Genomic DNA, 72,089 nt, shown 5'->3' with positions numbered 1-72,089 from the left:
GAATCTATGTAAAATCTTGAATTGCATAAGGTTGTAGGGCTTTACTGGTTGTTTAGATCAGTGTTACTATCAGAAATAATTAATAATTATTTCTGTAGTTATTAATCAATATTTAAATTAATTCATTGTATCTAACTCATTAAAACCTCATATGGGACTCCAGTAAATGTAGTGTGCTACGTTTAGGAGCAAGTTTGGTTATTAGCAATAATTAATAATCATCAAAGATAATTATTAATTATTAAAATCAATAGAACATTGATGAGAATCAATGTTAGCTTTTTTTAATCCTTTAAAATCAACACTTATCAAAGATAATCATTAATTGTTAACATCGATGAAACATTAATTACAATTAACACTAGCTTATTGATCATTCAAATTCAATCAAAGATAATTATCAATTATCAAAAATCAACAGAATATTAATAAGGATTAACATTGACGGGGCACCACCCTGGAAACAGGGACTAATAACCGAATATTAAAACAGTCTCAATGTTAGATTGTTTCCGTAGGAAAATCGACATCCGAAGAATATCGATTTTCGGGAAAAAAAACAATGAATGAAGGTTTGAATCCGAGCACTGACATCCCGTCAGCATGACACAGGCGTATGCAAAACAAACCAAAACACTTCTCTTTGTAATATAAACAAAGTTTATTTATGCAGTAATATCAATTAATAATTAATACAATGCAGTCAATAAACTTCTGACTTACAACTACAAACTAAACAGTGATATGATTAGATATGGAAATAAAAATAATTCTATAAATCATAAGGTGTGTGTGTGTGTGACAGTGTGTGTGTGTGTGTGTGTCAGTGTGGTTAGTGAGAGAGAGAGAGAGAGAGAGAGAGATGATTAAGTGACAGCCCGAAAGCTGATTTCGCGATAGCTGGAGATAAAGCAGCCGTGTTCATCACTCAGAGACGCGGTTTTACGAGCGGGGCTCGTAAAAGTCCCTTGTTATTTGACTCTTTAATGGATGAACTCAGTTGCTGTCTCACCCGCGATGGCGAAAATGCACAACAGTCCAATTCGGTTGGACCACAATACAGCAAAACAAATTCGTGATAATTAATACCCTGAGTATTAATAATGAGCGGACATGGCGATCCGTAAACTGTACAAGCAAAAACCTTGAAACACAAGAATAACACACTATAATATTCTATCTCTGCCCAGACGTAAACCTCTTACTTGAATCGCATGAGGACACAGGTAGAATGTGTTTTCCTCCGTCCTTTAACTTTGACCCGGTTCCTTGAGGCTCGGGTGATGACGGGAGGCCGTTTCCTCGCTCTGTCGGCGGGTGGTACGGCTGTTGATTCTCGGCGGGCTGGCGGAGAACTCAGAAATGTCGACTTGATTGAAGATGGAAGAGAAATCTTTAATCTCTTCACTTCTGTATGCCAACGGATGAAGATGCGAATTGCTCGGCGGTCTCCTTCGGATGTGTTAGAGTGTTCGGTTGAACACAGAGTAATCTCAACTCATCCAGCGAGATGGAGATTGTATGGCTACAGTTTCAAGTCGGACATTATTTCCTTATGCCACGAGGCTGCACCGGAGAGCAGCAAAAAGCTAACATTGATTCTCATCAATGTTCTATTGATTTTAATAATTAATAATTATCTTTGATAATTATTAATTATTGCTAATAACCAAACTTGCTCCTAAACGTAGCACACTACATTTACTGGAGCCCCATATGAGGTTTTAATGAGTTAGATCCAATTAATTAATTTAAATATTGATTAATAACTACAGAAATAATTATTAATTATTTCTGATAGTAACACTGATCTAAACAACCAGTAAAGCCCTACATAATAATTGGTGCCCCGTGTGAGGCATCCTACGTGCCAGTTCTGTCACAGTGTGTATGCATAAGAATCCAAAGTAATAACTTGAAATCCTTACTTCAAAGTTTGGTTCTGTTTGACAATTTACTTCTCACAACTTGCCAAACATAAGCCAGTGTGGTGTGAAAGTGCTCTTAAGAGTGAATTAGGGGTTGGTAAATTTACTATAGTCTGCTTAAAACCTGCTGTTGTTGTTATTTAACTCCTAACGCTTTCATCTAAATGTTACAGAGAGGTGCCAAGTCACTTCATTGACATCCACCAAAGAGAGAACACAGTGAAATTTGCACATTACATAACAGTAGACCGTAAGCCACAGGTCGAAGCCTCTCAACTGTGCTTTCGTGTTAGCATTATATCAACTGTAAAACAACAAGCTGTCAGAGCCACTATCACAAGAATTTTTACAGCCCCAATAAAATGAGTCACCAATCGCCCTGCGTGACTGGAGCTAAAGCTCCACAGAGGTTAGTCGACCCAGCACTGCAAGATGTAGTTGCTGCTGTCCTTCATCTCTCCATAGAGGAGAGAGATTACCTTAACGGCTACAATGTTAGTCATTGTGATGAAGCATTGCAGGAACTAGTTGATTATGTCAACAACCCGGTCAGGAAGCCAATGCGCACAATCCTGGACCTTGTGGGCCAAATGTTCCTTCTTCATCACCGCAAAACCCAACTGCAAACCGCCAAGCACCAGGCCCAGCTCGCACAGCTGCAGAGCAGCTATCATGCGGTGCAGAGGGAAAATCTCAGCCTGCACCAAGAAATTAGGTGCACTCAAGCTGAGAAAGTCCAGGCACAGAAAGATAATGCCCGGATGCAGGAGGAAAACGAAGCCCTGCGCAGGCAGCTTCAAGCTGCCCAGCTAAAAGTAGAGTCAGATCAGGTAAGTGCAGCTGAAATGCACCGCACGACATCTGACATAGAAGAGGGCTCCCTTTTTAGCGATACGCGTAGAAATGTGCCCCTGAGAAACCCAGGAACACACGCTAGGAGCCGAGCTGCCCCTAGTGGTACAGTCTCTGACTTCGTCCTCCAAGACACCTTTCAAAATCCTCCAGCGGCCCGCTGGTTGGATGCAGGTGCCCCTCCTTATAGTTGCCCTCCTCAGTCATTTTTCAGTCACGACACCGTGCGTTTCAAACCGACTGATTCCACACCACGAAGGGGGGACAATTATTTTCAAGCCCAGAGTGGTGTAAGCAGCTCAAAGATCCCATTAGCCAGGGAGCTGTACGCAACCCGGGGTCCACCCCCACGCGTCGACTGGACTCCTTCCCCACCACGAAGGGGAGGAAGTCGTCCTCTTCGCTATAGCGATCAGAGTGACTATGATGTTTCGGATGACTCGGACGACCCGTGGTCATACCGACACCAACGCTTGCGCATCCGACAACTCGAGTCCCTCGCAGGGGACATAGAACATTTTGACCCAAATAATCGAGATTCAAACATCGACAATTATCTTAGGGAAATTGAGCACTGCCTGATTGATTTGACTTACGCTTCGTCGCGCGAAAAACTCAAGCTCATATGGAAGACCACGGTAAGGAGTGTCCATGCGTTCATGGAAACGCTACCGACTAGTACACGAAACCGCTACTCAGCTCTGTGTAAAGCCCTACGCGAGGAGTATTCGCTGTATATCGATGAAGCCTCCGCTACCATAGCTGCTTTCGCCATCACCCAGAAGAGGCACGAGCCTCCGCGTGAGTATTATAGACGCCTGAGAACCACGTACTTCCAAGGAAGTAATGCACCAGGTCTGGAGGAGGAACGAGCTTTCAAGTCTCTTTTCCTTCACAACCTCCACGAGTGCGTGCGATATGACGTCACAATGCACTGCAGAATGGGCAACCCCACCATGCAGGAAATCAGAAAGTACGCGCAACTGGCATGGGAGACACGCGTGCGCCCTGCCCGAGGGCATGAAGGCGACGCCAGAGCCCTGGGGATCCAAGCCTCATATGCAGACCTAGCGCTTGAAGGCAACGAAATGCCTCGCGTTAAGGTGAATGCTAGAACCGGACCCCAGAGGCGCCGATCACCCCGCCAGCAGGGTAAGCAACAGAACCAGGGGGGTGGTAACCAGACACACCCCCAGGGTCACGGCAGGCCTAAACAACAAAACGTTCGCCGGCCGAAAGGAAATGCGTGTTTCAAACGAAAACCCAAACAAGAAGGTGAGTGGGTAGGAAAGGTTTCAAATACCCTCAGAGAACAAGATTTGAGAGAGGAAATGGAGGATATTAGGAGACGCTTGACTGAGTTAGTAACTAAGCTTGACGTGCTCCGTTGTTCACCAGGTCCGTCAACCTCCTCAAAGGAACACGGCACTGAAACCCCGTTAGTATGACTAGACGATGTACCCCCTCCCGTTAACGCCAAAGTTTACTTTGTAGGTCGGGAAAAGGGGAACAGTGTCCAAGTTGCTCCCCAAAACAGTCACTCCTAACATGCCACACCCTCCTTTTCTGACCTTCTTGGGCGATCTGTACCGTAAGGGCAACGTCTGACACATGGGTCATTCCGCTCCCACGCACTACTCGACACCGGTTCCGAAATAGTCTAATGGGTTCCAACACCTTCGCAGAGGTGGCTAGAGCAAAGCTCTCCCTTGGCAAACCGTTATAGACAGAGACCTGCAACGTAAGCATCTCAAGCTACACACAAGATAGGTCGTCTATCACAAAACGGGCCTGGATTGACACCTTTCAAGGGATGATGCTAACAGACCCTGTTTACATATGTCCCATTAATACGGAACCACTGTTAGTTGGCCAGGACCTACTGAACCGATTGGCTCCGCTCATTGACTGCCGTCGTGGACACGTGGGCTCAGGTTGACATACCGAGACCACTTGGTCCAGAAAACAGTTCGCCAGCTTCAGATACACACGTCGCCATCGTCCAAAAGTCTAGCAGAGACGACGACTCCAATAAGAACAATTATAGGGCCTGAATAAAACCCTTCAGGGTACTATAGTCACTGTAAAATTTGCAATCCGTTCTTATCAATAACACTTTGCACTCTTTAGGGATTTTGTCAGAGAAAACAACTTATGCGTGTATCGTTAGAGATCTAATGCAGGACCTCCTCAGGGAAATTAGTTCCTCAGTCAACAGTCTGAGTGGTGGAAGGATTCCAGCTTACCTGGTCTCCTTAAACCTTGTCAAACAAATCCTTAGATCTGCAACTATCTCCATTGTGCAACCTTCACAGATACACATGGCATGTAGTTTTGGCATTGAAATTCCAATCCATGTAAATCCTCAGAACCTCAAAATAGGATTTATCCTCAATCTACCGTCATAGGCAGAATATGTATAAACTAAAATCTGTATTTAATGTTGGTTTTCAGAGAGGTAATGCACACATTCACCTCAAAACACCACCAACACTCGCCTACCATGATGAGGACCCCTCGCTCTACCTTATCTCTAACCTAAACATGTGTACTAAGACAAAGTACATTCATTGGGTTTGTCAAAACGCAACCCCTTTGTTAGAGAGGTGACTAACTACCTCTGCGGCCAAAGAGCCGAATTCCATGAACAAGTGTCATGATAGTATGTCCATCAAAGATGAAGGAACAGAGACAAAGGTAGAGCGAGCAGGCAGTCGCTGGCTCATTAACACCAGCCACCGAAGTCATACAACTGCCATGATACAGCCACTAAGCTAAGGCCACTAAACTAAGGCTACCAAACCAAACGGTGTTCTTAACGGTTCCCCAAAGAGCCATCGTGCACACTGACGATATTGTCCTCCATCATCTCAACGTCAACAATCATGACGCAGAAATTGAGATCATGGACGCATTTAGAGATCACAGCCTCACCGTTGATGACACCCTTCAACAGCAGCTTCAGGCTGAAGGGATGGAATTAGTGAAGTTCAGTCTCAAACCGACTGGCTTGACCACTATGTTTCATAGTCACATAAGCAGATTGTCATTTTACCAACAACACCCTATCAGTTTGGTTGCCCTCTGGCTCCTCCTTAGTGGTTGGATCATCGCAATTATTGCACACGCCATGTACAGGTACATTCAACACCTACAGGCCAGACTGGACTCACTTCTCATACAGCCGCATTTTACACACCAGTCTGAGCCCATCACACAGGTTAACCCCATCATTTCCAAGGATAAGCCATTTTAACCTTTAACCCTCCTTTCCTCTAACATTTTGTTCCTAGTAACCAATGTCAGGTTCTACTTTGATTTTGTGTTATGACCAAAGAACAACAAAGGATTGTGTTATGGTTAATGCTGTGCCTTCCAGTAACTTGAAATGTTTATGTGTGATGAATGTAGTTTTAGAATTAGCTAGAAGTTCTATGCCCAGATGTGCCTCAATCTCTGTCCAGACGATAAAACCTCTGTGAACTCTAATGAACTGTATGGACTGTGCAACCATTTCTCTTTCCTATCAGGAATACATGGATGGCGTAACCCACAGGTTACTGTGAACCGACAAGAACTGTTCAGCCCTTCAGTTGCTCTAAAGATGCTGGACAACAACCAACTCTTCAGAACAAAGGGGGGAATGTTGGGCCTCATGTATTCAGATAGAAGACAAAGGCAGGCCTAACAGTCATAAAAAACATTCCTCAAGCCCCCTCCTTCTAAGTCGTAAATCTTACTGATAAAAATCACGCCAAAATCAAACAAAGGGAGTCCAAAACAGACTACAAATCCATGAAGCCTTGCTCACTAAAGGATCGAGCTCTCAACTCCTATTGGATGAGGCACACAACAGAACGTCCCTCAAACATGACATCATCAGGAGTTCAAATAATTCTGAAATGTTTAAAGATTTCGCTTCCGGCGACTTCGTTCACCGAATACGGACGTAGCTTTTTGCTGCTCTCCGGTGCAACCTCGTGGCATAAGGAAGTAATGTCCGACTTGAAACTGTAGCCATACAATCTCCATCTCGCTGGACGAGTTGAGATTACTCTGTGTTCAACCGAACACTCTAACGGATCCGAAGGAGACCGCCGAGCAATTCACATCTTCATCCGTTGGCCTACAGAAGTGAAGAGATTAAAGATTTCTCTTCCATCTTCAATCAAGTCGACATTTCTGAGTTCTCCGCCAGCCCGCCGAGAATCAACAGCCGTACCGGCCGCCGACAATCAACAGCCGTACCGCCCGTCGACAGCGCGAGGAAACGACCTTTCGTCATCACACGAGCCTCAAGGAACCGGGTCAAAGTTAAAGGACGGAGGAAAACATATTCTACCTGTGTCCTCATGCGATTCAAGTAAGAGATTTACGTCTGGGCAGAGATAGAATATTATAGCGTGTTATTCTTGTGTTTCAAGGTTTTTGCTTGTACAGTTTACGGATCGCCATGTCCGCTCATTATTAATACTCAGGGTATTAATTATCACGAATTTGTTTTGCTGTATTGTGGTCCAACCAGATTGGACTGCTGTGCATTTTTGCCATCGCGGGTGAGACAGCAACTGAGTTCATCCATTAAAGAGTCAAATAACAAGGGACTTTTACGAGCCCCGCTCGTAAAACCGCGTCTCTGAGTGATGAACGCGGCTGCTTTATCTCCAGCTATCGCGAAATCAGCTTTCGGGCTGTCACTTAATCATCTCTCTCTCTCTCTCTCTCTCTCTCTCACTAACCACACTGACACACACACACCTTATGTGTTATAGGATTATTTTTATTTCCATATCTAATCATTTCACTGTTTAGTTTGTAGTTGTAAGTCAGAAGTTTATTGACTGCATTGTATTAATTATTAATTGATATTACTGCATAAATAAACTTTGTTTATATTACAAAGAGAAGTGTTTTGGTTTGTTTTGCATACACCTGTGTCATGCTGACGGGATGTCAGTGCTCGGATTCAAACCTTCATTCATTGTTTTTTTTCCCGAAAATCGATATTCTTCGGATGTCGATTTTCCTACGGAAACAATCTAACATTGAGACTGTTTTAATATTCGGTTATTAGTCCCTGATTTCAAGGTGGTGCCCCGTCAATGTTAATCCTTTTTAGTATTCTATTGATTTTTGATAATTGATAATTATCTTTGATTGAATTTGAATGATCAATAAGCTAGTGTTAATTTTAATTAATGTTTCATCGACGTTAACAATTAACGATTATCTTTGATAACTGTTGATTTAAAGGATTAAAAAAAGCTAACATTGATTCTCATCAATGTTCTATTGATTTTAATAATTAATAATTATCTTTGATAATTATTAATTATTGCTAATAACCAAACTTGCTCCTAAACGTAGCACACTACATTTACTGGAGTCCCATATGAGGTTTTAATGAGTTAGATCCAATTAATTAATTTAAATATTGATTAATAACTACAGAAATAATTATTAATTATTTCTGATAGTAACACTGATCTAAACAACCAGTAAAGCCATACAAGGTGTACCCTTGCATCTATAGATGCAGACTTGACATTTTTTAGAATCCTAGCCCACACTCCCTCCTCAAATACCAAGTTTAAATCTTTCTCCCATAATCTCTTGATAGAAGATAAAGCTCTGACCCCCAGACTCAGAATTAGCAGGGAGTAATACACTGATGCCTCATGACCTTTTCCAAAAGCAGTAATTACCTCTCCCAGAGTATCTGCCGCTTTAGGGGGTTGTGTGCTACTCCCAAAAACTGTACAGAGCAGGTGACGCAGTTGTAAATACCTATAGAACTGAGATCTGGGAATCCCCAAATTTTTAACCAAATTTTCAAAAGATCTCAACACTCCACTTTCATGTAGGTCACCGAGTGTAGTAACCCCCCTCACAATCCACTCTGACCAGCAGAAAGGGGACTTATTAATACATAATTTAGGGTTCAGCCATATTCTTGAGGCAACATTTAAATAAATGTCCGAATTAAAAACTCTGGACACCTTTGTCCATACCGAGTGCAAATGCGAGATAACGGGGTGTAACTTAACATCTCCAATAGTTTGATAGAAAAGCTTTGCAATGGCGAAATAGGGGCAAGAACTTTTTCAATACAAAACCAGGGAGGGGCTGTGGAAGCGACCAATGAGCCAAATGTCTGAGACTGAATGCATAATAATAAAACAAAATCTTGGGTAGGCCTAGCCCACCTTTGTCAATCAGCCTATGTAACTTATTAAAATGTAATCTAGGATGCTTACCATTCCAAATGAAGGAATTCTCTATGCTATCAAATTGCTTGAAATAAGAGAGGGGGACATCTACAGGGAGAGATTGTAGCAGGTAGTTGAATTTTGGAAGACAATTCATTTTAATAACATTAACCCTCCCAATCATAGATAAATGTAATGAAGCCCACCTGTCCACATCACTCGAAAACATTTTTATTAAAGTGTCAAAATTAACTCTAACTAAATCACACAAATTTGCTGGGAATAAAATACCCAAATACTTAATGCCCTGTTTGGGCCACTGGAAGGCACCCAGCTGAAAAGCCATTACCGGGCAGTACGCTGTCAGAGCCAAAGCTTCGGACATAGACCAATTAACTCTGTATCCTGAGAACTTAGAAAAGGAATTAATAATTCTGTGGAGGCAAGGCATAGATCTAGTAGGCTTGGAGATTAATAATAAAATATCATCTGCGTAAAGCAAAAGCTTATGCGCAACACCTCCCGCCACCACCCCTGGAAAATCATCCTCCTTTCTTATCGCGGCTGCTAATGGTTCCAGGGCAAGACAGAACAATAATGGGGAAGAGGGCAACCCTGCCAGGTGCCCCTATTCAGAGTAAAATAATCTGAAATTAACCCATTTGTTTGTACCGCCGCTAACGGGTGTCTATAAAGTAACTTAATCCATCCAACAAAAGTATTCCCGAACACGTACATTTCCAAAATCTTAAAAAGATAATCCCATTCTATCATATCAAATGCCTTTTTGGCATCAAGTGAGATGGCAGTGACTGGAGTCTGATCATTCACCACTGACCACAGGATATTGATGAAACGCCTAATGTTATCAGAAGAGCTACGGCCCCGTATAAACCCCACCTGATCTATATGTATAAGAGATGTCAACTTTATTCATCAGTTAGCAAAAATGTTTGACAATATTTTAACATCTAGCTGGATCAGGGAAATTGGACGGTAACTCTTACACTCACTTGGCTTTCCATTCTTTAATGATTGTGTATAAACTTCTAGCAAAAGTTGAGCCAGATCTGTAGTATAAGGCCCCTGAGCCTTGCCTGTAGGCAAGGCCTTAATTACCTCCTCAAGCTCCTCCAAAGTTATCTCAGAATCAAGACCATTTTTTTGCTCAGTCATAAGTTTAGGAAGTTCAAATGGTTCCACAAAATTTCTAATATTATCATCAGTATATGAAGACATGGAACTAAAGAGATCATGATGGAATTCTTTAAAAGCATTATTAATATCAATGGCCAAGGTAAATATTTCACCACCAGCAGATTTCAGTGAGGGAATGGTAGAAAAACTCTCTCTCTGTTTTATATGTCTAGCCAGAAGCTTCCCTGCTTTGTCCCCAGACTCAAAGTATGACTGTCTTGCCCTGAATAGCCAAAACTCCACCTTCCATGACAAAATAGTATTAGATCTGCATTTCAATCAGGTCAATTCTCTGGGGCCATTAGACGACATTCGGCACTTCAGCTCTGCCTCGGCACTTTTAATATTCCCTTCCAATTCCACTAGTTCTTGTGCTTTCCATTTTTTGGTGAATGAGGCATACTGTATGATCTGGTCCCTAAAAACCGCCTTAAGTGCCTCCCAAGCCACACCCACAGAAGATAATGAGGACCAGTTGGTCTCTATATAGACATTGATTTCAGCCTTTAGCATTTGTTGGAATTCAAGATTTTGCAAAAGAGATACATTAAAGCACCAACTATATGATTTATTTTTCTCCGTATGTGGCAACACCTCTAAACACACCAGGGTGTGATCTGAGACTAAAATGTTTCCAATTGAGTAATCAACAACAGATGAAATGAGGGACTTAGATATATATATATAAAAAAATATATTCTGGGGGGAACGCGTGACGCCATGAGAGAAGCAGACGTGTAAGCGACTAGCTCTGCGCACTTTGCTAGTTTTTTAATTATTTTCATGTTATAATCAGGTGAGATTTGATACACCCAGTTACATATTTGCTCTTTGAGGTAAACATGGCAAAGAAGTCAAAATCCTCAGACTCTGGAGACATTAAAAGACACTTACGTGTTCAAGCTGAGGCCTCTGAGGGGCCTGCGAGACGGGGACTCGATTTGGATGGCGTGTCGAGAGAAGATATTCAGCGTCAACTGCCCAACATCTCGGTGATGCTGATGAAGGTTGTTGCTGACTTGGAGGATCTTGCTGTAATATGTGATCGATTACGGCGATGGAAACAAAATTCTCTTGAGTTGGTCACAAGAGTTGCAGATGTTGAGAAACGAATTGATTATCTGGAGTCGTCAGAAGGGGAATTATCCACTAGTCCACCCACATCCAAAACAGACTTGGAAAACATTTTGGAAAAACCTGAATATTTCGAAAATATGAGCCGAAGGAAAAACATACGAATTGTTGGAATTCCTGAGCATGAAGAGGGCAGAGATATGGTGAAATTCCTGGATGAGCTCTTCCCGAGTCTGCTCGACATAACAGGCCATAAACTGGAATTTGAGCAAGCTCACAGAGTCCTGGCTCGGAGATCTGCTAAGGGAGACAGGCCCCGATAAATTCTGGCCAAATTTCTGGATCATCCGATAAAGACCTTGTGTTGCGCCAGGCGAGGAGCAAAGGAAAGCTTTCTTGGAAGAGTCACAATATTTTCTTGTTCCTGGACTTTGCGAGTTCGACAAGAGAGAAACGCAATCGGTTCAAGGAATGTAAGAATCTCTTACATCAACGGAAGATTGCTTTTGCATTGATGTTTCTAGCCAAACTGAGAATAGACACCAGGGATGGCAGCAAAGTATTTACATGTCCCAAACAGGCACTCTCCTTTATAAATACATTGGAGTGAGTAAGCCATTTGATGTTTCTTATATTAGTGGACTGACTTGCTGTTCAGGAAGCTGGGCGCCATTTTTGTTTCTTTTTGCATTGGCTCCGTCTAGCGGCTGGAGTCTGTTTTGCAGCATGACTCTTTCAAGAAACTTTTGCATTGACAGAAGATCGCTTTTACACTGAAGTTCCCGGCCAGATTGAGAATGAACACTATGGATAACCACAAAATATCTACATGCTCACATAATGGACGTCTTTTATAAAGCTGACTGGCTGAGTAAGTCATGTACTTTTTTTATGTGACCTCCGAGTGAATTTGGCTCTTGATCATCAGAGGAACTGGGATGCCTGTTTTGTTTCTTTTCGTGCTGGTTCCACCTAGCGGCTGGAGTTTATTTTTGTGGAGTATTTTTATGGGACATTAGAATGATTACGTCCTCTGCTGCACTCATAACAGCCGGCTCACTGAACAATTGTTTGTCTGTCCGAGGACACTGAATGGCTTTATATCAGCTGGAAGTTGTTTTGTGGAGGAACACAACTTCAAGACAGTTTTGTGAATGAATCTACATGTTCTTTGTGTTTATTCTGCCTGTTGGCTGGGGTCTGTTTTACAAAGTATTTTCTGTTATGTAATTTTGCATCACAAAATTTGTGCAGAAACACAGGACTTGAATAATCCGATTCTTTTTTCTGTTTGTTTTGTTCAGGGGGACGTTTGGGGTTTGATTTTTGCATTAATGTGGAATGTAGTCTGTGTAATCTTGTTTTTGACACACACATTTGTTTTTTATTATATCAATATGTCAAATGTTATTATGAATAAGTTTTCTCTCTCCACATGGAATGTGAATGGATTGGGGCACCCTATAAAACAAGGAAGGATATTTCTTTTCTTAAACGTAAGAAATATGATATTGTGTTTCTTCAAGAAACACATCTTTCCCTGCAGGAAGCTGAAAAATTTGGTAAGATATGGGGTGGACATGTTTTCTTTAGTGCTGGTTCAAGTAAAAGCAGGGGAGTCATTACACTTTTAAGTAAGCATCTACAATTCAAATGTCTCAAACAGACTAAAGATAAATTAGGAAGAATCATTATTGTTTTAGGAGAAAAAGGGGCAAAGGTTGATTCTGGCTAATATTTACGCACCTAACGCTGATGATCAAGGCTTTTTTATAGATCTTGAACGGATGTTACAAGCCGTTGGCACCCCTCATGATATAATATTGGGAGGAGACTTTAAACTGTTGATGGATTCAGTCCTTGATCATAGTGAAGCAAAAGTGTGTAAGCCCCCTAGAGCAACACTGACGCTTCACATGATGTGTAAAAATCTTGGTCTTGCAGATATTTGGAGACTTTTGAACCCATCTGGTAGGGACTATAATTTTGTTCATCAGTCCATAAGATTTATTATATTTTTTATATATCTAAGTCCCTCATTTCATCTGTTGTTGACTGCTCAATTGGAAATATCTTGGTCTCAGATCACGCCCTGGTGAGTTTAGAGGTGTTGCCACATACGGAGAAAAAGAAATCATAAAGTTGGTGCCTTAATGTATCCCTTTTGCAAAATCCTGATTTCAAACAAATGTTAAAGACTGAAATCAGTGTTTATATGGAGACCAACTGTTCCTCAGTATCCTCTATGGACGTGGCTTGGGAGGCACTTAAGGCGGTTCTTAGGGGTTGGATCATACAGTATGCCTTATTCACCAAAAAATCCAAAACACGAGAACTTGTGGAGTTGGAAGGGAATATTAAAAGTGCAGAGGCAGAGCTGAAGCGCCAAATGTTGTCTGATGGCCTTAGAGAATTGACCCGTTTGAAATACAGATATAATACTATTTTGTTGCGGAAAGTGGAGTTTTGGTTATTCAGGGTAAGACAGTCATACTTTGAGTCGGTGACAAAGCAGGGAAGCTTCTGGCTTTTCTACCATTCCCTCAGTGAAATCTGCTGGTGGTGAAATATTTACCTTGGCCATTGATATTAATAATGCTTTTAAAGAATTCTATCTTGATCTTTATAATTCCACATCTTTGTCTACTGCTGAAGATATTAGGAATTTCATGGAACCATTAGAACTCCCTAAACTGACGACTGAGTAAAAAATAAATTCTTGATTTTGGATAAACTTGGAGGAGCTTGGCAAGGTAATTAAGGCCCTGCCTACAGGCAAGGCTCCAGGGCCAGATGGCTTTGCCACTGAATTGTTTAGGTCTTATGCTACAGAACTGGCTCCACTTTTGTTATAAGTTTATATGGAATCATTAAAGAATGGAAATCTTCCGCCAGCCATGACACAATCCCGGATCAGTCTGATTCTTAAAAAGGACAAAGATCCAAGCTAGTGTAAAAGTTACCATCCAATTTCCCTGATCCAGCTAGGTGTAAAAATTTTGGCAAAAATTCTGGCGAACCGATTAAGTAAAGTTATGACATCTCTTATGCATATAGATCAGGTGGGGTTTACAGCCACAGCTCTTCTGACAACATTAGGCATTTCATAAATATCATGTGGTCAGTGGCGAATGATCAGACTCCGGTCGCTGCCATCTCACTTGACGCCGAAAAGGCGTTTGATACAGTAGAATGGGATTATCTTTTTAAGATTTTGGAAATATATGGGTTTGGAAATACTTTAATTGGATGGATTAATTTACTTTATAAACACCCTGTAGCAGCGGTACAAACAAATGGATTAATTTCAGATTATTTTACTCTGAATAGGGGCACTCGGCAGGGTTGCCCTCTTTCCCCAGTATTGTTCTGTCTTGCCCTGGAACCATTAGCAGCCGCGATAAGAAAGGAGGATGATTTTCCAGGGGTGGTGGCGGGAGGTGTGGCGCATAAGCTTCTGCTTTACACAGATGATATTTTGTTATTTGTTTCCGGCCCCACTAGATCTATGCCTAGCCTCCACAGAATTATAAATTCCTTTTCAAAATTATTGAGTTAATTGGTCTAAATCCGAAGCTTTAGCTCTGACTGCATACCCAGAAACGGCTTTTCAACTGGGTGCCTTTCAATGGCCCAAACAGAGCATTAAGCATTTGGGTATTTTATTCCCAGCAAATTTATGTGATTTAGTAAGAGTTCATTTTGATCTTTTAATAAAAAGTTTTTCGAGCGATGTGGGTAGGTGGGCTTCATTACATTTATCAATGATTGGGAAGGTTAATGTTATTAAAATGAATTGTATTCCAAATTTCAACTACCTACTACAATCTCTCCCTGTAGATGTCCCCCTCTCTGATTTCAAGCAATTTGATAGCAAAGTGAAGTCCTTCATTTGGAATGGAAAGCATCCCAGGTTACATTTCAACAAGTTACATAGGCTGATTGACAAAGGTGGACTAGGCCTACCTAAGATTTTGTTTTATTATTATGCATTCAGTCTCAGACATTTGGCTCATTGGTCGCTTCCACCTGAGAGAGCCTCTCCCTGGTTTTGTATTGAAAAGGAAGTTCTTGACCCTATCTCGCCACTGCAAAGCCCTTATGTCAAACTAATTGGAAAACCCCATTATCTCGCATTTACACTCGATATGGACAAAGGTGTCCAGAGTTTTTAACTCAGATATTTATTTAAACGTAGCCTCAAGCATATGGCTGAACCCTAAACTATGTATTAATATGTCCCCTTTCTGTTGGTCAGATTGGATTGTGAGGGGGGTTAATACACTTGGTGACCTATATGAGAGTGGAGTATTGAGATCTTTTGAAAATTTGATTCAACATTTTGGGATTCCCAGATCTCAATTTTATAAGTATTTACAGCTGCGCCACCTGCTCTGCACTGTTTTTGGGAGTAGCACACACCCTCCTAGAATGGCAGATACTCTGGGAGTGGTGATTGCTGCTTTTGGGAAGGGTCATGAGGCATCAGTGTATTACTCCCTGCTAATTCAGAGTCTGGGGGTGGAGCATCATAATTCTCTCAAAAGATTATGGGAGGAAGATTTAAATTTGTTATTAGAGATGCAAGGGTTCGCCTTATGCAATTTAAGATTTTACATAAATTTTATTGGACCCCCTTTAGATTGTATATGCTTGGTCTTAAGGACACACCCATCTGCTGGCAATGCCATTCTGAAGATGGAGACACCACCCATGTTTTTTGGGGGTGTCGTAAGATCCAAGAATTTTGGCTGAAGGTGCAACGTTTTGTGTGTGATGTGTTGGGCACTCAGGTCTTGTTCTGCCCCAGACTCTGTATTTTGGGAGATGGGGAGGTCATGAATTTGGAGGATAAGTACATGAAGGACTGGGTTTTGGCCAGTGTGATGATTGGTAGGCAGGTTATTTTGAGGAGTTGGAAGTTGGATGGAGCACCCTTGTTCCCGGAGTGGTGCGCGGAGATGGGGAGGGTGGCTGCCTTCGAGGAGGGGTCAAGCAGAAGGATGGGAGTTAGGGATTTTTACAATAAGAAATGGGGCAATTACTTAGCATTTTTGGGGGAACTCTAGGAGGGGCGGTGGAGGGAGTAATTTAGAGTTTAGGTTTTTTTAAAGTATTTTTTTTATACTTTATTATTGTATTGTATTGTATTTTATTTTTGTTGTTTTAGTTCCCTATCTGTCACTCACTCGACGTTGGTGTCGATGTAGTGACACTAGGGGTCACTCTTGGGAGCCCGAGACACCTCTGGTCTTTGATAAAAGGCCAATGAAAATTGGCGAGTGGTATTTGCATGCCACTCCCCCAAACATACGGGTATAAAAGGAGCTGGTATGCAACCACTCATTCAGATTTTCTCTTCGGAGCCGAACGGTCATGCTCACTGAGCTGAATACTACTGTTCATTCACCTCTGCTGGATCTGACGGCGCATTTCAGCGGCTTCTCCCTCCTCTGCACTGGTGCACTGCAGAGAATGCCCCTGGGCGCTTCGACAGAAAAACTAGAGAGTATATTTTCTGAAAGAGCATTTTTCCCCTCTAAAAGAGTATATATTTCTCTAAAAGAGCGCACACACGGGACGTCTTTTTAAAGACGCGTCTTTTTAAAGATGCTTTTCCGATTGTGTGTTATTCCTGGTTGTGCTCGTTATCTCTCGCCTTCTAACGGTCACGATCACTGTCTTTCGTGTCTGGGCACTGCTCACGCGGAGACAGCATTCGTGGATGGTCATGTTCTCATTGCGAGAATATGTCCATGGCAACGTTGCGGTCGCGGCTCGCCTTCGTAAGAAAGCGAGCCACCCCAGAGGCTCCCGCCTCGGTCCTGCATGCCATGGCTCTCCTGCAAGTCCGCCAAGGCGCTAAAGGAACTGCGCGAGGGTAGTTCTGCCCCAGGATTGATGCAGGAACTGCGCTCGGCGACCGACCTCGCTCTCCGAGCGACAGAGGTCACGGCGCAGTCTCTCGGGCAGACGATGGCCACACTAGTGGTCCAGGAGCGCCACCTTTGGCTCAACCTGGTCGAGATGGGTGAGGCCGACAAGACACAATTCCTTGCTGCCCCCATTTCCCAGGCGGGCCTATTCGGCGACACCGTCGAGGACTTTGCCCAGCAATTCTCGATGGTAGAGCAGTAGATGGATGCTAGCCGGCATATCCTGCCCTGGCGCGGCTCAAGATCCCGCACCCCATCTACTCATCGCCAAGGGTGTCCCCCTGCGGTGACTGCACCGGCTCCGCCGCAGCCCGCCCCTTTGGCCTGGCCCCGGCGTGGAGCCCACCGCAGAAAGCAGACGCCACCCGTCTCACAGCCGCCCAGAACCCGTGAAAGGCTTCAAAGCGCTCTTGAGACGGGTGACCCAGGGACAACAAAACCCACTGCTCTGGAGCTGGTAAGCAGATCTTCATCTTTTTGTTACCTTTTGCATTTAATTGCGCTGCATGCCCAAGTGGCTGCAGTACTCAAGAGCTCAGCAAGAGTGGTTTCCTTGTTCCCCGGGTCACGTATCCGGTGAGTACGGCTGGCATCACGACCCCCGTCCACCACTCCATTTGGCAGGTTGGTGCTCCAGCGGCGGTCTCCCGCCCTGAGCACCCAGCTGTGGCACAAATCTGCCCCCGATGTGACAGTCTCCACGGGTCACGAGGACAGGCCTCTTCCTCCCCCATCCCAGGCTGTTCCGGGGGTGGTCACAAGGAGCCAGGTAAGTGCTTCGATGTCCTCAGACTCAGCACGGCCACGACGTGGTGTGGCACCTCGAGCTCCGCCCCGCCGCGAGGCCCCACCTGCCGGTACATCCGATGACGTTGTCCCTTTGGTCCCCCTTGCGTGGAACTTGGACGCATGGCTTGCACCTTCCAGTCCGTCACGAGGGCTGGTCCGGACCGTCCGACTCGGCTGCGCGATTCACTTCGCCAGGCATCCGCCCAGGTTCAGCGGTGTCCACTTCACCTTGGTGAAAGACGAAAACGTTGCTACCTTGCGCGGAGATCGCTACCCTTCTACGGAAGGACACGATAGAACCTGTCCCTCCAGCCGAGATGAAGAAAGGGTTTTACAGCCCCTACTTTATTGTACCGAAAAAAGGCGGTGGGTTGCGGCCAATCTTGGACCTGCGAGTACTGAACCGGGCTTTACACAGACTCCCCTTCAAGATGCTGACACAAAGACGCATTCTAGCGAGCGTCCGGCATCAAGATTGGTTCGTGGCGGTAGACCCGAAGGATGCGTACTTTCACGTCTCGATCCTTCCTCGACACAGACCCTTCCTGCGGTTCGCGTTCAAGGGTCAGGCGTATCAGTACAAAGTCCTCCCTTTCGGCCTGTCCCTGTCTCCTCACGTCTTTACGAAGATTGCAGAGGCTGCCCTTGCCCTGTTAAGGGAGGTGGGCATTCACATTCTCAACTATCTCGATGACTGGCTAATCTTAGCTCACTCTCGAGACGTGTTATGCGCACACAGGGACCTGGTGCTCTCACACCTCAGCCGACTAGGGCTTTGGGTCAACTGGGAAAAGAGCAAGCTCCTCCCGGTTCAGAGCATCTCTTTTCTCGGTTTGGAGTTGGACTCAGTCTCCTTGACGGCGCACCTTACGAATGAGTGCGCCCAGTCAGTGCTGGCCTGTTTGAAGGCGTTCAAACAGAAAACAGCGGTTCCACTGAAACTTTTTCAGAGGCTCCTGGGGCATATGGCATCCTCGGCGTTGGCCACCCCGCTCGGGTTGATGCATATGAGGCCGCTTCAGCACTGGCTCCAGACTCGAGTCCCGAGACGGGCATGGCGCCACGGGACACACCGCATGGCCATTACGTCGGTCTGTCACCGTCTTTTCAGCCCTTGGACCGACCTCTCATTTCTACGAGCAGGTGTTCCCCTAGAACTGGTCTCCAGGCACGTCGTGGTCACGACAGACGCCTCCAAAACAGGCTGGGGCATTGTTGGCAACGGGCACGCAGCCGCCGGCCTCTGGACAGGTCCGCGGCTGCGTTGGCACATCAACTGCCTCGAGTTACTGGCAATTCTTCTCGCCCTGCGGAGGTTCTGGCCGTTGATCCAGGGCAAGCACCTGCTAGTTCGGACAGACAGCACGGCAGTGGTAGCATATGTCAACCGCCAAGGCGGTCTGCGCTCCCGCTGTATGTCACAACTCGCCCGCCATCTCCTCCAAAGGAGTCAGCAACACCTCAAGTCGCTGCAAGCCACTCACATCCCGGGCAGCCTCAACACTTCGGCGGACACGCCGTCACAACAGGTTACCCTCAAGGGAGAGTGGAGACTCCACCTTCAGGTGGTCCAGCTGATTTGGAGTCGATTCGACAGGCACAGGTGCACCTGTTTGCCTCCCAAGAATCCTCCCCACTGCCTGCTCTGGTACGCCCTGACCGAGGCCTTCCTCGGCATAGACGCGCTGGCACACAGCTGGTCCCCTGGCATTCGCAAATATGCGTTTTCCCCCAGTGAGCCTGCTCGGACAGACCCTGTGCAAGGTCAGGGAGGACGAGGAGAAGGTCGTCCTGGTAAGCACCCTACTGGCCCACCCAGACATGGTTCTCGGACCTCACGCTCCTCGCGACAGCTCCCCCGGGCAAATTCCCCTGAGGAAGGACCTTCTTTCTCAGGGAAGGGGCACCATCCTGCACCCGCGCCCAGACCTCTGGAATCTCCATGTCTGGCCCCTGGACGGGACACAGAAGACCTAAGTTGTCTCCCACCTGCGATGATAGACTCGTTCACTCAGGCTAGGTCTCCCTCTACGAGGCGCTGTATGCCTTTAAGTGGCGTCTGTTCACTAAGTGGTGTTCTTCCCGTCGGGAAGACCCCCAGAGATGCACAGTCAGATCAGTGCTTTCCTTCCTGCAAGAGAGGTTGGAAGGGAGGCTGTCCCCTTCCACCTTGAAGGTGTACATTGCTGCCATAGCAGCACACCACAACGCAGTCGACGGTAAGTCCTTAAGGAAGCATGATCTGATCATCAGGTTCCTAAGAGGTGCCAGGAGGCAGAATCCCTCCAGGCCGCGCCTCGTTCTCTCATCGGACCTCTGTAGTTTTTCAGGGTCTACAGAGAGCCCCCTTTGAGCTTTGCAGTCAGCCAAGCTTAAGGCACTCTCCTTGAAGACTGCCCTCCTGACTGCGCTCACTTCCATCAAAAGGGTAGGTGACCTGCAAATGTTCTCTGTCAGCAAAACGTGCCTGGAGTTCGGTCCAGGCTATTCTCACGTGATCCTGAGACCCCGACCGGGCTATGTGCCCAAGGTTCCCACCACTCCTTTTAGGGACCAGGTGGTGAACCTGCAAGCGCTGCCCCAGGAGGAGGCAGACCCAGCCCTGTCGTTGCTGTATCCGGTGCGCACTTTACGCATATATTTGTATCGCACACAGAACTTTAGAGTCTCTGAGCAGCTCTTTGTCTGCTTTGGTGCACAGCGGAAAGGAAGTGCTGTCTCCAAGCAGAGGATCGCCCACTGGCTCATTGATGCCATAACTATGGCATATCTTGCCCAAAACATGCCGCCCCCAGTAGGGCTACGAGCCCATTCTACCCATGGTGTAGCGGCTTCTTGGGCCCTGGCCAGAGGTGCCTCTCTAACAGACATTTGCAGAGCAGCGGGCTGGGCAACACCCAACACCTTTGCAAGGTTCTACAACCTCCGGGTGGAACCGGTTTCGTCCCAGGTAGTGGCACGCAACAAGCGGATAAGCCCGGGATAGCCGGCCGGGTGTATTGCTTGCACATAGCACCTTCCACCTCCTTTTGAGCTGAAGATGTGCGCTGTTAATTCCCAGTAGTGTTCACAAGAGTTGTTCCCTGGTTGACTTCCTCCAAGCCCTGTGGCAGTCGAGTTTTCGGAGAGACTCGCTGCCGGCCCAGTACATGCGCTAACTAAGAGCCCGGTTCTGGGGTAGGTGCTCCGCATGTGGCGGTTCCCTGTAAGGCTAACCCCATGCGATCTATATCTTCCGCTAATTCATTTCCCTGCTGGCAAACTGTGTCTTCCTTGGGCAGAGCCCCTTTGCCCCAGTCTCCATGTTGTAGTAACTCCTCCCCCATTGGGCAGGATCTACCTTGAAGGCTCTCCACATGGTTGGAAAGACCATGTGATGTATTCTTCCACTTAAATATCCCCCCCTCTCTTGGGGCGAGGTGTGGTCTCCGCGGTGTCCTCCTCTTGGGAGGGACACCCCCCGACTAGACCTGGCGGCCCAGTCATATAATCCCCCTTCTTTTTTAGGGAGTGGAAAAAGAGAAGGGGAAAGAGGCCACGACTGGGTTAAGCCTGTCTCTATCTCCGGGTAGTCGACTTGTCCCCAAAAAGGGCCGTTCGACACTCATAACTGTGTTGGGGGAGGTTATGTGTCGACCTGGTGTGCTGGCTATGAGGCACACAGCAAGTCTGCCCACCACACACCGCCAGTTCACGTAACACAGTTCAGCCTTGTGGCGTTTTGTATAGGGACCCCTAGTGTCACTACACCGACACCAACGTCGAGTGAGTGACAGATAGGGAACGTCATGGTTACTGGTGTAACCTCCGTTCCCTGATGGAGGGAACGAGACGTTGGTCCCTCCTGCCACAACGCTGAACTACCCGCTGAAATGGCCGGACCTTATATCAGCTCCTCAGTGTAAAACCTGAATGAGTGGTTGCATACCAGCTCCTTTTATACCCGTATGTTCGGGGGAGTGGCATGCAAATACCATTCGCCAATTTTCATTGGCCTTTTATCAAAGACCAGAGGTGTCTCGGGCTCCCAAGAGTGACCCCTAGTGTCACTACATCGACACCAATGTCTCGTTCCCTCCATCAGGGAACGGAGGTTACACCAGTAACCATGATGTTTTGTTTTTTTGTTTTTTTTTTTGTTTTTTTTTTGTGTGTGTGTGTGTCTATATTCTATTGACCACAGGGGTGTTCGTGGGCGGGTCAGGGTGGGGTGGGAGTTTGGTAGGGGGAGGGGATATAGTGGGGGTTTAATGTTTAAAGTGATTGATTCAATATATATATATATATGTTGTTGTTGTTTTTTTGTTTTTTATTATTAATTTATGAATCAATAAAAATGTTAATAACAACAAAAAAAATCTATTCTAGAGTAAATCTTACGGACTGAAGAAAAAAATGTATAGTCCCTACCAGATGGGTTCAAAAGTCTCCAAATATCTGTAAGACCAAGATTTTTACACATCCTGTGAAGCATCAATGTTGCTCGAGGGGGCTTGCACACTTTTGCTTCACTATGATCAAGGACTGAGTTCATCAAAAGATTAAAGTCCCCTCCCAATATTATATAATGAGGGGTGCCAGCGGCTTGCAACAACCCTTCAAGATCTATAAAAAAGCCCTGATCATCAAAGTTAGGTGCATAAATATTTGCCAAAATAAGACTTTGTCCCTGAATTTCAGCTAAAACAATAATGACTCTTCCTAATTTATCTTTCCTCTGTTTGAGACATTTGAATTGTAGATGTTTACTTATCAGTGTATTGACTCCCCAGCTCTTACTCGAGACAGCACTATAAAAAAAAATGCCCACCCCATATCTTTCCAAATTTTTCAGCTTCTTGAAGGGAAAGGTGTGTTTCTTGAAAAAACACTATATCATATTTCTTATGCTTAAGAAGATAAATAATCTTCATTCTTTTTATCGGGTACCCCAACCCATTCACATTCCACGTGGAGAGAGACAATCCACTCATATTGTGTGTCAAAAACAGGATTATAAAGACCACATTCCAACATTAGTGCAACAGCCTGAACATTCACCAGAACCAAATAAACAGAAAAAAGAAAAAATGTGCGCATTAACCCCGCACGTCCATCCCTCCTAACTCATACAGTCCATGTACGCCTATGAGAGCCCCGTGACAACTTTGCTGTCTGATTGCTCAAGTCTGGTGTATCTATAAATATTTTGTGAGACAGAATTACACAGCAAAAGATAATCTATAAAACAAACTCCAGACATTAGGCAGAATAAACACAAAAAGCATATAGCTTCATCCATAAAACTGTCCTAAAGGTGTATTATTCTACAAAATAAACTCCAGCCGCTAGGCGGAACCAGCACAAAAAGAGCACGCAGATTCTTCAGGCAGTCAAACGAATGTTCAATGAGCCGGCCCATTCGGCTGCAACATGAGTGCAAACAAATGACTTACTACAATGACTTAGCCAGAAATACTCCACAAAATTAACTCCAGCCGATAGGCGGACTAAGCACAAAGAGCGTGTAGATTCATCCACAAAACCGTCCCAAAGGTGTGTTGCTCCACAAAATAAACTCCAGCTGCTAGGCGGAACAGCACAAAAAGAGTGCTCAGGATCTTCAAACAGTCAAGCAAATGTTCAGTGAGCTGGTCCATTCGGCTGCAACGTAAGTACCACAAAGTTACTTACTCCATTGATTTTATAAAGGACATCGCTTGCTGTGGGCATGGTGAATGTTTTACAGCCATCCTTAGCATCTATTCTCAATTTAGCTAAGAATATCTGTGCAAAAGCGATCTTCCACTGATGTAAAAGTTTCTTGCATTCCTTGAATCGATCACGTTTCTCTCTTGTTGAGTTCGCAAAGTCTGGGAACAAGAAAATGCTGTGGTTCTTCCAAGAAAGCCTTCCTTTACTCCTCGCCTCACGTAACACAAGATCTTTATCAAATGATCTCAGAAATGTGTCCAGAATTGATCGGGCCTGTCTCCCTCAGTAGATCGCCAAGCCGGAACCCTGTGAGCTCACTCGATTTCCATCTTATGGCCTGCTATGTCGAGCAGACTCGGAAAGACCACATCCAGGAATTCCACCATATCCTGTCCCTCCACTCCCTCCGGGACCCCCACGATACAGACGTTATTCCGCCGGCTACGGTTTTCCATGTCATCCAACTTCTCCCAGACATGCTCAAAATCCACCTTGGTCGCTAGCAGATTAGCAGATAATTCCCTCTCTGATGACTCCAGATAATCGATCCATTTCTCGACGTCCCCCACTCTTGTGACCACAACAGTAAATTTTGCCTCCATGGCAGTGATCGATTGACGTATTACAGCAAGATCCTCCAAGTCACTCCCTGGCTCTGTGCCTGCTTGGGAGCATCAGCTTAAGCACGTAAGTGTCTTTTAATGTCTCCAGAGCCCGAGGATTTTGAATTCTTTGACATATTGTCCTCCTAGAACAGTTATGGAACAGAGTGTATCGAATCTCACTGGTTTATGTCATAAAAGGTTTTAAAACTAGCAAAGCGCACAGAGCTCGCTGTTCTGATCCTCGCATGGCGTCATGTCAGACCAGCTAATCAATTAATTCTTAAAACATTTAACAAGTGAAAATGGAACTTTTTCACATATCATTGCATTTTTTTTCCAAACTTTTATTCAACAGCAGTCTTGCTTGTGATATATTGCTTTATTATTATTATTCTTACAGTGAATATTATATTTTACTATACAGGTATATATTTCTAAACAGTACACGACACGGCCCAGTATAATCACTGAAGACTTTTAATTCATGTCTGAAATCTCTTTACACTGTCCTTTGAGTCTGACAAATGAAATGTAGGACACAGTTTGGTGTTTTTGTGTTTTAGATTACTGGTGTTTGTGTATGTGGTAATTTTGAAATGTTATGTTTTAAATTGTATTACTGTGAATCATTTTGGTCAACTCTGTTGTTTTAAATGCTATATAAATAAAGCTGAGATTAAAGAGCAAAAGCTGTGATTTAATTATATAAATATATAGTTTACATGTGCTACATGGTTTACAGTAGATAAGTGCTGCTCTGTCATCTCATACAACATGAATGATTCTCAATATCTGTGGCGTTTTCAGTGTTTGAACGGTCAGTCATTTAAAGTACGCAGCTCATCCACAGTAAGATTGCAGCCTTCAGTGGTTTAATAAATCACACTAAGACATGTCACAATTTTAATTTGATTAATTGTCCATTTCAGTGTACAAGGAATACCAGAGCAAGCATTCAAATTAAGCCTGTGAACATTTTAAAGCTGTCGTGTGTCAGTCATACTGTGGGCTGGCACCAGAGAGTCGGTGCTCGGTACTACCGGTACTGCAGAAACACTGGTATCGTTACATATTTTTTATTTTAGTGTTGACTTGGTACCGAAGTACCGGTACTTTTGACAACACTATCACATGGCCACAAGGCTGACATACCAATCTGAGAGTCAGCACAGCGTCATTCCAATCAACTTTGTATTGGCGTAACTTTTCAGCAAAGATGAAAATGAAAATTCTGTTCAGTCATTTATGTGCAGCTTGATCAGAAGATAATCCGAAAATTTCTGCAGTCCAGAAATGTACACACTGTACCACTAAATTGGCATGTTTTACAATTGGCACTGAGACATGTCAAGGATAGAGTCAGCACACAAGTGTAGATTATCTATTGAACTATAGGTGGCGCTGTCAACAACTGCTCAGGTACCATCAAGACATGATGTTGGTGATGCATAACAATTTTTTTTTTAATCTGACAAAGCATTCAAAAGATTCACAACTTTATAAAATATAAAATAGCGGAGATACATTATGGCTGATATTTAAATAAAATTCTCATGACCCAAGGAAACCATAAACGTCATGATTTCAGGACAAACAGTTTACATTTTTCACATTTGTTTACCCTTAAGTGGTGCTGTCACCAAACTTTGCACGTACCCTCAGCCTCACATTCTTTTTGTTGTTAACGTTGTTTTAGAGTAACTTTAGCAGAAGTTACAAATTAAAAAGCAATATTTATGTGCGGCTTGGGCTGGAGATTCTTTTTTTAAATTTCCTGTGGAAATCAGGCAAAGTTTGTAGGAGCTGTTGTGAAAAAAAACGCTAAACAGCACAATCCAAGATGGTGGCCCCTGTAATGGGTGGATTTTTTTATGTAAATGGTCCGTTACAGTCTTCATAAGGAGAGTAATAAGACAATAAATAATTTTAAAATAAAGTAAAAAAATAATTTTGTTTCTAGACCTAAAGGTTAAAAAAACAGTGCACACACACACACACACACACACACAAACAAAGTACATTTTTGAACTGTGGTGGTGCTACAGATTTTGTCCAAATAGTATAATTTATAGACATTTTTCCATTTTCTTTTCATGGCTGTTCCTCTCAAGCCTGTCACAACCTAAAAAAAAGAGCAAAAAAGAAAAAAGAAGAATGAGAGGTGTATTCATAAAAAAAGAACCTGGAAGAGATCATTTTGGATTGTTCCTACAATATAATGACATTTAAACTCCCCAGTACAAATTGTGGTATTTAATTTCATGAAGGCTAGGTAAAAAAGAATAAAGACTATTTGTAATATTAGACAATGTTGTGGGCTAAAAAGTCAAATTGTAAATAATTGAAATAATTTTAATGTATTGCACTAGTGTAATTTTCTCATGTACCCACCTAGAGCTGCATATCAAACATCTTTGACAAAAATAAGTGCTAAATCATGGGGTTTCTAAAAAATCAATACTTTATTCGTTATTAATCTGTACGACTTTCTTTTGTAATGAATGTTGCTATATATTATTTCCATGCCAGTTAATAGTACTTCACTTTAAAGCTTAAAATAACCCAACAATATAATAAAAGTTGTCCATAAGAATCATGCATCATATTCTAACTCTTCTGAAGGTAATCAATATGTTTTAGTGAGAAACAACCCAAATTTAAGTGATCAAGGACATCCTTTAAAATTCCTCCTTTTGTGTTCCACTTAAGAGAAAACGTTAAATAGGTTTGCAACAACGTTTTGGATTAATTATTCCTAACAATAGCTATAAGCTCACATATCACATGCTGAGTGTGTGAAATATGATCATGTTAGAAACAGCAGTCAACAGCTCAACTTGCTCTGAGACTCACCAGAGAATGCGATGATAATCTGCGCCACTAGACAGAGATGTTGACCTCAAGAATGACATCAGTTCACACTGACTGGATCTGACTGGATTAATGTTTTGCATTTTATACCTGTAAATTGAAGGCGTATTGGCGGGGTTGTGTTTACAGATAATTTTCTTCTCAGTTATATAGATTTGCAGTTTTAATAAATGTAAGATTAGAGGGTGGAAGAGAGATTCTTCTTCTTCTTTTTTTCTTGTGGGTGGAGTTCTAAAAAATGAGTCACCTTTCCAGGTAACCAAAACGAAGGTAAAAAGAAACGCAATTCCGAAGGCTTTCAACCTTAATGATGGGACTCTACATGTCAATATATTTTCAGGTAGGTTCTGAAATTTGTCTTATGATGTGGTCATATAAAAATGAGCCGCCATAGTGTTTCAACTTCTACAGGGGATTAAGAAAAAAAAAGTTATGTTTCTGAAATTTTAATGTGAAAACTATCATGGTTAACCTAATGATCGAAACTTTGATGATTAAAGTGATCTATTTGATATTCACCCATCTGAATGGTGAAATTTAGATTTTTGTTTCCATGTATAAAAATCAATGGACATACAGGCATAGTAAATAATCATTTTATATCATGATGTTTGTAGATGTTGTGATTTCCTGTAAACAGAATGACTAAAAGTAAACTGACTGGTTGTGTGAGTCTTTCTGAAGTGATGCAGGATCTGCAACTCAATGATCTTTTTGTGGGCTGCAAAAGCACCAGCTGGAATTGACTTTAAAGGCTATAAATTAAGACCAGGTGTACAGTTCTTCTTGCTACTTTATTTTATTATTATTATTTTTTAGGGTCAAGCAAAGTTCTCCATGATTATTGGAGATGATATCTGACCCCAGTGTTTACTGCAAATCTGTTGTTATTGTTCATTTATACAGTAGATGATTTTCCTCTGCTGTTTCAATGTGTCAGTTTAGAGAGAAATCCCTTACATTTGAATCAGGCAATCTGTCTGTACAGTATATCTATCATTTGGTGTTTCCACAAATTTAGGTCTGAAATCAGGCTCTAAGTCTGAGAAAAGAAAGTAAGAAACACTGCCTCTAAAATGAGTCTCAATGAAGAGAGAAAGGAGGAGAGCTCTACCCCTAAAATGAATTTCTGCAAGCAGAAAGAAAAGTCTGGAGCTTATGAGCACCATATGCAAAGAGCATCATATCCAGAACCAAGTTGTGTGTCTATGAAGAGTGATGAATCTATGAAACGTCCACTTGCATTTAGTGATGGAGTAGTGACATCTGACCCCAGGTAAGTTATTAGCCATTTATGCATTTTACAAATTCTTTTAATGTAAGCAACTTTCAGTGCATTAAATAAACTAGCCAGTGCTTGGAACAAGAGATTAGATGACAGCAAGCAGGTCTAAAACGTTGTTTTGGTGGTCTTTTGTCAGTTTCACTTGGAAGAAGAGCCAGAAAGCATCATCTCCAGGATCAAGTTGTGTGTCTATGAAGAGTGACGACTCTATGAAGCATCCCCTTGCATTTAGTGATGGAGCAGTGACGTTTGACCCCAGGTAAGATATTAGCCATTTATGCATTTCAAAGCTTTTAATGAAAACCACTTTCAGTGCACTAAAGCTAAACAGACACTAGCCATATTGATATTTATGAAGAACAAAAAAATCTGTGATATCGATAATAAACTTTTGAGTAACTTTCTATAGTTATCCTATGATTATTTAGCTAGCCAGTGTAGCATCCGCCAAAATGCAGGTATTCACTGTGGCGGGCGATCTGTGAATACATCTCGAAGTGACATGAAATGCCTTTAGACACACAGATGTGTACATGAAAAATCAGACCTGATTATATTTGGCGATCTGTGACTACATCTCAAAGTGACATGAAATGCCTTTAGACACACAAATGTGCACAAAAAAACAAACAAACAAACAAACAAGCAGATGGCGTGCATGTCTGATTCGCTTTATATTCAGAAATTCGTCATGGTGCTATGCTGTTCATGTACACAAGGCATGCGCTTTTCGTGTAACATATACTGTATGCATGAAGAGTTTTCACTCACTCTTACACCTCTGACAGTCAACTGAAAACAGTTTGCAAGAATAGTGTCATCTATGGAAACGCTGCAAATGATCTCCAACAACCACAGAAGCAGCTCTGTGTTTAGTTTGCTTTATTTCCACGAGTAATTTTTGTTTTACATTCATTGTGTATGCAACTGCACGTTGCCTGTATTTTGACATAATAAGGGCCCGATTTCAAATATGTGTGGCTGTAGATGTTGCAGTACAAAGAAAATTACTTATGGGCTATTGTGAATTGTAATGTGTCATCACTAATCAGTACATAAAAGGTGCATGAACCATTGTTTTCTCATCTGTGCCTGTCTACTCTTTAGACTCCATTTGTATGCTGCAAAATTATAATGATATTTATTATATTAATTATAGAAGCACTGTATCATGGTAAATATTGATGTCAAACAGCCCTACTAACCAGTACTTGGAACAAGAGATTAATGACAGCAAGTAGGTCTAAATGTTGTTTTGGTTGTCTTTATCACCAGGAGGAAGAGTCAGAAAGCATCATCTCCACGATCAAGTTCGTCTATGAAGAGTGATGACTCTATGAAGCATCCCCTTGCATTTAGTGATGGAGCAGTGACCTCTGACCCTTTATTAGTATAAAGATATAGTTGTTGATTTAGTGCATCTCAGATGAACAGTGAATGAAGAAAGTTAGTGGACATAACACTAAACCTAATGTTAGTGAATGTATTAGTGATGAATATTATCTAGCAATACTGTCACGTAAATCTTTCTGATTGTTTCTAAGGGTCATTCTAATTACTTTTACCAATGAGTTGTCATTTTGTGGTTTTATCTTATTTTCTTTGTAGAAGAGAGGTAAGAAAGGCAATCAAATCTGTGAAGTTCTGTCAGACTGATATCAGGCACCATGACACAGATTCAGACCTGCTGGAGGAGACTGAAAACCAACCAGTCGAAGATGTTCTTCAGAGAGTCAAAGACCAACACAAAACCAGCATGAAGAAAAAGTACCAGAGCTTATTTGAAGGAACAAGAGAATCAAACCCACCTGAACAGGATTTACGCACAGCTATACATCATAGAGGGAGAGAGTGAAGGGGTGAATGAAGAACATGAGATTTTGCACATGGAGAAAACAGCCAGAACTCAGCACTTACAAGACACTTTAATTTACTCCAATGACATCTTTAAACCTGAACCAGGATGTGAGAAAAAGAGTAAAGATAAAATAAAGACTGTTCTTACTAAAGGCATCGCTGGAACTGGAAAAACAGTCTCTGTGCAGAAGTTCATTGTGGACTGGGCAGAGGGAAAAGCTAATCAGGATGTAGATTTCATGTTTGTGCTTCCATTTCGAGAGCTGAACTTGATTAAAAATGAGCAGTACAGTCTTCACAAACTTCTTCTGGACTTTCATCCTGAACTTCATGATCTGGAGTCAAAGATTTATGATGAGTGTAAAGTTGTTCCCTATCTGTCACTCACTCGACGTTGTGTCGATGTAGAGACACTAGGGGTCACTCTTGGGAGCCCGAGACACCTCTGGTCTTTGATAAAAGGCCAGTGAAAATTGGCGAGTGGTATTTGCATGCCACTCCCCTGGACATACGGGTATAAAAGGAGCTGGTATGCAACCACTCATTCAGATTTTCTCTTCGGAGCCGAACGGTCACGCTCACTGAGCTGAATATTACTGTTCATTCACCTCTGCTGGATCTGACAGCGCATTTCAGCGGCTTCTCCCCCCTCTGCACTGGTGCACTGCAGAGAATGCTCCTGGACGCTTCGGCAGAAATAAAATAGTATATTTCTCTAAAAGAGTATATTTCTCTAAAAGAGCGGCACACACGGAACGTCTTTTTAAAGACGCGTCTTTCTAAAGATGATTTTCCGATTGTGTGTTATTCCTGGTTGCGCTCTTTGTCTCTCGCCTTCTGACGGTCACAATCACTGTCTTTCGTGTCTGAGCACTGCTCACGCGGAGACAGTGTTCGTGGATGGTCATGTTCTCATTGCGAGGATATGTCCATGGTAACGTTGCGGTCGCGGCTTGCCTTCGTAAGAAAGCAAGCCACCCCAGAGGCTCCTCGCCTCGGTCCTTTTACCCACGGGTATGAGGTCAGTGTGGGTAGCACTGGGGGCGATTTGGGGACCCCAATGGGACCGCCTCTGCCGGGTATCCCCCTGCGGACCTCCCATTCCCCAGCACGCTCGTCTGCCCCGATCGGGCTTCCGGATGAGTCCGCCAGCTCATCTCTAGGCGAGTTCGACCTCTTATTCAGAGCCCGCGAAAGTGATGAGCTCTCGAGCGCAAGATCGGAGAGCGGGCTCGTCCAGTCGGAAGCCTCAGCTGGGCTCCTCCCTTTGGGGATGACTGCCCACTCACAGACTGACGTGGAGATGATGACATGCTTTCCCAGGCAGCTGCGAGCGTCGGCTAGAGTGGAACCCTCTGCTCTTCCCTGAACCCTCACGGCTCGGTGATTGGTTCCTGGGCTCGCGGCGCCGCTCAGAGTCACGCCCCGCCCCGCCCCGTTCCTTTCTTCCTGGAAGTGCATGAATAGCTGACAAGGTCACGGGAGGCATTTTTACTGCCCAGTCCCGATCTTTTCAGCTTCCCTGCCCTCACTACCCTCGATGGTGGGGCAGCCAAGGGCTATTCGGTGTGGCACCTCAAGCTCCACCCCGCCGCGAGGCCCCACCTGCCGGAACATCCAATGACGTTGTCCCTTTGGTCCCTCTTTCGCGGAACTTGGACGCATGGCTTGTGCTTTCCAATCCATCACGAGGGCTGGTCCGGACCGTCCGACTCGGCTATGCGATTCACTTCGCCGGGCGTCCGCCCAGGTTCAGCAGTGTCCACTTCACCTTGGTGAAGGACGAAAACGCTGCTACCATGCGCGGTGATTGCTACCCTCCTATGGAAGGGCGCGATAGAACCTGTCCCTCCAGCCAAGATGAAGGGGTTTTTCAGCCGTGGGTTGCGGCCAATCTTGGACCTGTGAGTACTGAACTAGGCTTTACACAGACTCCCGTTCAAGATGCTGACGCAAAAACGCATTCTGGCGAGCGTCCGGCATCAAGATTGGTTCGGATTGGTTTGGATTCTTTTCTCGGTTTGGAGTTGGACTCAGTCTCCTTGACGGTGCCTTACGAACGAGCGCGCCCAGTCAGTGCTGGCCTGTTTGAAGGCGTTCAAACAGAGAACAGCGGTTCCACTGAAACATTTTCAGAGGCTCCTGGGGCATATGGCATCCTCGGCGGTGGCCACCCTGCTCGGGTTGATGCATATGAGGCTGACCAGGGAAGCACGACCTGATCATCAGGTTCCTAAGAGGCACCAGGAGGCTGAATCCCTCCAGACCGCACCTCGTTCCCTCATCGGACCTCTCTGTAGTTCTTCAGGGTCTACAGAGAGCCCCCTTTGAGCCTTTGCAGTCAGCCGAGCTTAAGGCACTCTCCTTGAAGACTGCCCTCCTAAATGCGCTCACTTCCATCAAGAGGGTAGGTGACCTGAAAGCGTTCTTTGTCAGCGAAACGTGCCTGGAGTTCGGTGTGTTGAACTTGCTCACATGATCCTGAGACCCTGACTGGTCTAAGTGCCCAAGGTTCCCACCACCCCTTTAGGGACCAGGTGGTGAACCTGCAAGCGCTGACCCAGGAGGAGGCAGACCCAGCCCTGTCGTCGCTGTGTCCGGTGCATGCTTTACGCATCTATTTGGATCGCATGCAGAGCTTTAGAATCTCTGAGCAGCTCTTTGTCTGCTTTGGTGCACAGTGGAAAGGAAGCGCTGTCTCCAAGCAGAGGATCGCCCACTGGCTCATTGATGCCATAACTATGGCATATGTCGCCTAGGACATGCCACCCCTGGTAGGGCTACAAGCCCATTCTACCAGGGGTGTAGTGGCTCCCTGGGCCCTGGCCAGGGGTGCCTCTCTAACAGACATTTGCAGAGCAGCGGGCTGGGCAACACCCAACACCTGTGCAAGGTTCTATAACCTCTGGCTGGAACCGGTTTCGTCCCAGGTAGTGGCATGCAACACAAGCGGATAAGCCCAGGATAACTTAACACGCGCTCCGCATGTGGCGGTTCCTTGTAAGGCTAACCCCATGTGAATTATATATCTTCTGCTAATTCGTTTCCCTGTTGGCAAACTGCATCTTCCTTGGGCAGAGCCCCTCTGCCCCAGTCTCCTTGTTTGTAGTAACTCCTCCCCCATTGGGCAGGATCTACCTTGAAGACTCCCCACATGGTTGGAAAGACCATGTGATGTATTTTTCCACTTAAATACCCCCCCCCCCTTGGGCGAGGTGTGGTCTCCGCGGTGTTTTCCCCTTGGCAGGGACACCTCCTGACTAGACCTGGCGGCCCAGTCGGATAATCCCCCTTCTTTTTTAGAGAGTGGAAAAAAAGAAGGGGAAAAGAGGCCACAACTGGGTTAAGCCTGTCTCTATCTTTTGGGTAGTCGACTTGTCCCCAAAAAGGGCCGTTCGACACTCATAAATATGTTGGGGGAGGTTACGTGTCGACTTGGTGTGCTGGCTATGAGGCACACAGTAGTCTGCCCACCACACACCGCCAGTTCACGTAACACAGTTCAGCCAATTGTGGCGTTTCGTATAGGGAACCCTAGTGTCACTACATCGACACAACGTCGAGTGAGTGACAGATAGGGAACGTCATGGTTACTTGTGTAACCTCCGTTCCATGATGGAGGGAACGAGACGTTGTGTCCCTCCTGCCACAACGCTGAACTACCCGCTGAAATGGCCGGACCTTATATCGGCTCCTCAGCATAAAACCTGAATGAGTGGTTGCATACCAGCTCCTTTTATACCCGTATGTCCGGGGGAATGGCATGCAAATACCACTCACCAATTTTCATTGGCCTTTTATCAAAGACCAGAGGTGTCTCGGGCTCCCAAGAGTGACCCCTTGTGTCTCTACATCGACACAATGTCTCATTCCCTCCATCAGGGAATGGAGGTTACACAAGTAACCATGATGTTTTCATCTTTGACGGTCTGGATGAAAGCAGAATTACACTTATGTTTTCAGACAGTGAGAAAGTTTATGATGTGACTGAGACTTCATCAGTGGGTGTGTTGATGTCAAACCTCATCAAAGGAGAGCTGCTTCCCTCTGCTCTCATCTGGATCACCTCCAGACCAGCAGCTGCCAATCAGATCCCCTCCAAATACATCAAGCATGTGACAGAGATTCAGGGATTCAATGACCCTCAGAAGGAGGAATATTTCAGGAAGAGAATCAGCAATGAGCATCAAGCCAGCAGAATCATCTCACACATTAGAAGAGCAAAAAGCCTCCACATCATGTGCCACATACCAGTCTTCTGTTGGATCTCATCCACTGTGTTTCAAAACATCCTGAAACAAGATGACAGTGCAGAAATCCCCTAAACTCTGATTGAAATGTACATCCACTTCCTGCTCATTCAGATAAATATGAGCAATCAGAAGTATGAAAAGAGAGATCCAGAGAAACTGAAGAAGTATTAAAAGAGAAGAAAGAGATATTTGAATAAACTCCTGCAGTCCAACAGAGAAATGATTATGAAACTTGCTGAACTGGCTTACAAACAGCTGATGAAGGGCAATGTCATGTTCTATGAGGAGGACCTGAGAAAGAGCAGAATAGACGTCACTGATGCCTCAGTGTATTCTGGGATCTGTACTGAGATCTTTAAGGAGGAATCTGTGATTTATCAGAGGAAAGTCTACTGCTTCATAATTTTGAGCTTTCAGGAGTTTTTGGCTGCTTTATGTGTTTTTCACTACTATATAAGTACAACTATGGATGCTCTGAATTGTTTTGCTTCAGTAGATAGTTTGCTTAAATTAACAGTAGACAAAGTTCTTCAGAGTGCAAATGGACACCTGGATCTTTTCTTGTGATTCCTGGTGGGCATCTCACTGGAGTCCAATCAGAGGCTCTTACAGGATCTACTGACACGCAGAGAACAGCTCAGAGAGTATCAAAGAAACTATCACTTATATCAAAGACAAAATCAGAAATGGACGTGTACTTTCAGCTGAAAGATCCATCAATCTGTTCCTCTGTCTGCTGGATATGAAAGATCAGACTCCGTTCAGAGAGATTCAGGAATTTCTAAAATCAGACAAACACTCAGAGAATGAACTCACTCCTGCTCGCTGTTCAACAATCGCCTACATGCTTCAGATGTCAGAGGAGGTGCTGGATGAGCTGGACCTGAAGAAATACAACACATCAGAGGAGGGAAGAAGAAGACTGTTACTAGCTGTGAGGAACTGCAGAAAAGCCCTGTGAGTAATTAGTTCCGATACATTATAAATGCAGTTAATATGTGCTTTTAATATAATTCCCCTAGAGATGCACTAAGACTGCTTTTGAAGACCAATTAAAGTACTACATTACAAATGTATTACAATTAAAAACACAAAATAATTGCTCACATAAGTGTTTGCCCTATTTAAGTTAGTATTTAGTAGATGTACCTTTAACAATAATGACAGCCTTGAGTCTGAGTGCAAAAGTCTCTATTAGCTTTGCACATCTGGCACCTGCAGTTTTCCCACATTCCTCTTCAGAAAAGCACCAGCTCAGTCAGGTTGCATGGAGATTATTGGTTGACGTATTAAATGTAGCTAATATATAGATATAGTATATACTTTATTGTGCTGTTGTTTAGAGTAACCATATTGTGGTTGTCCAAAAAGAGTACACTGTACAAAAAAATTACATTTATTGTAAAATGTATATATTTAATAATGTATAATATTGAGAGTCACGTGATGCCATGCGAGGAGCGGACGTGTAAACGGCGAGCTCTGCACACTTTGTTAGTTTTTAATTATTTTTATGTTAGAATCCGGTGAGACTCGATACACCCTGCTACATATCTGTTCTTTGAAGTCAACATGGCAAAGAATTCAAAATCCTCGGGCTCTGGAGATATTAAAAGACACTTACGTGTTTAAGCTGAAACCTCTGACAGGCCCGCAGACCAGGGACTCAGTTTGGACGGTGAGGCTGGAGAAATCCAGCGTCAATTGGCAAGCATGTCTGTGATGCTGACAAAAGTTGTTGCTGATTTAGACGATCTTGCTGTAACACGTAGATCGAATATAGTGATAGAAACGAAATTCTCTGAGTTGGTTACAAGATTGTCAGAGGTAGAGAGATGGATCGATTATCTGGAGGCATCGGAGAAGGAATTATCTGCTAATCTGCTAGCGACCAAGATTGGAAAAACTGGAAGACCTTGAGAATTGTAGCCGGCGAAACAACATCAGAATTGTTGGAATTCCTGAGCATGAAGAAGGCCGAGATATGGTGAAATTCCTAGAGGAGCTCACAGGGTCCCGGCTCAGAGGTAGGCTGAGGGAGACAGGCCCCGATCAATTCTAGCAAAATTTCTGAGGTCATCCGATAAAGATCTTGTGTTACGCGAGGCAAGGAGCAAAGGAAAGCTTTCTTGGAAGAATCACAAAATTTTCTTGTTCCCGGACTTTGCGAATTTGACAAGAGAGAAACGTGATAGATTCAAGGAATGCAAGAATCTCTTACATCAACAGAAGATAGTTTTTGCACTGATGTTTCCGGACAAACTGAGAATGGATACTAAGGATGGCTGCAAAATATCTACATGCCCACCACAAGTGATGTCTTTTATAAAGTTGATGGACTGAGGAAGTCATGGTGTTTTTCTTATGTGGCCTCCAAGTGAACCTGACTCGAGGAACCAGGAGGCCTGTTTTGTTTCTTTTTGTGCGGCTGGAGTTTGTTTTGTGGAATAACACTTCTTCGGGACAGTTGTGGATGAATCTGCTCGTTCTTTGTGCTTATGCCTCCTATTGGCTGGAGATTGTTTTGTGGAATATTTTTTGCAGGACATTGGAAGGATTAAGTCATCTGCTGCACTCAGGAACAGCTGGCACACTTAACACTTGCTTGACTGCCTGAAGAAACTGAACTTTTTTTTTTGTGCTTTGCCACTAGGCAGAGCCAGTGCAAAAAGAAACAAAAATGGCACCCAGCTTCCTCAAATAATAGAGTCACTGAACCACGAGTCAGTCCACCAATATAAGAAACATCAAATGGCTTACTCCAATGTATTTATAAAGGAGAGTGCCTGTTTTGGACATGTAAATACTTTGTGACCATTCTTCGTTTCTATTCTCAGTTTGGCCGGAAACATCAGAGCAAACGAGATCTTTTTCTGATGTAAGAGTTTCTTACATTCCTTGAACCAATCGCATTTCTCTCTTGTCGAATTCGCAAAGTGTTTTTCCTTCGGCTCATATTTTCGAAATATTCAGGTTTTTCCAAAATGTTTTCCAAGTCTTTTTTGGATGTGGGTGGATTAGTGGATAATTCCCTTTCTGATGACTCCAGATAATCAATTCGTTTCTCAGCATCTGCAACTCTTGTGACCAACTCAAGAGAATTTTGTTTCCATCGCCGTAATCGATCGACGTATTACAGCAAGATCCTCCAAGTCAGCAACAACCTTCATCAGCATCACCGACATGTTGGACAGTTGACGCTGAATTTCATCTACCAACGTGCCGTCCAAATCGAGTCCCCGTCTCGCAGTCCTGTCAGAGGCCTCAGCTTGAACACGTAAGTGTCTTTTAATGTCTCCAGAGTCTGAGGATTTTGATTTCTTTGCCATGTTTACTTCAAAGAACAAGTATGTAACTGGGTGTATCAAATCTCACTGGATTATTACATGAAAATAATTAAAAAACTAGCAAAGTTCACAGAGCTAGTGTCTCACATGTCTGCTTCTCGCATGGCATCCCCGGAAACACTTTTGGTGTTTATTCTGCATATTTGCTGGAGTTTGTTTTACAAAGTATTTTCTGTTATGTAATTTTGCCTCACAAAACTTGTACAGAAGCTTCGACTTGAGCAATCTGACAGCAAAGTTGTCGCGGGGACTCATCAAGGCATCCATGAACTTTTTGAGTTTAGAGGGATGGACGCCGGTTGGCGCAGTTGTGCGTGGGGCGCACGTTTTTCTTTTTTCTGTTTGTTTTGTTCGGGGGGAAGTTCAGGGTTTGATTGTTGCACTAATGGGGAATATGGTCTTTATAATCTTGGTTTTGACACACAATCTATTTTTTTTAATATATCAAAATGTCAGATGTTAATATGAGTGGATTATCTCTCTCCAAGTAGAATGTGAATGGGTTGGGGCACCCCATAAAAAGAAGGTTATTTCTTTTCTTAAGCTTAAGAAATACGAAATAGTGTTTCTTCAAGAAACTCATCTTTCCTCGCAGGAAGCTGAAAAAGATATGGGGTGGGCAAGTTTTCTTTAGTGCTGGCTCAAGGTAAGAGCAGGGGAGTCATTCTATTGATAAATAAAAATCTACAGTTCAAATGTCTCAAACAGATTAAAGATAAATTAGGAAGAGTCATTATTGTTTTAGCAGAAATTCAGGGGCAAAGTTTGATTTTGGCTAATATTTATGCACCTAACGCTGATGATCAGGGCTTTTTTTATAGATCTTGAAGGGATGTTGCAAGCTGCTGGCACCCCTCATTATATAATATTGGGAGGAGACTTTAATCTTTTGATGGACTCAGTCCTTTATCATAGTGAAGCAAAAGTGTGTAAGCCCCCAAGAGCAACATTGACGCTTCGCAGTATGTGTAAAAATCATTGAACCCATCTGGGACTATACATTTTATTCATCAGTCCATAAGTTTGATTCTAGAATAGATTTTTTTATATATATCTAAGTCCCTCATTTCATCTGTTGTTGACTGCTCAATTGGAAAAATCTTAGTCTCAGATCACGCCCTGGTGAGTTTAGAGGTGTTGCCACATACGAAGAAAAAGAAATCATATAGTTGGCGCTTTAATGTATCAATTTTGCAAAATCCTTATTCCCAACAAATGTTAAAGGCTGAAATCAATGTTTATATGGAGACCAGCTGGTCCTTAGTATCTTCTGTGGGCATGGCTTGGGAGGCACTTAAGGCAGTTCTTAGGGGTCGGATCATACAGTATGCTCCTTCATCAAAAAAACCAAAGCACGAGAACTCGTGGGTTGGAAGGAAATATTAAAAGTGCCGAGGCAGAGCTGAAACGGCAAATGTTTTCTGATGGCCTCAGAGAATTGACCCGATTGAAATACAGATATAATACTATTTTGTCAAGAAAGGTGGAGTTTTGGCTATTCAGGGCAAGACAGTCATACTTTGAGTCGGTGACAAAGCAGGGAAGCTTTTGGCTAGATATATAAAGCAGAGAGAGTCTTTTTCTACCATTCCCTCAGTGAAATCTGCTGGTGGTAAAATATTTACCTCGGCCAGTGATATTAATAATGCTTTTAATGAATTCTATCTTGATCTCTATAGTTCCACGTTCTTGTCTACTGATGAATATATTAGAAATTTTGTGCAACCAAAAAAAAATTATCTTGATTCTGTGATAACCTTGGAGGAGCTTAGCAGGGTAATTAAGGCCTTGCCTACAGGCAAGGCTCCGGGGCCAGATGGCTTTGCCGCCGAGTTTTTTAGATCTTATGCTACAGAGCTGGCTCCACTTTTGTTAGAAATTTATATGGAGTCATTAAAGAATGGAAAGCTTCTGCCAACCATGACACAATCACGGATCAGTCTGATTCTTAAAAAAGACAAAGATCCGAGCGAGTGTAAGAGTTATCGTCCAATTTCCCTGATCCAGATAGACGTTAAAATATTCTGATATAGGATTCTGGCTAACCAATTAAGTAAAATTATGACATCTCTTATACATATATATCAGGTGTGGTCTATTCTGAGTCGTAACTCTTCTGATAATATTAGGCATTTCATCAATATCATGTGGTCAGTGGCGAATGATCAGACTTTGGTTGCGGCCATCTCACTTGATGCCGAAAAGGTGTTTGATATGGTAGAATGGGATTATCTTTTTAAGATTTTGGAAATATATGGATTTGGGAATACTTTTATTGGATGGATTAAGTTACTTTATAGACACCCGGTAGTTTAATTTCAGAATATTTTACTCTGGATAGGGGCACCCGGCAGGGTTGCCCACTTTCCGCATTATTGTTCTGTCTTGCCTTGGAACCATTAGCAGCCACAATAAGAAGGGAAGATGATTTTCCAGGGGTGGTGGCGGGAGGTATGGCGCATAAGCTTTTGCTTTATGCAGATTATATTTTGTTATTTATCTCTGACCCTACTAGATCTATGTCTTGCCTCCACAGAATTATTAATTCCTTTTCTATGTTCTCAGGATACAGAGTCAATTGGTCTGAATCCGAAGCTTTGGCTCTGACAGTGTACTGCCCAGTAACGGCTTTCCAGCCTGGCGCCTTCCAGTGGCCCAAACAAGGCATTAAGTATTTGGGCATTTTATTTCCAGCAAATTTGTCTGATTTAGTTAAAGCTAATTTTGACCCCTTAATTAAAAGGTTGTCAAGCGATGTGGGCAGGTGGGCTTCATTACATTTATCGATGATTGGGAAGGTTAATGTTATTAAAATGAATTGTATTCCAAAATTTAAGTATTTATTACAATCTCTCCCAGTAGATGTCCTCTCTCTTTTTTCAAGCAATTTGATAGTATAACGAAGTCCTTCATATGGAATGGTAAATGTCCCAGATAACATTTTAACAAGTTACATAGGCCAATTGACAAAGATGGGCTAGGCCTACCCAAGATTTTGTTTTATTATTATGCATTCAGTCTCAGACATTTGGCTCATTGGTCACTTCCACCTGAGAGAGCCCCTCCTTGGTTTTGTATTGAACAGAAAGTTCTTGCCCCTATTTTGCCATTACAAAGCCTTTCTATTAAACTAAACAGAGTAGTTAAGTCACACCCTGTTATCTTCCCTCTCTGTAAGAAAACTCTCAAAGTCACGAGTTCCAGGTGTCAAAGGTTAGAGTTTATTGAGCAAACCAACAAACCCGAGATGTCAGCTGAGCTCTGACTCTCATGGTCAAAATCCTCCTTTTTTATACAGTTTGTTATCTAGCATTACCTCATGTCTACACCATCTTTAATATTTTTTGTATCCAATGGATTCTGTTCGCCACCATTATTTCACAGAGCCTCTGACCTCTTTTCAATGGTGGGAACCTGGCTTTTAGTCCAAAAAAAAAAAAAAACATTTTAAATTCATTTATCTTGAAAGTTTACATTCTGAGTGAATAATACATCACAATCTGAGCATAATATAGTTACTTTGATTATTAGTTGTGTTCATCTTTAACATTGCTGTGCTTCCCAGAGTTTTCTCATGTCTCAGTACCATTGTTCTTTGCTATAGCTGAGGGCACAGAGTGTTTCTTGCAACATCTCTGCTACAGCTGAGTGCACAGAGTGTTTTTTGCAACATTAGCACTTTCAGTAACCTCATATGCCCTCTCCTGGGTCACACAAAGTTCAGGCTTTCTATGTTAGTTCTTTCTATGTTTTTAGTTCATGTTGATATAAAAATCTACTATATATTCCCTCCTTTGAAACTTATAAAAAGTCTCACCTTCTATCGCCCTTTCCCAGAGTGCAACCTCACAAGTCAGTCTCCTTCATCTCTTTCAAGTGACCAATATAAGTCACCCATTCCTCTAACAATGCCTGCTGTTATGGAACTGCACTCCGGAGGAGCAATATGACCAAACATCTCCCTCCACATTTGACTAGAGGAAGTAAAAGACCTCATCGCTCCCTAGTTAAGTTCTTTTCTGGAGGGTATCTGTAATCAAATTCTTGTATAAAGCATGTGCATGCAAAGGTGGCCTTGCGTTTTGTGGAGTACATGACTTATTTCAGTAGGTTAACATACTATAGTGATTAGACAATATTAGTAGATCATTCAGCATATGATATGTCCCACGGTGCCAGAGGAACTCACAGACATTTCCGGTAGCCTGGAGCGCTATCTGGTGGTGTTAAAGCAGACAGCGTGTTTTTAAACCACCAGTAGAGTCTTGCTCTTGCTGCTAAGCACTGAGGTGCTCGTCGATCATGTCTTTGTGATGTTTAATTCTCTGAACCTCCAGTGGCACTTTCAGTGTTTTTAGAGTTCATAAATGCACATTCTACTGCCGTCGTGGACACACGTGGGCTCAGGTTGACATACCGAGACCACTTGGTCCAGAAAACAGTTTGCCAGCTTCAGATGGACAAGTTGCCATCGTCCAAAAATCCAGCAGAGATGACGACTCCAATAAGAACAATTACAGGGCCTAGGTAAAACCCTTCAGGGTACTATAGTCACTGTAAATTTGCACTCTGTTCTTATCAATAACACTTTGCATGCTTTAGGGATTTTGTCAGAGAAAACAACTTGTGTGTATTGTTAGAGATCTAATGCAGGACCTCAGGGAAATTAGCTCCTCAGTCAACAGTCTGAGTGGTGGAAGGATTCCAGCTTACCTGGTCTCCCTAGACCTTGTCGAACAAATCCTTAGATCTGCTACTACCTCCATTGTGCAACCTTCACAGATACACCTGGCATATAGTTTTGGCATTGAAATTCCAATCCATATAAATCTTCAGAACCTCAAAATAGGATTTATCCTCAATCTACCATCATAGGCAGAATATATATAGACTAATGTCTGTATTTAATGTTTGTTTTCAGAGAGGTAATACACACATTCACCTCAAAACACCACCAACACTCGCCTACCATGATGATGACCCCTCGCTCTACCTTATCCCTAACCTAAACATGTGTACCAAGACAAAGTACATTCATTGGGTTTGTCAAAATGCAACCCTTAGAGAGGTGACTAACTACCTCTGCGGCCTAAGAGCGGAATTCCCTGAACAAGTGTCATGGTAGCATGTCCATCAAAGATGAAGGAACAGAGACAAGGGTAGAGTGAACAGGCAATCGCTGGCTCGTTAACACACCAGCCACCAAAGTCCCAATGTCATACAACCGCCATGATACAGCCACTAAACTAAGGCTACCAAACCAAATGGTGTTCTTAATGGTTCCCCAAGGAGCCACCGTGCACATTGACGATATTGTAAGTTCAGTCTCAAACCGACTGGCTTGACTACTATATTTCCTAGTCACATAAGCAGATCATCATCTTACCGAGAACACCCTATCAGTTTGGTTGCCCTCTGGTTCCTCCTTAGTGGTTGGATCATCATCACAATTATTGCACATGCCATGTACAGGTACATTCAACACCTACAGGCCAGACTGGACTCACTTCTCATACACCCGTGTTTTACACACCAGTCTGAGCCCATCCCACAAGTTAACCCCATCATTTCCAAGGATAAGCCTTTTAACCTTTAACCCTCCTTTCCTCTAACATTTTGTTCCTAGTAACCAATGTCAGGTTCTACTTTGATTTTGTGTTATGACCAAAGAACAACAAAGGATTGTGTTATGGTTAATGCTGTGCCTTCCAATAACTTTAAATGTTTATGTGTGATGAATGTAGTTTTAGATTTAGCTAGAAGTTCTATGCCCAGATGTGCCTCAATCTCTGTCCAGACGATAAAGCCTCTGTGAACTCTAATGAACTGTATGGACTGTGCAACTGTTTTCTTTCCTATCAGAAATACATGGATGGCGTATCCCACAGGTTACTGTGAACCGACAAGAACTGTTCGGCCCTTCAGTTGCTCGAAAGATGCTGGACAACAACCAATTCTTCAGAACAAAGGGGGGAATTTTGGGCCTCATGTATTCAGATAGAAGACAAAGGCAGACCTAACACAGTCGTAAAACCTAACTCAGGCCCCCACATACCAGGTCGTAAATCTTACTGATAAAAACCGCACCAAAATCAAACAAAGGGGGTCCAAAACAGACTACAAATTCCATGAAGCCTTGCTCACTAAAGGATTGAACTCTCAACTCCTATTGGATGAGGCACACAACAGAACGTCCCTCAACCATGACATCATCAGGAGTAGGGTTAGGGTTAGGGTTAGGGTTAGTCTCGTGGCACAAGGAAGTAACGTCCGACTTGAAACTGTGGCCATACAATCTCCATCTCGCTGGATGAGTTGAGATTACTCTGTGTTCAACCGAACACTCTAACGGATCTGAAGGAGACCGCCGAGCAATCCGCATCTTCATCCGTTTGCCTGCAGAAGTGAAGAGGTTAAAGATTTCTCTTCCATCTTCAATCAAGTCGATGTTTCTGATTGTATGTTATTCCTGGTTGCGGTCGTTATCTCTCAACTTCAGATGGTCATGATCACTGTCTTTTGTGTCTGGGTGCGACCCACACGGGGGCAGCATTTGTGAATGGTTCATGTTCTCATTGCGAGAACATGACCATGGCAACGTTGTGGTCGCGGCTTGCTTTTGTAAGAAAGCAAGCCACCCCAGCGGCTCCCCGCCTCGGTCCTTCTACCTACGGGTATGAGGCCAGCGCGGCTAGCACTGGGGGTGATTTGGGGACCCCAATGGGATCGTCTCTGCCGGGTATCCCCCCGCGGACCTCCCATTCCCCAGCACGCTCGTCTGCCCCAATCGGGATTCCGGATGAGTTCGCTGGCTCGTCTCACGGCGAGTCTGGCTTCTTGTTCGGAGCCCGCGAAGATGATGAGCTCTTGAGCGCAGCATAAGAGAGTGGGCTTGTCCAGTCGGACGCAGAAGCCTCAGCTGGGCTTCCCCCTTTGGGAATGATTGCCCAGTCACAGGCCGATGCCGAAATGACGGACATGCTTTCCTGGGCAGCCGCGAGCGTCGGGTTAGAGTGGAACCCTCTGCTCTCCCCTGAACCCTCACGGCTTGATGATTGGTTTCTGGGCTCGTGGCGCCGCTCAAAGCAGCCATGGCCCGCTCCAGTGCCATTCTTACCGGAAGTGCGTGAGGAGCTGACGAAGTCGTGGGAGGCACCTTTTACTGCCCGGCCCGACTCTGCAGTTCCCCCGCTCTCACTACCCTCGATGGCGGGGCGGCCAAGGGCTATACGGCGATTCCCCCGCACGCAGAGCGCCTTCGGCCCGGCCCCAGTGTGGAGCCCACCGCAGGAAACCGACGCCACCATCTCACAGCCGGCACCGAAGAACCCAAGGAGGTCCTCAAAGCGCCCTGAGACGGGCGACCCAGGGACGAGGGAACCCACTCACATGGAGCTGGTAAGAAGTCCACTCCATCCCCCGGTGGAGGGCCGAGTGGAAAATCTTTTGTTGCCTTTTTGTTTGATTTTGCCGCAAAAGTGGGTTAACGACTGGGTTAAGCCTGTCTCTATCTTTTGGGTAGTCGACTTGTCCCCAAAAAGGGCCATTCGACACTCATAAATATGTTGGGGGAGGTTACGTGTCGACCTGGTGTGCTGGCTATGAGGCACACAGTAGTCTGCCCACCACACACCGCCAGTTCACGTAACACAGTTCTGCCAGTTGTGGTGTTTCGTATAGGGACCCTTAGTGTCACTACATCAACACAACGTCGAGTGAGTGACAGATAGGGAACATCATGGATACTTGTGTAACCTCCGTTCCATGATGGAGGGAACGAGATGTTGTGTCCCTCCTGCCACAACGCTGAACTACCCACTGAAATGGCCGGACCTTATATCGGCTCCTCAGCATAAAACCTGAATGAGTGGTTGCATACCAGCTCCTTTTATACCCATATGTCCGGGGGAGTGGCATGCAAATACCACTCGCCAATTTTCATTGGCCTTTTATCAAAGACCAGAGGTGTCTCGGGCTCCCAAGAGTGATCCCTAGTGTCCTCTATTGTCACTACATCAACACAATGTCTCGTTCCCTCCATCAGGGAACGGAGGTTACACAAGTAACCATGACGTTATACTATCTGGTTATTAGTCCCTGATTCCAGGGTGGTGCCCCGTCAATGTTAATCCTTATTAATATTCTACTGATTTTTGATAATTGATAATTATCTTTGATGATTGTTGAATTTGAATGATCAATAAGCTATTGTTAATTTTAATTAATGTTTATCGATGTTAATGATTAGTGATTATCTTTGATAATTGTTGATTTAAAGGATTAAAAAAGCTAACACTGATTCTCATCAATGTTCTATTGATTTTAATAATTAATCATTGTCTTTGATAATTATTAATTATTGCTAATAACCAAACCCGCTCCTAAATGTAGCGCACTACATTTACTGGAGCCCCATATGAGGTTTTAATGAGTTAGATTAAATTAATTAATTTAAATATTAATTAATAACTAAAGAAATAATTATTAATTATTTCTGATAGTAACACTGATCTAAACAACCAGTAAAGCCCTACATTACAATTGAACTCATTTACAGATCATTCATTTTCATTCAAGTTGTATTTCTGCTCCTTTAGCAAACATCACAAAAGACCATGTATCATGGTGGGGACTAACATCAAAACAAAACAAAATAAAGTGTAGCCTCTGTCAAACTTTTAGGAAGCTTAATTAAAAAACATTACCTTAATTCAATAATAGTCTCTAGATAGTTTTTGAAGGTATATTTATTCTTTCAGATGAACGCTCAACTGAATCTCTTATCTTTAGTATAAACACAACTTCAAAATGTCCTCTGAATATATAAAATCTTTAATCATGATGAGGAAAGCTCTTTGAACCTCTGCTTCATTACACTGTATCTAACATCATTGCCAAATCACATCATTTTACATATAAAAAGAAAAGAAAAGAAAAGAAAATCAAAAGAATATAAAACAGTTTAAAGATGTGCTTTTAGCACACTCTTCAACATCTGCTTATGTGTTTCTGTCACAAGCAGACATTTATCAAACTTAGACTGAGAGTGTGAAAGAGTGCCGGGTGAGGGAGGAACTCAGAGGGGGACACTCCACTCCCCCACACTGTCTCCACTGTCATTACAGTCACTCCTTCTTTTTCATTTTACATCAACAATAATATATTTAAGTTACTCTTCAACAGTAAAAATAGTGATAATTATAATAATTCATTATATGAACTGCTTTCAAACTTTCCCATCTTGAATCATCTTCAAGAAAACTTCTTCCAGAACTTTCAATCTACTCATTCTCTACATTCTTTTGTCCATTCAAACAACATACATCAAAAATTTTAGAAACTTTTGGTATTCCAAATCTAGTTATTACCTCCCTTGTTATAAATTTGATTAGTTTTCCTGACCCCTGAACAGCTGATGGTACTGCTTCCAGCCATCTGCTAAGTCTGCATATTACTACAAGCATATAATGCTTTCCATGCACTTTCTTTATCATGTCCACATAATACATAACCAAATGCTTGAATGGTCCTTCTGGCACTGGTATGTGACCTATAGGTGTTTTTATTTCTTTTCTGACATTGTTTGAGTACAGACTTCACATGTGGACAGAAAATCGTCTATCATTGCATATAAGTATGGAGACCAATATCCCTGCTGTTTAATTTTCCTTATCACTTCCCCCCTCGCGCAATGGTCAAACCATGCGCATTGTAAATAAAAACATTGAGAAATGTAGTTGATGCAACAATCTGTCCTTCATGAGAATGCCATATACGTTGTGAATTTTCTTTGCACCCCTATTTTCCCATGTAGTATGTTCATATGGACCTTTATTTTGAGCTTGAATTATATCATCCTATTGTGGTTGTGATTCAATAATACTTCAACTGACAGCCAGAAGTCTTCTTGGCTTCTAACTCTACAGCATTAGGGGTAACATCATTGCAGAAATCAACTATTCAATCTGTTCTGCATGTTAAATTAAGCTTCCATCACTTTTTCTAAAACCTCTTTGTTTCCATATTTAATATTTACTGTTTCAGCATCATTTACTAATAAGATTTTTCAGTTATTATTTTTTATACTTCTCAGCATTTTTTGACAAATGATTCAGTTCAGAAACTGTAGGCCTCTAAAGTGATACTTTCATGGATTAATATCAAAATAGAAATAGTTTACTAGAAAAAGAAACTCAATCAACACTTTGTAGCACCCACTAACCTTTTTCTTTAAAGTGAGGGTACTCGCTGGAAAATTTGGGGAGTAACCAATCAAATAGGTAACTCTAACTTTTCCATCAAGTCTGTAATATTTAACCTCCACATCAATAACTCAGCGGTTAGATGCTGGATTTAAATTTAGACCCTCAGAACAATTTAGACCTGGGTATTCAACCCATTGATGGCAGTCTGGTAAATTATACATCTCATTGATGGTATAAGACTGAAAGATTTGAATCCACATTTGAAATTTGAAATCAGTAATGATTACCAGCAGTCATGTGAGCGGGAGGATCAATCGTATAAAAGCCCACATCATTCTCAGTGTTTTTTCTCCGGACTTCTTCCTGCAGTATTATCAGCTTCAATAAATCATCTGGCCTAGCCATCTGCAATGGTGAGAGACTGGTTCCAGACTAAGTTAATGAAACAATATACACATAATGATGATAACAGAAATAAAACATAGTTAGTATCAAAGACTAGATGCATGAGTACGAAGTTTTTATGATGTTCAATTTAATCTTAATGTTTCTTCATGGGTTTCATTTACTACCAATCACCAATTTTTTTCTTTAGCATTATCAATAATTTTTACAATCAAATAGGTCCAAGATATTTCTTAAATCTTTAAATCAGAACTTCTAGCGCGAGTAAACTTCTATTTTGTTAGATATCAGAGCATCTGAGCAAAATTATTTATAACGTTTGCTTAGTTCTGCCTCGTTATTGGAGGTTGGGACTTTATTTTCCATTTTATCTGGCATGATTGGTCACAGAACAAACCCAAGAAAATGCATCACAATGTTGGCAAGGTTGTCACACAAAGATCATGAGAACAGATATTAAGAGCACAACTTCAGCAAATTGAAAAAAAAACAGAGAACATGAAATGATCCAAATTATTCTTAATGTTCTTTCCTTTAATTTTTGTTTCAAAGGCATCTTCTCAGTATACACATGATCAACCAATGTCTACACTGTTATATAAAACAAGAAAAGAAAAAAATAAAAATTTAATCTTAACTAAAACAATCTGCTATCCATTAATTTTCCTTTTCTAAATTCGGGGCGCCCCTGTCTGAGTGGAGACACCAAGAGAGATGAGTTCTCCCATTCAAAGTCTGCAGACACCATCCTTAGAGAGTAAGAGGTATAACACACCCCCCCCCCCCCCCCCGCTCACTCTCCTTACAGAGCATGGGGTCATAGGTCCCTGTTTATTCAGGGCTCTAACAGGTCTCACTCAATCTCTCCACCAGACAGTCCCTAACAAAAATAATAAACTCTACCTACAGTATCTTAGTTTTGTTGGTTGATCAAGTTTACACCGATAAAGTTGCAACTCACATGTAAATTTGTTCTCCAGACATATTTAAACACATAGAAAATCAAAAACAAAACAAATAATCATGGGTTCTTACATTTAGATATCAAGACTTTATAGTGTTTCATTTAATATTAAAAATTGTATTGTATTCTCTCATAAACTGGACCAGACAGAAGATAAAACAGACACATGAATGTGATGTTTTCACATTTATGGTTTACTTTTCATACTCAAGTTACAAAATATAATTTTCTTATTAGTCATTTTCACCCTTTTTAATTTCTCTTCCTCATTTTCTTGACATCTTACATTTCCATTAGCTTAACCTTGGCTTTGATAACTAGTGACCTCAATAAAGGAAGTACACAACAAAACAATAGGCCTCCTATCATTATTGCAATTCCAAAAAACATTCCCAATTTACATAATGCATCTCTCCCTAACACATTAACAGGAGTCTGATTTGTAGCCTTTTTCTCTTCCCTGTGCCCACCTTCCTCCATCAAATGATGAATACTTTTCACTTTTTCTCTCCCTACTGTCTAATAGTATACTTTTATTTCTCACCAATTTATCTGTGTCTCGCATTCATTTTTCTGTTTCTCTCATTTTTTTCTATCCTTTCCCTTCTTTGGTCCCAGCCTTGTTTTTCTTTATTTTCTAACGCCACATGACCCTCCATCTGCATTTCTCCTAAAACTTCTATAGTTCCCTTGAGTATTGGGAATTGACTTTCTGAGGGCACATATGGAGGTGATTTGACAAGGGCTTCTCCTTTTTTACTTGTCTCTTTTTCTGCATCCTTCAGTATTTTTCTTGCCAGTCTTATATCTTTTCTTAGAATTTTCTCCTTTCAGTGCTAGCACTTTTCTCTTTTTACTTTTTTACTCTTATCTTTAGTTTTATAATTTTTTATCAAAGTTTCCATTTTCTCACACAACGCTACATCAGATGTCCCTTCCTTAGGTCATTTTGTCATCACATCTTTGTTCTTTTTTGCCATTTGCTTGAGAGCTTATTTATGAGTTCTCTACACAACGGATATTTTAATCTTTAATTTGTCCACAGGAGTGGCTGCCATGATTTTTCCTATAATACAACAAACCCTTACAAATTTACCAATGTATCAATTTTTGTAACAATTTTTATTTGTTCGAATAACATCATCTTCCCAAAGAAACTCATTTGTTTTTCATTTATTTATCAACCAATTTCCCTTTTCTTCTTCTATAACATGCACTTTAATAATTATTATGCCACATACATGTCTTTACTTCTTTCACTGTTATTTTTACTTGGCATATAAAGAATGAAAAATTATTTTATCACCATTTATTTAGATAAATCATTAAATTTAGAGGATAAACTTATATCTTACTACTTTAATTTATTTGCTTCTAGAATAATCTACAATGCCAATATCTTGAAACAATTTTTCTAATTTGTTTCACCTTCACTATTCAATACATAAGTTCATTAAAGGCCCTTTATTATTTATTTATTTAGCTTTCTCATTTCTTTGAGATGTTATCAATCAATTATTAACACAGTAGATTTCTAGATTTTAGTATTTCTGCTGGAGTTTTTGCCATAATTATACCTTATTTAATATAACAACACTTATATTAAATACAACCTTTGTTTAAAATCCAATTACTTAGTTGACTTTAGTTTAATGCAATACACTGGACTCAAAGTTTTATTGTTTGTCCAGATAATGTGATTTCCCAAATGGAATTCAATCACTTTATAGTTCTTTATCATTTTAATATTCTTCTTTGTCACTGTGATATTAACTTTAACTCTAATTACAGTTATTCCACTTTTATGTATAAATTATCTGTATGAAGTCAAGTAAATTTCTATGCTACAGTCTAGTTTAGGAGTTATGATATGACATGTCCAACATCAGCTGCTTTTTCTCAGTTTACTTAATCTTACATCAGGCTTCCTCCATGGTATGAAAAGAACAGCCCAAGACTACATTTTGTCCAGCCAGCGAAGAGTTAACTTTTTGTTTTCATGCACATTTTGTTTTACAGCTGTGTTGTCTCACCGTTTATATTCTTTTTCCTATTGTCAGGTTATACTGTATTATATTTACCCTTCCATATATATATCATTGGTTTTAACTCCACTATACAACCAGAATAATTTTTAAGTGCCCTCTTTTGCCTCTAATCATCAGATCTCTTCTGCCTCATATATTAATGGAAGGTTGAAAATAGGCCTAAATAGATTTTCTTTGCTGTAAATTGCCTATAACTCCTCATTAGTTATGCAGCAAAGTCTGAGTCTCTCTATCTGGATCACAAATTCTACAATTTGAAGACTGGCCAAACAACCTACAAAGCCAATATCTCGAAACATTTTAGTTTTCTCTGTGTTAAAAATGGAAATTCCTTTCCAAATTTTCACAAGAGATAGGCTTTCATTCCCAACATTCATTCAACATATAAAAGACAATCTTTCTTCATTAGACAACATTTACTCCATTCATCGTGTCCCTTTAAAAAATTATTTTTTTTATTTTTAGGGCTCATATTTCAAATCAAATCAAATCAAATCAAATCACTTTATTGTCACACAGCCATATGCACAAGTGCAATGGTGTGTGAAATTCTTGGGTGCAGTTCCGATCAACATAGCAGTCGTGACAGTGATGAGACATATACCAATTTACAATAACATCAAATTAACACAACACAATTTAAACATCTGTTATACATAATTACACTCAACTTAAAACATCAAATTAACACAACACAATTTAAGCATCTGTTATACACATAATTACACTCAACTTAAAACATCAAATTAACACAACAATTTAAACATCTGTTATACATAATTACACTCAAATTAAAACATCAAATTAACACAACACAATTTAAACATCTGTTATACACATAATTACACTCAACAATATACAAATAATAACATACACTGTATACAATATGCTGTTTTTTTTTTTTTTTTTTAATTTGTTTTTTTACTATATATATACACATTATTCAATAAAAATTAAAAATTAAAAAAGTATATATATATATATATATATATATATATATATAATGTACAGTATTGTACTGTATTGACATTCAGGCTGTTGGTTGATAGTCAGTTGTTAAGAGAGACATAATATAATAATGGTAATATAATTTATGACAGTCCGGTGTGAGATAAAAGAGTAATAAAGTGCAGGGCTGATGTATTTTGATCGTGGGAGATCAAGAGTTCAGAAGTCTGATTGCTTGGGGGAAGAAGCTATCATGGAGTCGGCTGGTGCGGGTCCTGATGCTGCGATACCGCCTACCTGATGGTAGCAGTGAGAACAGCCCATGGCTCGGGTGGCTGGAGTCTCTGATGATCCTCCGAGCTTTTTTCACACACCGCCTTGTATATATTTCCTGGAGGGAGGGAAGCTCACCTCCGATGATGTGTTTGGCAGTTCGCACCACCCTTTGCAGTGCTTTGCGGTTGTGGGCGGTACTATTGCCGTACCAGGCGGAGATACAGCCAGTCAGGATGCTCTCCACAGTGCAGGTGTAGAACCGTGTGAGGATGTGGCGGTTCATTCCAAACTTCCTCAGCCGTCTCAGGAAGAAGAGGCGCTGATGAGCCTTCTTCACAACGACTTCAGTGTGGACGGACCATGTGAGTTCCTCAGTGATGTGGACACCCAGGAACTTGAAGCTGCTGACTCTCTCCACTGGTGCTCCATTGATGGTGATGGGACTGTGTTCTCTGTCTTTTCTTCTGAAGTCCACCACAAGCTCCTTTGTCTTACTGACGTTGAGGGAGAGGTTGTGCTCCTGACACCAGTGTGTCAGAGTGTGCACCTCCTCTCTGTAGGCTGTTTCATCATTGTCAGTGATCAGACCTACCACCGTCGTGTCATCAGCAAACTTAATGATGGCATTGGAGCAATGTGTTGCCACACAGTCATGTGTGTACAGGGAATACAGTAGTGGGCTGAGAACACAGCCCTGCGGGGCTCCAGTGTTGAGGGTTAGTGATGAGGAGATGTTGCTGCCTATTCTAATCACCTGGCGTCTGCTTGACAGGAAGTCCAGGATCCAGCTGCACAGCGAGCTGTTTAAGCCCAGAGCCCGGAGTTTCTCATCTAGCTTGGAGGGCACTATGGTGTTGAATGCTGAGCTGTAGTCTACAAACAACATTCTCACATAAGTGTTCTTTTTTTCCAGGTGGGAGAGAGCAGTGTGTATTGTAGATGCAATGGCATCATCAGTGGAGCGGTTGTTGCGGTAAGCAAACTGCAGCGGGTCAAGATTGAGTGGCAAGACAGAGCAGATGTAATCTCTGATTAGTCTCTCAAAGCATTTGCTGATGATGGGGGTCAGAGCAACAGGACGCCAGTCATTTAAACAAGTTATTTTTGATTGTTTTGGAACAGGCACAATGGTGGATGTTTTAAGGCATGTGGGGACTACAGACAAAGAGAGGGAAAGGTTGAAAATGTCCGTAAAAACACCAGCCAGCTGGTTCGCGCACGCTCTGATGACGCGGCCTGGAATGCCGTCTGGACCCGCGGCTTTGCGGATATTCACCCGTCGGAAGGATTGGGTTACATCCGCTACAGAGACGGAGAGTGAACTAACTCCTGTAGCTTCGGCCGTGAGAGCTCTCTCCGCGAGGGCGGTGTTATTTCCCTCGAAACGAGCATAAAAAGTATTTAGCTCATCCGGTAGAGAGGCAGCGGTGTTCATGGCGGAGTTTTTATTCCCTTTAAAGTCCGTGATGATGTTAATTCCCTGCCACATGCTTCTAGAGTTGGTGGTGTTAAACTGTCCTTCAATCTTGCTCCTGTACTGGCGTTTTGCTGTTTTGATAGTTTTTTGGAGGGCATAACTGGCTTGTTTATGCTCCTCCGCGTTCCCGGAATTAAAAGCGGAGGTCCGCACATTAAGTGCCGCGCGAACATCGCTATTGATCCACGGCTTCTGATTCGGATAGATTCGTACAGTTCTGGTCGGAATCACTTCCTCTACGCACGTTCTGATGAAACACATTACGCTATCAGCGTAAAGCTCGATGTCGTCATCAGAGGCGGACCGGAACATCTCCCAGTCCGTGTGATCAAAACAGTCCTGTAGCGTAGAGTCTGATTGGTCCGACCAGCACTGGATCGTTCTGAGGGTGGGTGCTTCCTGTTTCAATTTCTGCCTGTAAGCGGGCAGAAGCAGAATGGAAGAGTGGTCCGATTTGCCAAATGGTGGGCGGGGGAGGGATTTGTAGCCATCCCGGAATGGAGAGTAGCAATGGTCCAAAACCCGGTCCCCTCGTGTGTTGAAACTAATGTGCTGGTGATATTTTGGTGCGACTGATTTTAAACTGGCTTTATTAAAGTCCCCGGTCACAATGAACGCGGCCTCAGGGTGCGCGGTTTCCTGCTCACTTATACTCCCATACAGTTCCTTGAGTGCCCGGTCTGTGTCGGCTTGTGGGGGAATGTACACAGCTGTGATAATGACTGCTGTGAATTCCCTCGGTAGCCAGAATGGTCGACACAGAAGCATAAGAAATTCCAGATCAGGAGAACAGAAAGACTTGATGGAATGTACGTTCCTCTGATCACACCAGGATTTGTTGATCATAAAACATACACCACCTCCTCTAGTTTTACCTGAGAGGTCTTTCACTCTGTCCGCTCGGAGCATGGAGAACCCCGCGGGTTCAATGGCTGAGTCTGGAATCTCCGCAGACATCCAAGTTTCTGTTAGGCAGATAATGCAGCAGTCCCTCGTCTCTCGTTGGAAAGAGATCCGCGCTTTCAGTTCGCAGAGCTTGTTATCCAGAGACTGAACATTTGCCAGTAGATTAGTGGGTAGCGGGGGTCGATTTGCGCGGCGTCTTACTCTGATGAGAACGCCGGCTCTGTTTCCCCTTTTCCTCCTGCGTTTCCGCGGCCGTGCTGCCCAGACAAAGGGCTCCGCTTGCGTGTTTGTAAACAGCGGGTCGGCATTGAGGAATGTGAAGTCCGGTTTTCGGTGTGAGATCGCTGAACCAATGTCCAAAAGTGTTTGTCTGTCGTAGACAATAAGGCAGACAACATCCAAGACAAAAAACATAAGAATTGTAAACAAAACAAACAAAACATTGCTATGTTGTGTCGGAGCTCGCAACGCAGCAGCCATACTCGGCGCCATCTTGAGTCCAATTTCATTCAAATTCACACTTGTCTTCTTATTTATAGGACTCCTATAACATACACTTTGTGTTCCTTTTATTTTAAGGACACATCATACATTCCAGTCCCTCTACTGGGCTCATATTTGTACTCAATCATACACTTCCATACGCAATTGCACTTCAGTCACACTTCACACACAGACACAAACACTCTCACAGACACAGAAACTTTCACACTTTTTACAAACACAAGGCCTTTATAACGCAACTATTCTATCACCCCTCTTAGGTGACCTGCAGGATTTGCTTCTCTTGCCTTGCTGGCTTTTTTATTTTTTATTTTTACATTTTATCTGCTCTTCATTTACTGTTATCCATCAAGGACCCCTTAACATTAAAAACAGATCATTGCAGGATTTGCCTACCTGGTCAAAAACCTGTCTCTCTTGCCTTCCTGGCTTTTTTATTTTTTTATTTTATCTGCTCTTCATTTACTATTATTCGTCAAGGCCCCCTTAACAGTAAAAACAGATCAATGCATGCAATTATTTCTTCTGGAATCAGAACCCTTTATTCTTTTTGTTCTTTGAATTTGGAGGAGCTTTTTGAATGTCCTTACCACCATGGGCAGATTCTGGCAAGCAACACAAACTAATTATATAAGCAAAAAATGCTTACCTTTTTAAGTGGCCACTGTTTGAGTTGCTTGTCCAGATAGCCCATTGTGGCTTCAACTCTGCTCCTTTCCAGTGCCCTACATTGGGCGCCAATTTGTTGTGGCTTCTGCCACCTCTGTGAAACATCACTCCTGAAGTCTTGGGGTTTTGATGCCAGAAGATAGACTTTATTATCAGAGATAGCAAAGCCGAGTTGCTCCCAGCACAACTGACTTTCTGTATTCAAACAGGCCTATATACACATATTCACCTAGGGCATGGCCAATACACCCCATACATTTTGTTCTGTGTCTTCAGTCTGTTTAGAGAACATTAAACTGAGAGAGGACCCTCTCCATCTGGAACCTCTTTACAGGGCCTTATCCTATATTTTCTCTAATGTCAAAACATGAGACTCAAGTTTACCATATATGAGTACCATATGTGATCACACATTCCATTTTCAGGGGCCTCCTTCCCACAGGCCTCTACACACACATACACACACACACACACTCACAGTAAAATCCATGCTTGACCATCAGAAAGAATAAAATGGCTATATTTACATTGATTATGCTTGATGAATTTATATTTAATTGATCAAAACATTCCACAGTAAACAGGAACGCTTTCTCACAATAAGCCTCGTTCTTGCATGTAACACAACTTCACAGAAGAAGGGAAGGAGAACACAGGGAAGCGGTTTTTCCAGGCTCAGGTAAGAATTTTAATCGGCCACTTCAATGCTTCACAACTTTACAAACTCATCAGCTTCATAGGCATGTAGACTTTTAAACACATTAGCTTCACAAAACACAACAGTTTAAACGCAACAGCTTCAGGAGCACCGTGGCCTTCCTTGTGCCAGACTCTCTCTCTCTCTCTCTGCTGGTGGCGTGGCTACTTATATGCCGCTCTCCCCATGCTCACTGGAATTAGAGACAGTTGTTACACATAATCTAGCTCAGGTGCAAGCGCCCTTACCACTTTGTCTCTCTCTGGACGGACGTTTGACCGTGCCCCCGCTGCCACATTGCAATACGCCACTTTCTGGTGTCCATGTAAATGCAGTGATTGTGGGTGAATATGGGGGGGAAAAGAGTTTTGGGGCACTTTGCTGTGAAAACAATAGAACAGTTTGCAAATCTGCAAAACAGTTTGGATGTTTTATTCAAACTGTTGAGAATGAAGTATAAAATATACAGTACATTTATACTCTTTCAAAAGTAAAAAAAAAAAATTGCATACAGGCACAAACAATGATAGTAAACTGTCCAAAACACCAAACATTAAATACACACAGTTTTTCAAAAGTATAGCCACAGTACTGAAGTATAATACATGTTAACATGACTCAAGTGTGATAAAATTACTAACGTTGTCTGTGTAGTTTCAAATTCAGTATTTCAAATCCATTGTAATGGCGACGTAAACGCCAGCATTATCCCACCGCAAACTTTTTAAAGTATACAAAAAGAGGTCTGGCATGAATTTGAGTTTTCGGTTTTCATTACTGTCTTCTGTTTTTGAACAAACCATCATGTTATCCTGTTTACACCACCGTGTTATCCGTGTTATCCTGTCAGATACAAAGAGAGAAAGTGACTGAATTAAATCAGCGCTCTGTCCAAACAACAATTCTCCCCTTATAACAGCTGCTTTATGTCTGTTGTCTGTTCTGCTGTTGAGTTTGCTCCATTCCTATGGTCCATAACGGTGCTTCTGCTCTGGTGTCTGTTCTGCTCTGATGTCTGAGTGTGCTTAGAGTCCCTTCACCCTGGTCTGCATGTATTTTGAATTTTCCATGACTGCTTTTTTTAAAAAATATATTCTCTGCTATAATGGAAGCTCACCACGGAGCCCCTCTTATATCTGTTCTGCTGTTGGCGAGCTCTCTCCGGCCAGGCACCTCTTTCATGTCTGTGTGTATTTTGAATTTTCCACTGTAATGGAAGCTTACCACGGAGCCCCTTTCATCTGTTCCGCTGTTGACGATGAGCTTGCGCTGACCAAGCACCTCTGTCATGTCTGCATGTTTTTTTTTTATTCTCCGCTGTAATGGAAGCTCACCATAAAGCCCCTGTCATATCTGTTCTGCTGTTGGTGAGCTTGCACCGGCCAGCACCTCTTTCATGTCCACATGTATTTTACATTTTCCACTGTAATGGAAGCTCACAATGGAGCCCCTCCCATATCTGTTCCACTGTTGGTGAGCTTGCACCGACCAGCACCTCTTTCATGTCTGCGTGTATTTTATATTTTCCGCTGTAATGGAAGCTCACCATGGAGCCCCTCTCATATCTGTTCCGTTGTTGGTGAGCTTGCACCGGCCAGCACCTCTTTCATGTCCGCATGTATTTTGAATTTTCTGCTGTAATGTGAGCTAATCCATGACACAGTGCTATGATTGGATGAAAGCATTCCTACTCATGAATAATGTGGAGAAATGCTCCGAATCTGGTGACGTACATGTGTGTTGTCCTACCAATAACAACTCAGAGTTTACTTTCGTTTTTAAACCAGAAGTACAAAATGGCTTAATAAAATGAAAAATTAACAACTTTCACCCTATTAATAAACATAATAAGTAAATGTGTTCTGGGGTTTCATGACTCTTTAAAGGTTTGTGCTGTAAGTTATTGTTTAATACAGGTAAACAATTAAGGGAACATTTTGAGAATGTATTAAGAAACTGTGCATGGCTTGTATGAGAATAACCAGTAAGTACCCTAATAACCTGTTAATGTTGTACACAAAACTTACTAAAATTGGTATTTTAATTTCTTTCAGTCTTACTGACTGTAATCTCACTGGTCAGCACTGTGAAATTGTGGCTTCAGCTCTACAATTACCAAATTCCCACTTAAGAGAGCTGGACCTGAGTAACAATGACTTGCAGGATTCAGGAGGGAAGATGCTCTCTGATGGACTGAAGAGTACCCTGGAGATACTGAGGTTTTTATGTAAACACAGTTAAAATTGACTTAGTAGATTCAGAATTCCACATTTGCCCTCTGCTTTGGTCCTGACATTCAGGGATCTTAGGAAGTTAAAAAAAACTAAACACTTCTGTGGGCAAATATGTTTAATATGAATGGCATAATGTAATCACAGGAAGGAAATGTACTGAAAGAATGATACATTAGTTTAATACAGAAAAAGTGCACATTCTTTGATCAGTAAAGAGCAACACTGATTTCTCAGGTGTTTGAGAATGGAGGGCTTTACAGATGATCTCATTTTCACTGTTGCTGTGTGTGTTTGTTGATTATCTGGCTGTATGGTGACAAAGGAAGGCTGTTGTTAAGTGGCTTCAGCTCTGTGTTCAAACACCTCACACCTGATAGAGCTGGATCTGAGCTACAATCACCCAGGAGAATCAGGAGTCAAGCTCCTCGCTGAGAGACTCAATGATCCAAAATGCAAACTTGCCAAACTCAAGTCTGTTATTCTAAAATTGGCATGGTACATTTGTGGATGTGCATATGTGAAATGGTTAAACCAATTTTCCAGACAAATTTGAAAAGGAATTGCAAATTGTATTTGTTATTGTGCTTACTATTTGTGGACAAATTTAAGTAATTATTCACTCTCAGATCATTGATTAAATAATTGGACTTTGCTTTCCATTTGAAATTTGTACATTTATGTACAAGAAAATGCAGATATGCAATTGCATCAGAGGTATGTCTCAATTTGTGTCAATAGTAAACACTATTTTAAATACATTTTACAATACCTTAAGAATTTAGTCTGTAATATGCTTTGAGAGTCACCTACTCACCCCTAAATGGCAATCATTGAGATCTTACCAAATTGCAAAAAAGAAAAACAAATGTGATTTAACAAATTTGCCATATTAGTCACTGTGATTCATTTGTTGTAGTGGTAAAAAATGTGCATTAAAGGATTTGGAGAATTTCAACTTCTTTGATCATAGAATTAGGAAGTTTTGAGGATTTATGTTACAAAGTTACAATCCCTTGTGTTTTTTTTTCTTTCTTTCTGTTAGTGTGGACCATAATGAATTCTTCAGAATCAAACCAGAACTACAAAAATGTAAGTATTTTTTTTTTTTGTTTGTTTTCTTTCCTTTATATAAACACATGATTTGCCACAGAAGTTCTAATCTCTCTTCTTGTGTCTAGATGCCTTTAATCTTACACTGGATCCAAACACAGCACACCCCAGCCTTTTGATGTCTGAGGAGAACAGAAAGGTGACACATGTGAAAGAGACGCAGCCATATCCTGATCATGGAGAGAGATTTGAGCACTATGAGCAGGTTCTGTTTAAAGAGAGTCTGTCTGGACGCTTTTATTTGGAGGCTGAATTGAGTGGCAAGGGTCATGTGGCAGTGGCATACAAACAAATTGGTAGAAAACAAGGGATTGATTGTCGTGTTGGACTCAATGAACAGTCTTGGAGTCTTTACTGGATTCACAATGGTATAATTTGTAATGTCTGGCACAACAATAAAAACATAGACATACCTTCTCCTCCACCTCCCTTTAACAGAGTTGGCATGTATCTGGACTGGCTGGCTGGCACTCCTATAGTGTCTCTGACACTTACACACTCACACACTTACACACATTCAACACCACATTCACTGAACCCCTTTATGCTGGATTTATGCTTTATGCTGATTCTGCAGTGACTCTGTGTCCAATTAAAATAGCCTCAGGTGAGGAACTGAATTTGATTCACTGAAAAATAACTATCACAGACACAAAAGTGCAAAGTTTTTTATATTATAATGTGTTCAGAAAACTTGGCAAAGAGCACTGTCTGCTGAACCATTCAACAAGTGTGTTTAAGAATTTGTTTTCCAGCTATTAACTAATGTGAGATTTTATGTCATTGTGCAAATGCATCACACATAGAATTAAAATATATATTAAATATAGAATTAAAACACAACAAACATGTACAAAGCCATAGACAGATCTACAGACAAATGAAACTTTAGTAGTTTTAACTTAAATGTGTTAAGGTTTTGGCACTGTTATTATGAATTAGTTGTAAATGAAGATGATGATCCGAATATAAAATGTATCTGCTATGTACATATTTAAATAGATATTCCTTTACAGTTTTATATAATATTTTAACATTTGAGTTCAAATATCATATGTGGTTGTGTTATTGTCAATAAAAAGGAAAAATCCTAGAAGCTATCTGTAAGACTGCAGTTCTGGCCATGCTTAAAATGTGAGACTCACTCAACTGGTGGAAATGAAAAGAGTACTTTTTATGAGATCCACTAATCCAAGGTTTTCCTGAGCAACCACTGGGTGGCACCATGATGATTCTGATTGCTGATATGCGAGTGAAAACACTAGACACCGGAAAACAAAAACAGGCTTTCGGTATGAGTCGTTGAACACTTGCGTGTTCAGAAAAAATTATATTGTAAAACTTCCATATTTTAGTTTTTTCATTACCATTTATGAGTTTTCTCAAGCCATAAAATAGCTTTCTGTGAGGAACAGATGGTTTCCAGTTGTTCCAGAGTTGCCAAGTCTGCTTATAATACGTGACTTCTTTTTTTAAGTTGCTTGAAAAATATCACAGGTCACGGGTTGCGTTTGTTTGGGCTTGTTTTTAAAAATATGGTTGCTTGTTAGGAAAATCTGACAAATGACTTTTTACATTTATGGCCGCTGTTTTTTCCAATGCATTGATTGACAATGTCTGCTCACAGCCTCACAATAATATCAGTGCTGTAGTGTAATTCGCCCTCCCACAAATCCCCACGTGGACCTATCCCGCCCCCTCCTCCCCCTCATCGGAGAAAAATCACATTGTATCCAAGCAGCATGCATAAACTGCCGCCAGTATCCTCTATACTCTAGCTTCTCCAAGACTCTCAGCCCTGTCACTATACAAGAACTATATTACTGTGGTTTTCTGCATATTTCATTTAATTCTGGAATGAATATGAATTCAATATTATATCATGAGGAGTGCCAGCGGAGTGCCAGCGGCTTGCAGTATCCCTTCAAGATCTATAAAAAAGCCCTGATCATCAGCATTAGGTGCGTAAATATTAGTCAAAGTCAAACTTTGCCCCTGCATTTATGCTAAAACAATAATGACTCTTCCTAATTTATCTTTAATCTGTTTGAGACATTTGAATTGTAGATGCTTACTTATCAATGTAATGGCTCCCCAGCTCTTACTTGAGCCAGAACTATAAAAAAATGCCAACCCCATATCTTTCCAAATTTTTAAGCTTCCTGCGGGGAAAGGTGCATTTCTTGAAGAAACACTATATCATATTTCTTACGTTTAAGAAGAGAAAGAACTTTCCTTCTTTTTATAGAGTGCCCCAACCCATTCACATTCCATGTGGAGAGAGACAATCCACTCATACAAACATCTGACATGTAAAAAAATTAGATTGTGTGTCTAAAACAGGATTATAAAGACCACATTCCAACTTTAGTGCAACAGTCAAACCCCGAACATTCCCCAGAACCAAACAAACAGAAAAAAGAAAAACGTGCGCATTGACCCCGCGCATGAAAGCACCAACTGGCGTCCATCCCTCCAAACTCAAACAGTCCATGTACGCCTACGAGAGCCGTCTGATTGCTCAAGTCTGGTGTTTATATACAAATTTTGTGAGACAGAATTACACAGCAAAAGATAATCTATAAAACAAACTCCAGCCAATAGGAAGAATAAACACAAAGAGCATGTAGCTTCATCCATAAAACTGTCCAAAAGGTGTATTATTCTACAAAATAAACTCCAGCCGCTAGGCGGAACCAGCACAAAAAGAGTGTACAGAATCTTCAAACAGTCAAGCGAATGTTCAGTGAGCCGGTCCATTCGGCTGCAACGTGAGTACCACAAAGTGACTTACTCACTCCATTGACTTTATGAAGGACATCACTTGCTGTGAATGTTTTACGGCCATCCTTAACATCTATTCTCAATTTGGCCAGAAACATCAGTGCAAAAGCGACCTTCCGTTAATGTAAGAATTTCTTGTATTCCTTGAATTGATCACGTTTCTCTCTTGTCGAGTTCGCAAAGTTTTCCATGTCCTCCAACTTCTCCCAGACACACTCCAAATCCACCTTGGTCGCTAGTGGATTAGCAGATAATTCCCTCTCTGATGACTCCAGATAATCGATCCGTTCCTTGACATCCCCCACTCTTGTGACCACATCAGTAAATTTCACCTCCATGACAGTGATCGATCAACGTATCACAGCAAGATCCTCTAAGTCAGTAACGACCTTCGTCAGCATTGCTGACATGTTCAATATCTCTCGCTGCATTTCCCGCACTTCCCCTACCAAATCAACTCCCTGGCTCAGGGCCTGCTCGGGAGCATCAGCTTGAGAATGTGAGTGTCTTCTTTGACATATTGTCCTCCTAGAACAGTTATGGGACAGAGTGTATCGAATCTCACTGGTTTATGCCATAAAAAGTATTAAAATTAGCAAAGTGTGCAGAGCTCGCCATTCACACGTCCGATCCTCGCATGGCTTCACGTCAGACCAGCTAATCAATTAATTCTTAAAACTTTTAACAAGTGAAAATTGAACTTTTCAACATGTCATTGCATTTTGTTTTTCAAACTTTTATTCAACAGCAGTCTTGCTTGTGATATATTGCTTAATTAGGGGTCCAAGCACCAAAGGTGGACCCCCCCCCCCCCACTACTCAGGCGTACAGACACACATCCTTCAGACACTAGCTGGTGCTATTGCAAACAAAATAAACAAAAATCACATTTTGGGCCATAAATATTGAACTGTAAGGGCTAGAAACAAAATTATGTTTTCCTCTGATTCCTTGCATCATGAGTACCTCTGACAGAATTTTGCTTCGCCCCTTGGTTTTCCCTGCTATTTTGGATTGTTTGAAAAAAATTCAAAACGAACTTGTCCTAGGCCGTTTGCCCGATCGGAACCAAACAAGTGCAGAATAATTCAGCAGAGTCCCAGTATGAAAAGCTATCAAAGGAATTTTGAAATTCTGATTTATTGTCAAACGGTACGCCAAAACGTTCATAGTGGGCGTGTCCATTTTACTAAAACGGTTATAACTTTTCAAAGGATTGAGGTATTATCACCAAATTTGGTAAACATATGTATGGACTCATGCTAAGATCACACAAAAATATTGCACACCTTTGCCTCTTGGTGGCGCTATAATAATTAAAAAAATAACAATGGGTCTAACTATGGAACCGTTGGTCTGATCGACTCAAAATTTTGCATTCACTGTCTTTGTCCAAGGTGCCGTCAAGGTCTATGAGGACAGTCGCATATCTTTAAAAACATGGCCGCCATTGACCAATCAGCAGCTTTTATATAGGGTTAAATATGGCCGATTGGAACTAAACTTGGTATGCCTATTTGTCTCTTGGCCCAAGAGGTCTGTGCAAAATTTTACAAAAATTAAAAATGAATTAAATTAAAAATAAATTGTTGTATATACCGCTGTATTTAAAAAAGAAACACATTATTCAGACCATGCTGTAAACCTCCTCATTCTAAACAACTTTGCCTTAAGCACCATTGGTTTGAAACAAAAAAAAAGTTCAATAAATACTTGAGATTATTTTAAAAGATTACTTTTTCAAACTAGTTGTAGGCTGTTCGCCCGATTGGAACCAAACCAGTGCAGAAACATTCTCTGGAGTCCCAAAATGAAAAGTTATCAAAGGAATTGTAAAATTGTAATTTATCGTCAAACAGTATGCCAAAACGTTCATAATGGGTGTGGCCACTTTTGAACAAATTGAGATATTGATAAAGATAATGATATAAACTGCTTGTCCAGTCACTTGTCATAACTAGACTGGACTACTGTAACGCTCTCATTGCAGGCCTCCCTGCATGTGCAATTAGACCCCTCCAAATGATCCAGAATGCAGCAGCACGTCTGGTCTTTAATGAACCAAAGAGAGCACGTTATACCACTCCTTGTCTCTCTCCACTGGCTGCCGGTTGATGCACGTATCAAATTCAAGGCTCTGATGCTGGCATACAGAACAGTCACTGGGTCTGCTCCAGCATACCTAAAATCATTTATGCAGAGCTACGTGCCCACTAGAAACCTGCGGTCGGCTAAGGAACATCGCCTTGTTGTACCAACACAAAGAGGCACAAAAAATTTGGTGGAACGACCTTCCCATCTCCATCCATGAAGCTGACTCACTCTCTGTCTTCAAAAAATTACTAAAAACACATCTTTTCCATGAGCACTTAACCAGTCATTAAAAATAAATAAATAAATTAAATCCTGTTGCACTTTATTCTGTTTTGAATACTATTATACAGCACTTTTCATACCACTGTCTCCTAAGATGATTCGCTTATGTTTTCCTCTTTTGTAAGTCGCTTTGGATAAAAGTGTCTGCCAAATGAATAAATGCAAATGTAAATGTAGATATTATCACCAAATTTGATACACTTATGTATGAGGTCATACTGAGGACACACACAAATATTGTACACCTCTGCCTTTTGGTGGCGCTATAATGGTTCAAAACAAAATGGCTCTAACTATGGAACCGTTGGTCCATCGACTTAAAATTTTGCATGCAGTTTATTTGTCCAAAGTATCATCAAGGTCTATGAGGACATGGCTGCCATCGACCAATCAGCTTCCAGCAGCTTTTAGCAATTTGTATAATTTGGCATCCACTGGATCATTTCTGTCAATTCTGATTATTTTGGTTATTTCTTCACATGTGCTTGGACCCCGATGATTGCCGCTTGCAGCTATATTTATTATTATTACAGTGAATATTACATTTTACTATACAGTTATACATTTCAAACAGTACACGACACAGCCCAGAGTAATCACTGAAGACTTTTAATTCATGTCTGAAATCTCTTTACACTGTCCTTTGAGTCTGACAAATGAAATGTAGGACACAGTTTGGAGTTTTTGTGTTTTAGGTTACTGGTGTTTGTGTATGTGGTGATTTTGAAATGTTATGTTTTAAATTTTAGTACTGTGAAGCATTTTGGTCAACTCTGTTGTTTTAAATGCTATATAAATAAAGCTGAGATTAAAGAGCAAATGCTGTGATTTAACTATATAAATATATTGTTTACATGTGCTGCATGGTTCACAGTAGATAAGTGCTGCTCTGTCATGTCATCCAACATGAATGATTCTCAATGTCTGTGGAGTTTTCAGTGTTTGAGCAGTCAGTTATTTAAAGTACGCAGCTCATCCACAATAAGATTGCAGCCTTCAGCGGTTTAAAAAATCACACTAAGACATGTCACAATTTTAATTTGATTAATTGTCCATTTCAGTGTACAAGAAGTAACAGAGAAAGCATTCAAAATAAGCCTGTGAACATTTTAAAGTTGTGTGTCAGTCGTACTGCGCTCTGGTACCAGATAGAGGCTCAGTACTACCGGTACTGCAGAAACACTGGTATCGTTACATCTTTTTTATTTTAGTGTTGACTTGGTACCAAAGTACCGGTACTTTTGACAACACTACCACACAGCCTCAAGGCTGACATACCAATCTGAGAGTCAGCACAGCCAAGCACAGTGGTCATTCCATTGCGTAACTTTCCGGCAAAGATGAAAATGAATATTCTGTTCAGTCATTTCTGTGCGGCTTGGTCAGAAGATAATCTGAGAATTTCTGCAGTCCAGAAATGTACACACTGCACCACTAAGTTGGCATGTTTTACAATTGGCAATGAGACATGCCAAGGATAGAATCAGCACACAAGTGTAGATTACACTGTGTAACAAATTTTTTTTTTTTTTTTTTTGGTTCCTGGGTAGTCAGTGTTATTTCCTAATTGCTTATGCCTCAAAAGTATAGAAAATGGCTATTATTCCCCACAAACTTTACTTTTGTGACCAGGACAATGATATTTTGAAATTTACCTATTTTAAATGAGAAAACGTGCAAATATGTGTCTTTTCGTTCACATAAAGTCAGAAAAACAACATATGAATCCAAATTAACATGTATTTATACTAAAGTAATACAAAAATGACTAGAAAAGATTTAGAAGTGAATAGTTTTTTGAGATTTACGATTATACTGTAAATCACTTTCATGAATCAACCCCAAATGTAGTCTCCCATCATGTTCTCATTATACTGTCCTTGTTAGCGGCATTCAAAGTCCAGTATATCTTGATGGAAGCTGTCGCCTTGCACGCTCCCAGGTTCTCCTTGAATTTATTATGATGAGCATCAAGGATATGGACTTTTAGGGAATTCAGAGGTGGAGCTGAGGAGAGAAACCCATACTACCCCAAACAAAAAGACATCAATGACTTGATTAGAGATCTTGGTCTCACCAAGTCCATTGCTGAGCTTTTGACGTCTAGGCTCAAGCAGTGGAACTTGTTGGATGAAAGTGTGCAAGTCGCAGATCAGAGGAAGCATCACCAACCTTTTTCCAGCTTCTTCACCCATCAAGATGGGCTCTGCTTCTGCCACAATGTGACAAGTCTATTCGAGGCAATTGGAATCGCCTGTAACCAGAATGAGTGGCGCCTCTTCATTGACAGCTCATCCAGGAGCCTCAAAGCCGTGCTGCTCCATAATGGTAATAAGTACCTGTCTCTTCCCCTGGCTCACTCAGTGCACCTCAGAGAGGATTACAACAGCATCAAGACCTTGCTGGACACCTTGAAGTATGATGAGTATGGCTGGGAGGTCATAGGAGACTTCAAAATGGTGGCATTCATGATGGGTCTCCAAGGCAGTTTTACCAAGTTTCCCTGCTATCTTTGCCTTTGGGACAGCAGGGACACCAAGGCGCACTACCACAGGCGGGACTGACCACAGCGGACGAGTTCTCTGTGGGGAGGAACAACATCAAGTGGGAGCCACTGGTGGACCCCCGGAAGGTGCTGATGCCACCACTGCACATCAAATTTTGCCTTATGAAACAATTTGTCAGAGCACTAGATAAGGAGTCAGCAGCCTTCAAGTACCTTCAAGACTTCTTCCCTAAGCCGTCTGAGGCAAAGGTCAAAGGCGGTGTCTTTGTCTGACCACAGATAAAGAAGATCCTGGAGTGCAATGAATTCCCCAAGAAGCTCACTAGTAAGGAGAAAGCGGCTTGGAACAGCTTTGTCGCAGTAGTTCGGGGCTTCCTGGGCAATCACAAGGCCGAAAACTATGTGGAGCTGGTTGAGACACAATGGGCTGTAGGATGTCCCCAAAGTCCATATCCTTGATGCTCATCTTGATAAATTCAAGGAGAACATGGGAGCGTACTCAGAGGAGCAAGGCAAGTGCTTCCATCAGGATATAATGGACTTTGAACGCCGCTAACAAGGACAGTATAACGAGAACATGATGGGAGATTACATTTGGGGGCTGATTCGTGAAAGTGATTTACAGTATAATCGTAAATCTCGAAAAACTACTCATTTCTAAATCTTTTGTAGTCATTTTTGTATTACTTTAGTATAAATACATGTTAATTTGAATTCATATGTTGTTTTTTTCTGACTTTATGTGAATGAAAAGACACAAATTTTCTCATTGGAAATAGGTACATTTCAAAATATCACTGTCCTGGACACAAAAGCAAAGTTTGTGGGGAATAATAGCCATTTTCTATAATTTTGAGGCATAAGCAATTAGGAAATAACACTTACTACCCAGGAACCAAAATTGTGTTACATAGTGTTATCTATTGAACTATAGATGGCGCTGTCAACAACTGCTCAGGTACCCTCAAGAATAACAATTTTCCATCCAGGGGCCAGACGTGGAGATTCCAGAGGTCTGGTCACGGGTGCCAGATGGTGCCCCGTCCCTGAGAAAGAAGGTCCTTCCCCAGGGGAATTCACCAGGGGGGGCTGTCACGAAAAGCGTGAGATCCAAGAACCACATCTGGGTGGGCCAGTAGGGTGCTACTAGGATGATCTGCTCCTCGTCCTCCCATAACAGTATTCTTTTTAATCTGACAAAGAATTCAAAAGATTCACAACTTTATAAAATACAAAATAGTGGAGAGACATTATGGCTGATATTTAAATAAAATTCTCATGACCCAAGGAATCCATAGACTTCATGATATCAGGACAAACAGTTAACATTTTTCACATTTCCTGACCCATAAGTGGTGCTGTCACCAAACTTTGCACGTACCCTCAGCCTCACATTCTTTTTGTTGTTAACATTGTTTTAGAGTAACTTTAGCATGAGTTACAAATTAAAAAGTAATATTTATGTGCAGCACAGGCTGGAGATTATTTTTAGAAATTTCCTCTGGAAATCAGGAAAGTTTGTAGGAGTTGTTGTGAAAAAACGCTAAACAGCACAATCTAAGATGGTGGCCCCTGTAACGGGTGGATTTTTAATGTAAATTGTCTGTTACAGTTTTCAAATAATTTTGTTTCTAGACCTAAAGGTTAAAAAAACAAACAGTGCACACACACACACACACACAAAGCAAATTTTTGAACTGTGGTGGTGCTACAGATTTTGTCCAAATAGTATAATTTATAGACATTTTTCCATTGTCTTTACATGGCTGTTCCTCTCAAGCCTCTCATAACCTAAAAAAAAGAGCAAAAAAAAAAAAAAAAAAAAAAGAAGAAAAAAAAAAGAATGAGAGGTGTATTCATAAAAAAATGTTTTGGGATTGTTCCTACAATATAATGACATTAAAACTCCCCAGAACACACTGTGGTATTTAATTTCACAAAGGCTAGGTTAAAAGGAATAAAGACTATTTGTAATGTTAGACAATGTTGTGGGCCAAAAAGTCAAATTGTAAATAACTGAAATCATTTTAATGTGTTGCACTAGTGTAATTTTCTCATGTTCCCACCTAGAGCTGCACATCAAACATCTTTGACAAAAATAAATGCTAAATCATCAGGTTTCTAAAAAATCAATACTTCTGTATGACTTTCTTTTGTAATGAATGTTGCTATATATTATTTCCATGCCAGTTAATAGTACTTCACTTTAAAGCTTAAAAAACCCCAACAATATAATAAAAGTTGTCCATGAGAATCATGCATCATATTCCAATTCTTCTGAAGGTAATCAATATGTTTTAGTGAGAAACAACCCAAATTTAAGTGAAGAAGGACATCCTTTAATTCCTCCTTTTGTGTTCCAATTGGAGGCAAAAATTTATATAGGTTTGCAACAACTTGAAATAATTCATGACATATTTTTGGATTCATTATTCCTAACAATAGCTATAAGCTATATACACACATCGCATGCTGAGTGTGTGAAATATGATCATGTTAGAAACAGCAGTCAACAGCTCAACTTGCTCTGAGTCTCACCAGAGTATGCGATGATAATCTGCGCCACTAGAGAGAGATGTTCACCTCAAGAATGACATCAGTTTACACTGACTGGATTTGACTGGATTAATGTTTTGCATTTTATACCTGTAAACTGAAGGTGTATTGGTGGGGGTGTGTTTACAGATAATTTTCTTCTCGGTTATATAGATTTGTAGTTTTAATAAATGTAAGATTAGAGGGTGGCAGAGAGATTCTTCTTCTTTTTTTTTTTCTTTTTGTGGGTGGAGTTGTAAAAAAATTTGAAACCAAAATGAAGGTAATAAGATACGCAATTCCGAGGCTTTCAACCTTAATGATGATAATCTACATGTCAATATATTTTCAGGTAGGTTCTGAAATTTAACTTATAATGTGGTCATATAAAAATGAGTGCCATAGTGTTTCAATATCTACAGGGGGTTAAAAAAAAAAAAAGAAAAAAGTTGTTTCTGAAAGTTTAATGTGAAAACTATCATGGTTAACCTAATGATCGAAACTTTGTTGATTAAAGTGTTCTAAGTTTGTTCTTCACCCATCTGAATGGTGAAATTTAGATTTTTGTTTCCATGTATAAAAATCAATGGACATACAGACATAGTAAATAATCATTTTATATCATGATGTTTGTAGATGTTGTGATTTCCTGTAAACAGAATGACTAAATGTAAACTGACTGGTTATATGAGTCTTTCTGAAGTGATGCAGGATCTCCAACTCAACAAACTTTTTGTGGGCTGCAAAAGCACCATCTGGAATTGACTTTAAAGGCTGTAAGTTAAGACCAGGTATACAATTCTTCTTGCAACTTTATTTCATTATTTATGTATTTTTTTTTAGGGTCAAGCAAAGTTCTCCATGATTATTGGAGATGAAATCTGACCCCAGTATTTACTGCAAATCGTCATGGTTACTTTCGTAACCTCTGTTCCCTGATGGAGGGAACAAGACATTGTGTCGATATAGTGACACTAGGGGTCACTCTTGGGAGCCCCAAACACCTCAGATTTTTTTAAAAAAGGCCAATGGGAATTGGCGAGTGGAATTTACATGCCACTCCCCCGGACATATGGGTATAAAAGGAGCTTGTATGCAACCACTCATTCAGGTTTTGTGCTGAGGAGCCGAGACCAGGTCCCGGCCATTTCAGCGGGGAGTTCAGCGTTATGGCAAGAGGGACACAATGTCTCGTTCCCTCCATCAGGGAACGTAGGTTACGAAAATAACCATGATGTTCCCTATCTGTCACTCACTCGACGTTGTGTCGATGTAGTGACACTAGGGGTCCCTATACAAAATGACACAACTAGCTGAACTGTGTTACGTGAACTAACCGAGACAGGCAGAACGCTGTGTGCCTCGTAGCCAGCACACCAGGCCATTACGTATCCTCGTGCTGGGGAATGGGAGGTCCATGGGGGATACCCCATTAATGTCCCTAAATTGCCCCCAGTGCTAACCGACATGGCCTCAAACCCGTAGGTAGAAGGACCGGTGCGGTGAGCTTCTGGGGTGGTTTGCTTTTTTATGAAAGCAAGCCGCAAC

The 72,089-nt window shown here is 41.8% G+C and overlaps 1 pseudogene; it reads left to right on the top strand.

Annotated features, from left to right (window-relative positions):
• The first annotated feature begins 28,276 nt into the window (after positions 1-28,276).
• On the top strand, positions 28,277-61,347 carry LOC127416022 (protein NLRC3-like; annotated as a pseudogene).
• Positions 61,348-72,089: the final 10,742 nt, after the last annotated feature.

Source organism: Myxocyprinus asiaticus, chromosome 25, assembly GCF_019703515.2.
Source record: "Myxocyprinus asiaticus isolate MX2 ecotype Aquarium Trade chromosome 25, UBuf_Myxa_2, whole genome shotgun sequence".
Classification (NCBI taxonomy): Eukaryota; Metazoa; Chordata; class Actinopteri; order Cypriniformes; family Catostomidae; genus Myxocyprinus; species Myxocyprinus asiaticus.
This window is presented reverse-complemented; position numbering and strand designations above follow the sequence as displayed.